This window comes from Lolium perenne, chromosome 1 (genome assembly GCF_019359855.2).
Source record: "Lolium perenne isolate Kyuss_39 chromosome 1, Kyuss_2.0, whole genome shotgun sequence".
Lineage (NCBI taxonomy): Eukaryota > Viridiplantae > Streptophyta > Magnoliopsida > Poales > Poaceae > Lolium > Lolium perenne.
The window spans coordinates 48,589,560-48,650,507 of NC_067244.2; the positions used below are offsets into that span (position 1 = coordinate 48,589,560).

Genomic DNA, 60,948 nt, shown 5'->3' on the forward strand with positions numbered 1-60,948 from the left:
TCATTAGACGGAGGGAGTACTTGATATGATACGAGAGAAAGATCAGAAAGTAAATCCTGAAGAAAACGCTAACCACACTTCAGATGCGTTATAGACTGCAAGAAGAAGGCAGTAACTATTAATCCTTCCACCAAAACAAAATATAAATTTCCAGTCAGACGCATGTGAATACCTAGAGAGGTAAGCTGAATTCCTTTAACTATCTAGCAGTAGAAAACTATCTTTGAGCATTAAAAAATTCTCAGGCCATGAATGACACTTTAACATAGACCTCCACAGTTTGTGCTACAGACCTAAGTACATCCAGATACTAAGCATAAGATTATGAACTGTTATTCAGACACATGTGAATACCTAAAGCGATGAAACAAATTTCTTCATCTACCTAAAAGTGGTACACATACCAGTCACGCTACCGAATAAATAAGAGGTAGAGCTGAACAATTAATAAACAAAGAGGAAGCTCCCAATGTCTTAAACACAAGGGAAAGAACCTACGCCAATGAACTAATAACATGCCTACAAATTAATAACCATGAAGAAATTTATCACATGAGAATGCAGGATAGAAAGCCTAGTGGGAGTAAGACTGAACATAACAAATACTCGTCAATTGCAGAAAACCTGCAGGCGCATAACATTTGTGGTAACAAACCAAGAAGAGAGAAAATATAATGAGAAAATCAAATGCACCCCATCATCAAATCAGAGAGGAGAATTTACATAGAGAATAAATATAAGGCTCACGGAGTTACATGTATATAAGAATAGAATCTTACCATCGGCTAAAAAACCATAGTAGGAAGCCGTCATATTGAAAAACAAGCACAACATGAACAGAATCTCAGCAGGACCTTTGTAAATAAAGGACAAGCTACCCAACAAATATACGTGATTGTAGCTTAAGGTTGTTGGGTGACAGCTTCTTCAGCATCATAAGGTGTATTGACCACAATTTCTTTAAGAATTTAACACATTTCTGGGAGTGCAAAATGTTAACTTGTAAGTTAAGAGCTTAACGCTGAACCTACAGAGTACAGCTGGCATGATCATGTAGTGTTGTACAGAAAGACACATATAATACCGCAATAAAATCCCTCTTTGTGCACTCAACTTTTCAGTCATGCATTTCGAAAGTAAGTTGTAGCAAGTTTGATGCTAAATGATAAGGGAGCAGATAGAACCTAGGACTGCAGGTAGGATCTGTTTCATAAGTGAAAGGATGATGAAATAAGCACTAACATAACCCAACCTATTGATTAATAACCAGCCATGTGATCTAAATATATTCAAATGGTATAATTAATTCTGAAGAAGTTAGCACTTGAAATACAACACCATGAATTCATGTAGGCTTAATTCTATTTGCAAACAGTTAAGGACAAATAGTGGTTGCTTCCGTGGAATATTATTTTTGGCAGAGTGGTCTGATGTAGACTTGATTTTATTAGCAAATGGTAAAGGGAAAACAGTGGTTTCTTCAACTAAATATTTTTTTTTTCATAGTGGTCCAATGTAGACAAAATATAATAGCTAAAACTCAACTATCACTTGGCATGGACACAGATATGCAACTATAAATACAGTAGGTATAAAATTTAAAGATGATAGAAAAACTACAATAATGTTGGCCTGTTACAACTCTGAGAGTAGGATAGGCTAAACTGTATTACCTTTAATTAGGTCTTGACATATATCAACGATTCTTAAAAGAAAACTTATACCAGAATGGGCACCAGCAAATACTCGAAAAGTGAAGGGTTGTTGATGCGAGAGATATTTTATAGACTGCTATGTTTAGCATCCTTCAGTATAGCAAGGAAAAAACAAGACTCTTCATACTCGAGGAGATTATATGCAGTCTGCAAACAAGGAATAAGTTTCATAATAGTGAGAACTATGCAGTATTTGAAGAAAAAGATTTTGTGGTTTTAAGAACAGACAAACATGCATTAATGTGGCTAACACCAAGAAAAAAGACATTTGGAAAATGACTTCAGTGGGTAGTCCAACATGCTGATTTTGCAAACCCATGTTCAGCAAGCTCGCATAACACCTCCAAAAGCTCTATGCAGTACCAAAGCATATTTCCTGGAATATTATTGTCCAGGTCTGGAAATACTTAAGGAAGATTTAGAAAAAGTTAGAAGTGTGTGAAATACAAGGTGTTTACTATGACTAAGACAAGCTGACAGAATCTATAATTTACCATCTCTCTGGAACAATGTTTAAATGTAAATGTATCAACCAGGGTGGCCACTGCATGTTTAAAGAATGATAATTGCCCTTCTAAATTCTTCCAGTGACCTGCAGATGGCATGAAGAGGAAATTGATCCTACATGATCTAATGAACAATTGCATTACACGCTCAGGAATTCAGTTAGTTTAGCGCAACCTTATATATAAGTTGCAAGCCCAAGAATATATGGACATAAATAAAGAAAAGCTTCTTATTTGTACATGATTCTGAAACCCTTATGGTTAAGGTTTTCCATTACACTGGTCCAGCTAATTCTTGGGGTCTGCATTTGCAACCAAAGAGTAGTTAATCATTAGCGAAGAACAGAAACACCAGGCAAAGGTAACAAAAACTCACAATTAGTAAAATAAAATGTGTGGTTGTCAATATCATCATCCTCCTCACCGGACAACAACCTGTAAGTGCTTTGTTTCTTCATAAGCTTTGCTGCCTCCTTCCCTGTTTCTGGTAATCCTGTGAAAATGGATAGAACAGCAATTAGTCATAAGTAGACACAGCCACACAATTATTCTTAACACGCTAGGTTGCTCAACAAAGGAGTTGAATCAGCACCTACACTGATACTCCTGCCCTTGAGGGTGACCTTGACGTAGATGTCAGTGGCAAATCCGTGAGTCTCCATAGACCATACTGGACGAGCTTCACCATGAGATCGCTAGTAGAATAGCATTCCTTAGCTGAGCGCAGACGCGAGCCCAAAATAGAACCAGATAAAAAAAAAGACTGAACCTGAGCCTGCTTGTCACTCACCGTCACCAGAGGATCGGCACACCCAGATTTTCTTGAGTGGCCAAAATTGCGGACGGGTTGAGACAGCCAGGACGCGAAGGGAGCGGCGATGGCAGCAACACGTATGAGAATTGGAGGGGCTGAGGGTGAGGCGGAGGTAGTGGCAACTGTACGGTAGAACGCGGCGGCAGCTCTAGGGCACGACCTTTGCTCCCACTTTGATGTCTCCATTCCCCGGTATGCTAACCTGAAGAAAAAGGGATTAATGACCTGGCGGTCCTGCTCCTCGCCTCCCGCGAGCCAAGGTGGGCATGGTGGCGGAGGCGGCGCAGGGAAGGCAAGGGTGGAGGCGGAGGAAGCACATAAGAGATAGACACCAGGACCTCCACCTCCCAGACCTCCATGCATCTGCTCCCCTCCAACTGCTGCACCCCCGCTTGGCCCTCTGCCGCTGGAGATGGCCGGCGGCGGCCCGAATCAGAGGCGGTAGTTGGAGCTTGGAGGTGAGGAGGACGAGAGGAAGGGGAATAGGACACGGTTGGCACAGATAGGGTTTGCCTCCTTTTTCTCATCGGGGTCTTTATTTTCTCGCCTTGTGTCTTCGCTTTTCCTGGCCCACCTTCTGTCACGTGCTCCATGCTCGATTGCTCGGGCTCGGCTGCTGGGGCGGCGTCCGCATTCCCCGGCTCCTCCACCCAGCCGCCGATGGCTCCTCTGCAGGTCTGCTCCCGACCTCCCGCGTGGGGGCTTGGCTCCCCTCAAATTCTCAAAATCTGGCCACATACGTGAAGATGAATTGCCCCTATTCCTTGTCAATGTTAAAAATTGCTCATATTGTCTGTGTTGGTGTTAAAATGGCATTTGCGTTGATTCAATTGGTAGTTTGACACTTGTAAAAAGGAAGAGGAATTTTTCACTTATATGTTTCTATTATGTATAAAGGGAAGAGAAAATTTTCGCTTATATATTTCTATTGTGTATAAATGAAGAGGAATTTTCACTTATATGTTTCTATTGTGTAGAAATGAAGAGAAATTTTCACTTATATGTTTCTATTGTGTAGAAATGAAGAGGAAAGGCCAAATTGCGGCACTTTTGAAAAACATGAAGCAAAGAAGATTGCAGCTTCTTCAACGCCGTCGGTAATAGATGATGAACAAACCGAAGACGGCGGCCTTTTGTTGGCATGCCTTGTTCGGATAGCATATATATATCGAACAAGGTACATGCCAACCGTATTGTAACACCCCAACTTTTGTGACTTTGTTTAATTGTCCCGAGTACAAAAATCAGGGGAACAACAACTTTTTATAAGTGGTAATTAAGATAAATTGCTTTGATCTACTTGTAGATGAATGTCGGATGCCGGCGGTCTCGGCAGCCGGAGGGACATGAACGGGCTGCGCTGGCTGTCGGTGGATAGGGGTGGAGCTCGCCCAGTCCTTCCCGGAGGTGGAGTTCGCCTGACCTGCAGAAAAAATCGTGAGATGAGGCGGCACGAATTGAGGGATGGAAGGGAAGGCGAGGTGGAGGGCTACGGCACCGGTGCATGCCGGAGGATCCATAGGAAAGGCATCAGATTTACCTCGCCGCCGAGTGATTTGCTTGGTCGGCGACGCGCTAGGTCTAGCACTCGGGGTGGGGAACAGAAGGTCGTGGTCAGGGTGAGAAAGAGACGCTCGTCTGGCGTCAATACCCAACGATGTCCAGATCTAGGGCTGGACATTTGGGATGTGCTCGCGGTAGTTGAATCGTCCCGAACGTATATTCAACCTGAATACCTAGCCTGGATACCTAACACATCCAAACGCCTCAATTTAAGGTATTCGGGCCGTGAATGCCTCAATAACCAATACCAAGTCTCAATAGAAACATCCGTAGTACACGTTATGTAGAGCTGCAAGAGTACATGTACAAGCATGATATAAATCGCTACTCAGCAATATTGTAACACCCCAACCGTATTGTAACACCCCAACTTTTGTGACCTTTTCGGGGTGAGAAAGAGATGCTCGTTTGTTGTCAATACCTAGCGATGTCCAGGTCCGGGCCTGGACATTCGGGATGTGCTTGCGGTAGTTGAATCGGCCCGAACGAATATTCAGCCCGCCCGAATACCTAGCGCATCCAAACACGTCAATTTAAGGTATTCGGCTGTGAATGCCTCAATATCCAATACCAAGCCTTAATACAAACATCCGTAGTACAGGATATGTAGAGCTGCAAGATTACATGTACAAGCATGATATGAATAGCTGCTCAGCAGGCTAAGCATGTGGACTTTAAGAGAGTGTCGGTTTCAAACCTGGCTAATATCAATGGTACCCCCACCTCAATTTAAAACGGTACTCCAAGCCATCCAGCCTCTCTATATAAAAGTGCTTGCATATGCCCCTCGCTCATATCAAGGAGAAAATGAGGAGGAAACAAGCAAAATCTAGAAGTTCCAGTAGAAAAGATAGGGGTATATTAGCTGAAGTTGACATGTTCCAATTACATGGCACACAAGTTCATACAGAAAAAGAAATACGTGGAATGGATATAGAATGATTCCATGGGGATGGTAGGTGTCAGGAATTCATAGGCACTGTTTATGTGATTTGTTCCAACTGGTTTTTAACTTGGCAGGTGCCTAAAGAAGCGGGGTTTCCGAGGTTCCTGTCTTTACAGTCTGACTATGTTATCTGCATGCCGCTGGCCAGATTTCTCCCCGTAGATTTTCTCCGTGCTCGAGTTGTGCATTTTACCTTGGACAAACTGCAGACGAGATATGCTTATCTTCCTTTTCGTCAGCATGCATCTGTTCAGTCTTAGTGGCTACATCCAGTATATGTACAACTAGATGTTCTTACCGAAATACTGCTGCTAGTACTTAAGAAAACCCCCTTTATAGAAGAGAGATTTTTTCTTGTTCAGAAGAGATCATTGTAAGATAACCAAATAGAACAAAACAATGTTTCTGATCCCACACAGTATGGAAACGAAGAGATTTATGAACATCTTGTAACCTAGACCCAAAGATTACGGCACACTAAACGAAGGGGTGATATTAACCACACAGTACAACACGCCATGCCACGCGATCGAGCCACTGGACGGTCATAGAAAAGAGTTGTCTATTGTTGAAAACGAAAGCTACATCTCCTATCCCCATGCCAATGGCTTAGTGGAGATTTTAGATCATCATTTTTAGAATGAAAACCACACGACACAAAAAAATGCTAGCATTTTTTTTTATTTTGGTTGGTAATTTAAGTCTCCATAACATCTTGGTAGATCGGAATGGCTTGCCCATGAGAATGTGACGTGTGACTGTCTGGCAACCAAAGCGTCAGGGCGAGGCCGGCGACTTGACGAGAAGACGACGACCCCATCAATCACCGGCCGCCTCGGCACCTCTCCTTGCTGGCCCACCTTCCATCACGTGCTCCATGCTCGATTGCTCGGGCTCGGCTGCCGGGGCGGCGTCCGCATTCCCCGGCTCCTCCAGCCAGCCGCCGATGGCTCCTCTGCAGGTCTGCTCCCGACCTCCCGCGTGGGGGCTTGGCTCCCCTCAAATTCTCAAAATCTGGCCAGATACGTGAAGATGAATTGCCCCTATTCCTTATTAATGTTAAAAATTGCTCATATTGTCTGTGTTAGTGTTAAAATGGCATTTGCATTGATTCAATTGGTAGTTTGACACTTGTAAAAAGGAAGAGGAATTTTTCACTTAGAGGTCGTTTGGTATCCATCATTTGAGCCTGGAATCCTGGAATTCATTTTAAAATTCCATAGGTGGGCTGTTTGGTTGCCACAGAATTGGACCATCATTTCATTTAGAAAATCCAGCAAAATGATGCCATGTGTAATCACAATTCCGAACTGAAACCTGCCATTCACAATTCCTGTGGCAACCAAACAAATTCAATATTGAATTCTACTATCATTTACAATTCCTGTGGCAACCAAACAAGTGTCCATTTCTTGAATTACAATGTAAATGAAATGAATACATGTATTCATTTCAAAATGCTACAAATGAAATGAAAACCTGGCTTCCAAACGACTTCTTATATGTTTCTATTGTGTATAAAGGGAAGATAACATTTTCACTTATATTTTTTTATTGTGTATAAATGAAGATGAATTTTCACTTATATGTTTCTATTGTGTAGAAATGAAGAGGAATTTTTCACTTATATGTTTCTATTGTGTAGAAATGAAGAGGAAAGGCCAAATTGTGGCACTTCTGAAAAACATGATGCAAAGAAGATTGCAGCTTCTTCAACGCCGTCGATAATAGATGATGAACAAACCGAAGACGACAGCCTTTTGTTGGCATGCCTTGGTCGGAGAGCATATATATCGAACAAGGTACATGCCAACCGTATTGTAACACCCCAACTTTTACGACTTTGTTTAATTGTACCGAGTACAAAAATCAGGGGGAACAAAAACATTTTATAAGTGAATTAAGATGAATTGTTTTGATCTGCTTGTAGATGAATGCCGGATGCCGGCGGTCTTGGCAGCCGGAGGGATAGGAACGGGCTGACCCTACCTGCGCAGGGATGGAGCTCGCCCGGTCCTTCCCGGAGGTGGAGTTCGCCCGACCTGCAGAAAAAATCGCGAGATGAGGTGGCACAAATTGAGGGATGGAAGGGAAGGCGAGGTGGAGGGCTACGGCGTCGGTGCACGCCGGAGGATCCATAGGGGAGGCGTCGGATTTACCTCGCCACCGAGTGATTTGCTTGGTCGGTGACGCGCTAGGTCTAGGACTCGGGGTGGGGAACATAAGGTCGTGGTCAGGGTGAGAAAGAGACGCTCGTCTGGCGTCAATACCCAGCGATCTCCAGGTCTAGGGCTGGACATTCAGGATGTGCTCGCGGTAGTTGAATCGCCCGAACGAATATTCAGCCCACCCGAATACCTAGCACATCCAAACACCTCAATTTAAGGTATTCGGGCTGTGAATGCCTCAATATCCAATTCCAAGCCTTAATACAAACATCCGTAGTACACGTTATATAGAGCTGCAAGAGTATATGTACAAGCATGATATGAATCGCTACTCAGCAGGGCTAAGCATGTGGACTTTAAGAGAGTGGCGGTTTCAAACCTAGCTAAGATCAATGGTACCCAACCTCAATTTAAAACGGTACTCCAAGCCACCGAGACTCTATAAAAGTGCTTGCATATGTGCCTCGCTCATATCAAGGATAAAATGAGGAGAAACAAGCAAATGCTAGAAGTTCCAGTAGAAAAGATAAGGGGCATTAGCTGAAATTATTAATATGTTCTGGTTACATGGCACATAAGTTCATACAGAAAAAGAAATACGTGGGATGGATAGATAATGATTTCATGGGGATGGTAGGTGTCAGGAATCCGTAGGCACTATTTATGTGACTTGTTCCAAGATCAAATCAAATTTCTGGTGCCGAAAGAAGCAGGTTTACAGGGTTCATGGCTTAAACAAGGGTAGGGCTCTTGGGTATGACTATGTTAACTGCATGCCGTTGGCCAGGTTTTTCCTCGTGGGATTCTTCGTGCCACCGAATTGTGAATTTAATCTTAGATAGAATGCAAATGAGCTAGGCTTATCTTCCTCCTCATCGTGGTGCACCTGTTCAATCTTACTGGCCACATCGATCCAATACCTATAGATGTACATGTTCCTTCGAAATACTCCTGATGGTACTTGAGGACAGTCCTTGTATAAACTAGATAGTTTTTCTTGTTTAGAAGAGATCACTCTGAGATAATCACCAAATACTAGAACCGAACATCGGTTTTCATCCCACACAATATGGAAACGAAGAGACTTACGTGCATCCTGTAACCAAGGCCCAAAGATGTACGAGACACTACAAATAAGGTACTAGTAGTATTAAACACATACTACCTTCGTTCCGTAGTATGTGGCGTATAATTTTTTTCTGAAGGCAAACAAGGTAGAGTTTGATCAAGTTTACAGAAAAGTAATATGAGAATATATGTCATATGTATCAAATAACATTTATTTGACATGATAGACACCGATAGAAGAAATTTGTGTATCTTGAGCTTATGTAACTCCAACAGGCCTCCCAACACCCGTGACCCGCACCCCCCAACCCTAGCCTCCCGCACCCCGCCTCCCAACCCTCCCGCCGCCGCCGCCGCCGGGGCAAAGATCCCGGGGCGTGGCGGGGGCGGGGGCCTTCCCTCGTGACGCGTCGGGAACGGCGGCCAAGGAGTCTCTCACGCGGCGGCGGCCCTTTCGCCTCCCGGGGCGGCGGCAGTCGGACGAGGATGGAGGGGCGGCGGCGGTCCTCCCGGGGATGATCCAGCTGCGGCTGCGGCCTCCCCGCCTCCCATCGGTGGCATGCCGGTGGTGGTGGCTGGTGGAGGCGGACAACGCCTTTCCCTCCGCCTCTCGCCGGTGAGGGGCGATGATCTTGGGCTTCTCTCGCGGTACGAGGGCGCCCGGGGCAGCATCCTTGGGTTCGACGGTGGAGGTGACCCTCTTCTTCGCCGGAGAGGATCGGCCTGCGGTTGGTGGTGGTGGATCTGAACGCGGTGAGATGGAGGAGCTTGGAAGACAACGATGGTGTCGCCGGTGGAGGGTTGGAGTGGCCAGCCCAGGATTGTCGCCGACGTGGGGGTCCGACCTGAATAAAGGCGGCGGTCCTAGGGCCTCTCTTGCGTGAAGAGGAGGACCTACCGGAGGCATGGACTCGTGATCTGGCCGGAGTGTTGAGTTCCGGAAGGCTCCGCCGGCGAATGTAACAGTGCTTTTGCCTGGAGTTTGCTGGATCGGAGGTATTCGGTCGTGCGCACCCATGTTTTTATTCCGACCGATTGGTTCTGGAGGGAGCGGCGCGAAGCTCTTTTTCTGTGTTGACATCAAGTGACTATGGATCCATGATGAAAGTCGGAAGAAGAAAATTTCATAAAGGTCGGAGGGGAGGACTAGCTAAGGGAGGTTCAAGTCTTTGCGCTGTTGAGGGACTTGCTTGGTGTTCCGGGCTTCACAGCAGCGGTATGAAAGTGGGGGCGACAACACAGCTGAAGTGCAGAGTCCTACCTTTCAGGGTGAAAATCCAAGGTCTGACCTTAATTGGTTGTGCAATGACCTTGGTGGAGACATTGTTTTGATAGCGGGGACTATCTTCAGGGTAAAAACCTAAGATCTTTGATCGGGCGACGACGGTGTTTGATCATTGTCCCCTTCTTGGAGGCGTCGTTTTTTGGAGAGTCTGTAATTCAGGTGTTGTCTTGGCGGTGGATGTATTGCTGTTGTTAGGTCCGAGATACTGTAGCGGGACTTTGGTTTCTTAGTTTTCTTTTCTTGTTTTTTGGCTGTGTGCATCCGTAGTACCATTAGAATGGTGCGTTGTTGCAGAGGCTGGGTGTAATTGGTATCTTCTTGATATTAATATATTCCCTTTATCGAAAAAGACACCGATAGAATTTCCAAAAAAGACTTGTCCCAAGGGATGACTTTTTATTTCTCACTCAGGCTTGCCTGCACAAGACCGAAGCACCTTTCCGACGGCTGAAACAGGCTAGTAGAGACAGAGAAACCAATGCTGAAACTGCTCCAAAGTATGAACCCCTCTATCCTTGGTGAGAAGCTTTCGGAGTTCAGAATCAGAACGTCACATATGCTTCCAAACTAGACGATCCGATCCTCCAGGTCACCGTACGCGTGGAAGGTTGTCAGTCAGATCTTCTCACAGCCAGCGTCACTCGCGCCGACACACGCTGCGATCGCCACAGGCTCAGTCACTGGTCGGGCCACAGAGTCGCTGGCCGCGGAGGATGCGCTGCTGACGCTTCCTGTGGATCTACACCTTTTTTCCTTTGATAATATTGCATATAGTACACGTTATGTAGAGCTGCAATAGTACAAGTACAAACATGGTATGGATTGCTACTTAGCGGGGCAAAGAGGAAATAGCAGATCACACTACTTGTTGGTGCTTCTTTTGCAAAGAACCACAACAATGGTTTGTTGTTTGGTTTGTTGCTGCAAGGAACATCATATTTTGCTTTAATTCTTTGCACAGAACACATAAAAGTAATTAAGCAGCTTGATGTTCAATCCGTTAGTCAGTTACGCGGGCAATTCCTCTCGGTCTACCACATCGTTTGGATTGGCCCAACTGCCATTTTTGTTTCGTTTTAGATTTTTATGTTTATTTTTTCTAATTTTCAAAATCAGAATAATTTTAAAAATTACATATTTTTAAAATCCAACCATTTTTAAACACAAATTTTGTAATAGTAAACTATTTTATAAAACACTATGAACTACATATACATTTTATCAACACATACTACCTCCATCCCAAGGCTTATGCCACCCTTTCTCATTAGATGCATGGTGATAAAGTACCTCGGGCAGTCTTCGGGATCGTCGCTGCCGACGATAAGGCACTGCCATCCAAGGTACTCCAATACCTTCGCTTCCTCCTCATCGTCCTCCTCCTTCACCTCCGGCTTCGGGACTATGAGGGTCATGTCGCTGGAACCCGCGCGTCTCTACTGCTGCCGCGCCGGTTCGCGGATTGTGATTCCGCCGTCGCTGCCGCGTCTCCGATTTGGGGACGGTGTCGTGTACTCCTTCACCTCGCGCTTCGGCACGGTTTAAACTTTCGTGTCAATGCAATTGGACTTACTAAGTGGCGGAATTATAATCCGCGATCCGGCGCGGCACCAGCAGAGACGCGCACGCGAGTTCCGGCGGCAGGACCCTCCTCGCCCCGAAGCCGGAGGTGAAGGAGGAGGAGGAGGAGGAACAGACCCATCGCAAAGATTGACAAGTTATCTAAGAATGCATTGGAGAGAATGAGTCGTCCCCCTGACGACATCAATCTCCCCAACCACGGTTCGATCTTGAGTGCAAGTTTCCGCACCAAAAATAGCCATTGTTCGAGTGTCAACTTCCTGTCAGAGATAGGCAAGCCCAGATAGGTGGAGGGGTAAAACCGTCTGCAGCCAAAACCCTAGCGCGTCTGGACCGCACATCGGCAGCAGAGGTGACGTGGTAGCCATCCAGCGGCCGAGGCCACGGGGCATCCGCGGCAAGGGGCGCCCGCGTCACTTGGGCCAGCCCGCTCTGCCCAAGCGACACACGGGGAGCCGGGCATAGACGCCAGCGGCTCCCCTCCCAGATTCGGCTAGAACCACCCAAGGTTCGCCGGGGAAGGGGGCGACGGCAGAGCTGCATCGTCGTCCGTCTCCTAGATCTCTTCTTCCGAGCCCTCGGCCTCGGAGACGGCGGTGGCAAGGGGCGCAAACCTATTCCCCTTCCTCACCGGCGTCGAGCGCAGCTCCTGGCGGGCCCCCAAGGGTGCGGGAGGTACCACGACGGTGGCGCTCGTGGAGGGAGAGCTCCCAGTCGCCTCCCGAGTCGCCAAAGCACGCGTACCTCTTCTTGAGACACATCGTTTTGCATCGGGCATTACCTTTTTCCTGCCTAGGCATCCATAATTGACTCCGATGCTCCAAGGCAGTGTACCCGGCCGGCCGACGAGATGATCCGTCCCTCTCTCGCGATGCTTTTTACCTCGTGATTTGACCAATGTCACAAGGGCCGGCCAGTGCTACCGGCTGCTGTTCAGACTTCGGAGTCCTGGGTGGCATAAGCCTTGGGATGGAGGTAGTATGTGTTGACAATATGCATGAGTAGTTCATAGTGTTTTATAAAATAGTTGACTATTACAAAAAATTGTTAAAAAATTGGCTGGCTTTTAAAAATATGCAATTTTTAAAAATATTCTAATTTTGAAAATTAGAATAAATAAACATAAAAAGGAAAATTGGAAACGAAACAAAAAATGGCAGTTAGGCCGATCCAAACTGACGATGCGGCGGACCAAGACGAATTACCGGCGTAACAGTAAGCCTGACTAATGGATTGGCCATCAAGTTGCTTAATTACTTTTATATGTTTTGTGCAAACAATTAAAGAAAAATGTGGTGTACCTTGCAACAACAAATCATTGTTGTGGTTCTTTGAAAAAAAAGCACCAACAAGTGGTGTGATATGCTATTTCCTCCGGGGCAAAGCATGCGGACTTTAAGAGAGTGGGGGTTTCAAACTTGGCTAATATCAATGGTACCCCACCTCAATTTAAAACGGTACTCCAAGCAATTCAGCCTCTATATATAAAAGTGCTTGCCGCTCATATCAAGGAGAAAATGAGGAGGAAACAAGCAAAATCTGAAAGTTCCAGTAGAAAAGATAAGGGTTATATTAGCTGAAGTTGACATGTTCTAGTTACACGGCACACAAATTCATATAGAAAAAGAAATCCGTGGGATGGATATAGAATCATACCATGGAGATGGTAGGTGTCAGGAATTCGTAGGCACTATATATGTGACTTGTTCCAAGATCAGTCGAAATTGATGGTGCCGAAAGAAGGCAGTTTCCAAGGTTCAATTCTCAAACAAGGGCAAGATTGTTGGAGCTTTCTGTGTTAACTGCATGCCGCTCGCCAGATTTTTCTTCGTGAGACTCATGATGTAGCCGAATTGCCAATTTAACCTTGGACAAAATGCAAAAAAGCTAGGCTTATCTTTCTCCTCGCCCGTGGTGCACCTATTCAAACTTATTGGCCACATGGATCCAATACCCGTAGAAGTACATGTTCTATTTTCAATAGAGCTAATTACATCTTTGGTCCTACAACTTCCTCGTGTGAAGGTTTGGTCCTAGATCTTGCAAAACATATGCCATCATTCTATAACTTGCAAATCATGTGATGATTTGGTCCTCAATCAATCAAGTGCTGACACGTGGCCTTACAAATTTTGCAGAAAGACACCTAATATTTTTAACTAACATATGGACCTTTTGATGCCGTCTTACATGCGGGGCTCATCTGTCAGTACCAATAATTTACAAGTTGTAGAATGGTAGCATATGTTTTGCAAGTTCTAGAACCAAACCTTCATGAGATGAATAAGTTGTAAAAACAAAAGTGTAATTAGAGCATCTCCACCGGCAGCCCCGATAGCGTCCCCGATAGCGATTTGGGGGCCGCCGTCGTTTTTGGGCTCGCACCGGCGCGCCCCAAACGGCGCCGGCCATTTTTCGACCCCAATAGAATAGCCGGCACCCCCGTGCCGGCCCCTTCGCTAAGGGCGCGAATCGGACGCGCCGGCGCCTCGCGGAACGATGATTTTCGCGGGTGGGGGTGTGTGGTGACCCGGCATACCACTGCATGGTGTAGTATGCAAGTCTGATATAACACCAATGAAACAACGTTCCACTAGTATTATATCGCTCAGAGTGGTACAACAGAAACATATGCGGGTCCAAGGCATGTCTATAGAATTACATACAGACTCTGTTACATAAGATCAGCACAGCCTCCTACTATACAATGAGGTAAATCTGCAAATAAACTCCAGAAGAACGACTCGTAGTCTAATTCTATCACGAACTCTATTTGTAGAGTATTTGACTAGCTATAGGGCTATGAATAGATTCTAGCTAAATAGGAGCTAGGTTTAGGAAGCTAGTTCCCTTCTATGGCTAAACTAGGTTTTCTCCTTGTTGGATGTGGTATTTGATTCCTCTGACAGGGTCCTGTCTCGTGAAGTAGTTGTTGACTCCTCGGCCTTCGAGTTGCACGGTAGATCCTCCTTTGATGCCTCCATATCTAAGCAGGGGATTTAAGAGTGGGATGAGTACGAGCGTACTCAACAAGTTCATTATAGGAAAGAGGTGTTTAATGCACTAGCTACAGCATTAGACCAGAAAGTCTAATACCAATGCAAGTTTTCATAACCATTTCTTCAAAAGGTTGCTTTTATTCAGAAGAACTATGTCCGTCAGCCTTCACCGGTTTACTAGAACTTCATGGAGCTCCTTTCCGGCCGCGTTCGCAGTTCCATATCCCGGAACAGGGAGTGACAGGTCACGGTTCTTTACACTCTGCAGAGGTGTGTTGCTTTACCCATAAGAGATCTTAACCTTGGTGCCAACCGGGCAATTTCCCCGTCCACACTTCCTATGGTGTGAGGCCCGGTATAAGGTCTAGCCAATCATATTCCTCCGCTACCTCGAACACCCACCCGTTGTTGCATGCGCCGACCCTGGGTCCACGTCGGTCCCATTATTCCTGTAGATTTCAAGGTGGACCCCGACCACGACAACAGTGCTGGGCTCTACCATACACTCCTACGCCGGTGGCTGCAACCCATCATAGACCGCAATACCGTGGGGACTTAAGGCTTCCCCAGCCAACCGCTTGCACTTCGAGCGACAAGTGTCTACGGACTATGCCGTGGGGACTTAAGGCTTCCCCAGCCAACCGCTTGCCCTGACAGATACAAGTGTCTATGGTAAAGCGCATCCGTTGATGAACGAGAGGTGGAAACACTTTTGACTACTCCGTCCCACTCCGGATCTTATGGTTAACACGGGTATTACGGCACAAGAATCACTGGCGACATTTGTTGTTTAATCCTAGATGGATATAAGCCCGTGCAATGGAACCTCCACCATATCAACACAATCCATGGTTCCATTGCCCACCACATAGTCATATTCATAGTTATGAAAGTAGTGGTTTTGATTTTTATGCAATAGTGATAACCATAATACTTTGCAAGTAATTTGATAGAAATACTCAAATGACATGAGCAAGTGATGAACTTGCCTTTCTTGACTGCAAGATTATGCAGGCAAGGTCTTCGATACGTGATAACTCCAAATTCTGAAATAGCATCATCGTCCGGTAAGGACGATGTTTAAAAGATTGGCAAGGATGCAATAATGCATAAGAATGAGATGCAATCGCTCTAAGCGTGTCCTAACCCTGATGATTTAGGATCAGTGAGTTGTAATGATTGGTTTAGGGTGTGTTGCACTTTTAGAGTGATTCACATACAAGGTTCTTATTAAGGATTGGTTGCTTGGTATCATAAACAGGTAGATAATAAAGCATAATAATCAATTGAGCACACAAAGAATGATAATTGGCATAATGTTAACAGGTAAAGAACAGTGGTCATTTTAGTACTATATGACATGGTTAATGATTAATTATCATATACTTTTAAAAGAATAACTTTTGAAGAACATGTTCTTTAATAAAGAACAAGTATGGTAATTAAGTGGGTGGTTTTCTATGGTTGACTATGGCTTCATGTAGTTGTTGGGATAGGTATTAGATGGATCCCAACAAAGTTGGATTCATCAACACCTAGGGCTTGTAAGGTTAAGATAAGCCTAGGCATCCTAAGCAATTCATTATACATGGTTGTTGTCAAGGTTGGTTTATCTTGCTAATGATAGCTGGCTAAGGTTTATAGGTCCTTATAAGCAGGGTTGATGATGATTCCTTATTTTCTTCAAAAGAATAACTTTCGAAGAACATACTTCTTAAGTAAGAAGATATATATCAATTAGGGTTGAGGTGGCCTAGGTTTTACTGTTGGTTCTGTTAAGTAAGGAATAATTGGCCCCTAAATAGGATGGTTGATAATTAGTATCCAACACTAGTAGGGTTTAGTGGACTATAGTGATGTACTGGTAAATAATGGTGTGGTTGCTACTAGGGTTCATCACAATGGTGTGATGCTAAATTAGGATGAGTAAGGATATGATTCTTGATAATAAGGACTAAGGTTGATCCTATTTGATCATCTAGGTAGGATAGGTGTGCATACATGGAATACGGAATTATGGATAAAAGGGCTCCTACATTTTATGTGAACATGGCAAGTATTAATTTGCTAATTATGGTTCTGTGGATGAAAATAGAACACCATGATTACAAGTGAGGATCTAGGGTTTAGGTTTGAGAAGTAAATTAGGGTTCACATGTATAATGGAACTATGGTTCCGAGTAGAGTTAGGGTTTTAGGGTCCCACATGAAATTATGGGTTCCTGGTTCTATTACTTATGCAATTAGGGTTTTCTAAATACCCTAAAGTTCTTGAATTAATAGCTTCACTTTAAGGTTGAAGTTATTAATAACTTTGAAATAAAATTAATATTGGATTTGGCATTTTATTATTTTAAATAATTAATAATCAAGATAATTATTATCTAGGGTTTAAATCCTTCTAATAAGGATTTAACAAAATAATAATCAAAGAAAATAATTTATAATGTTTTATTCAACTTCTTACTGGTTTTTATTTATTTTAGAAACTTTTCTTAATTTATTGAATTTTAATTGAATTTGGAATTAAAATTAAAGGCTTAATTAATAAGTATTAAATAAGTGAATTTTTATTAAAAATAAAAATTTCATTTTATATTTTTATTGGATAGAGTTTTCTTTTCTAAGAATTTTAATGTCTCATTTGTATTTTTCTGAATTATTATGAATTTTATACGAATTTGTAAAGTTGCAGCATTTATTGAATTGAAATTAAAATCAGAAGAATTGCTAAATGTACCCGGCCAGCATATACCCACGATCTATGACTGGTGGGGCTCTTGCCAGTCATTGCCACGATGGCTTGACCAAGTCCAAATTGCCACCGTGGCAAGGATGTTGTCGGCCGACGGCCGACGAGATCATCGCCGCGGCGAGGTTTTCCGAGGCGCTGTGCGTGGGCTCGTTAGAACCGGGGCGACGAGACGAACCTAGTGCTAGCGGCGCCGCCCCCTATTGGTCACCGGCGTAACTCCGGCGAGCACAAACAGCGGCGGCGGTCATGGTTTCACGGCGGTAAGGTGCTACGGAACAAATTGGGAAGCAAGATTAGCATCAACCGACGGGAAATCTTACCCTGATGCTCTATAGCTCATCGCTGGAGTCGATTGAGGACGGTGGTGAAGAGGCGGTCGCCATTTCCCTCGCAGTACTGCGAAAGGGAAAAGCCGAATTCGCTCTCCTCCGAGCTCCCCTTGACGCGCCCATTTACCAGGTGGACGAGGACATTGTGGCGCGCCTCCAGAGCTCATCAGCGAGCTACGGGGTGGTCGGGATCGACGGATTGCTAGAGTTGCTGGCAGGTTAGGGTTTCGGAATAGCTGCGGGAGGAAGAAAAGTGAGGCGCTAGGGTTTGCTCCTCGTATTTATACGGCTCCTCTCGGCCTTCGGCGTTCATGGGCGTCTGCGCTGGCGGTCGGGACGTGGAGCTCGCCGTCGCCGTGGTGGTCTGCTGCGCGTCGAGGGGGAGAAACGAAGACGACGATGTCTCCCCATCTTTATCCAAGCGAAAGGGTACCTGGGCATGTTTGGGCCGTGCTGGGCTGAGTAGATTGGGCTTCGGGTGGGCCAGTTGCTGGGCTGCTGCACTCTGGTGAGGTCCAGGTAAGCCTCCTCTTCTTTATCTCTTTTTTTTTTACTGTTATATGTCTTGTTTTGAATTCTGGTTTTGTAATTCTGTTTTGAATTCATATCTGAATTCAATTATGCTTTCAGATGTTTTATACCTATTTTTAATTAGGGCTTAACATTAATAATCATGGCATGACTCCATTGTCTAATCTAATGTGTAATGCATGATTTTATTTATATCCTTGTGGTTTCTATTTAATTTTCTATGTAGTCATGATTTTGTGTGTTTCTATGAAATTCCTTTTCTTCCCTGCAATATATCTCCTTTTTGAATTATTTAATGTGGGGGATTGCTTCCCAAAGCATTTTAAAGATTTTTATGAGGTCCTGGTTTCTTATTTGGGAGTATTGTCCATTTGCATATAATTTTATGTGATCAACCTTTTGTTCAGGTTTGGTAAGTTTGATGATTATCCATATTAAAACTAACATTAGTATTATGGTTTCATAATCCTTAGAAATACCTAGAGTAATTATTGCCCTCATCATGGTTTGGTCTTGGTTATAAAGATAAGTGATTGATCACCATCATGGTTTTAATCAAATGGTTTAGCACTAGATTTTACTTAAGTTCCATATTTAAGCATGAACTTTAATTAGTGAACAGTTCTAGGGTTCTCATCTTATTCACCTAATGGCAATTGGTTTGGATCTCACTTAGGGTCTAAGTTTATATTATGATCACCATAGTGATACACATTCTAGGTTTGAGATATGATTACAGGTTGTAGAATTGAGATGACACCATTTTATATTTGCTAGGCTTTAGTCTCCCCTTACCAAGGTAATATGATTACTTGCTTAATAATTTATGTACTCCTTTAGTGAATGAGTACATGGGAATTGGTTTTATCTTCTACCAATAGATTTGTAATATTAGCCTTAATCTATCATTAAGGTAATTAAAGTGGTTATGGTTCCTTTTATAGTTAACTATAGTTATAATGATGGGTGATTTCTCATCATGCAAAGTATAGAATTTGGCACTAGGTTTTCCTTATGTTCTTAATATCCTCTGCCTCAAGTTCTTAGGGTTTATGATTACTACTCAATTTATATTGATCAAGGGTTGGCTTCTGAGTTATCTCTCAAGAATTTAGGTCTCTCACTCCCAAGTTTAAGTATTGTCTTGATGAACTAAGGTATAGCACTTCTATTTTATTTTCTAGGATGGGCATATTATGGTTGTCTCAATAGTTTATATCCCAGGAGAATGCCTGAGATATTACTTAGGGTTCTTTCCAGGGAATGATGATATAATCATCTGGTATATGGATAGTTTTCTCCCTTCATTTCAAGTGTTGCCTCATCTATCTTAAGTATAACACCAAAGCTTGAGCTCTCTCATTTAGGAATGGTGATTCTAGGTTTTATGGTGTACTCACAATATCTCAATAGGCATCAAGTCTAAAACTCCACTTGACTATCTTGGTTGAATTAATTCCCCCTTACTTTATCAATTTATAGACAAGGTATTATTTCATGTAATATTAGGTTATCTCACCACTCCAAGGGAAATGGTTTACAACCTAATACTTTAGTTCAAAGATTGTCCTTTATTCATTAATAGGTAAAGCTAGAATTGGTATGAGTGGTCTCTCTCTCTCTCATTTGGGGGAAGGACTTTAATGCTAACCTAAGGTTAGGCTCCATAGAGAATGATGTGGTCACCAATATCTATGGTTAACATAAATGGATTCTCTCTCTAGGAATTGTCTTGAATAATATTCTAGGGTTCCTCTTAAAGATGATGGTTTGAATACTTGGATGTATATCCAAGGTTCAGTTCAAGGTTTAACTCAAGGTTTGTTATTGCTTCTCAATAATTAATAGAACTCTCCCCTCTCTAGGTTTGATGTAAAGCTATTTGTAATGGAGAGGAATATATACTTCTTGAGTGGATCTCCTTGTTATAATTCCTATGTGGAAGTGGAATGAATACCCCATGAGGTTTCATGGTAGGATCATAGATTAGTCTTAGGACATGGAAAAGATGAGTGAAGAATGGTTTCCCAATTATTGTTACTTGATTTCCAATTAATTGTAGGTTCATATGTTATGGCAGGGAATTCCATATTATGATCTTTTATAAGATCAAGCAATTGATCATTGAGTAAAGTGTTGTTGTGTTGATTATTAGTTCCATTTGATCTAACCCCTTAGATCAAATCATCTCTACCCAAAACAAGGTTTTATCAAAGTCACATTGAGGTTTATAGCGCTTGACTTGATGAGCTACTTCAATTCCACCAAGGTCAAGTGAAACTTCGATTCTTGTGGACTGTTTTACTTTAAAGCGCGAAAATTCCCCAGATTTTCTATGCATGAATGCAATGCACACATCTGTTTCCTTTATTTTTGTAACCCCAATACCTGGGATATTACAGTCTCTACCCCTTAAACTAAACTTCGTCCTCGAAGTTTGATCTCTCTCACGTTTCGGAATGTGGATCTGTCTTGTGCAGACTACGACTTTTCTCGAACTCCGTATTGATCTTACTGGATATAATTGAATATATCCCTTGTCCAGATTCTTCCTAGAATCCATTAGGGTTTGTCTCTGAACCATGGTTCTTACTTTGATTCATTGATTTCTTCCAACTCTATAAGCTTGTTTCCTTTCTCATTGAAGATTCAATGATTGAGACTTCTTCTTGTCCTGACAGTCTTAATTGAGGACTAATTGGATAACATTCTCCTATTTGATAAAATAGGTCTTTGTTTTTTCCCTTACTACCAAGACTGCAATAATGGTACTTGGTAAGGTACTTACTATGGAATTGATCATGGGGGTTTATTCCTCTAAGAATGGATTAGACTCATTTAGTCCATCCAATCATGGTTTAAGGATGATTCTTATACTTATTTTGGATTCTTTAGGTTCCTTGAAAGGAATCATTCTATTAGTCCTTGGTATTGGTATACTCAATCTTCTTTGGTCTTTGGCCTTTTTGAATTGTATTTGGTCTATAATATTTCCTTCATCCAACTTCATTAACCTTAGATTACTTGAGCTATCGAACTGCTGAGTGAATATTACTCACTTTCTCAAGTTATAGTCCACTTCTTACTTTCCCGAGTTATACACCTCGGCTTTTGGTCTGACATCCTTCTGAAAGTAGTGTTCAACAATCTTATGAAAATAAGATCGAACTTCCTCTCAGTTCAGATCTTCTTCTTCTATCTTGCTCAAAATATTGAGTTATTGTACATCCATCTCAATCTTTACTCTACCCCTTAGAGTTTTCTTGTGGTCTTCAAATCCTTTTCTTCTAACCATTGGCTTATGGTTAGAATATTGGTCTGGTTCTAACTTATGGTTTGTGCTTCTTCTAAGGTTTTGCGAAGAATATTTGTGGTGTATCCACACAGTTGTGGACCTCCAATGTGAATCCTTCGACTAAATGATTATATATCATTGTTATTTGGCTAACAAAATTTTATTTGTTCACAACTTCTTGATACAAATAATCCAATGGTGGACTACTTGATACCAATTGTGGCTATTTGTTATCTAGAAATGGATTCTATTATAGGTTCTGATCAACTGGACGAGACATCCTCTACTTTATCTCGCAGTATTGATCCTATACCAATTGTGGTTTTCTGATATCAACTATGGTCTCTTATATCTGTTATGGGTTCATAGGTCATCTTCCTTTCTTCGAGGGTTTATTGTTGCAAGAAAACCACTAGCTAACACTATGATTATAGTATTCGAAGTGATTTCCCATGCATTCCCTCTTCTATGTGGATTATGGATCTGCTTCAGCTTCACCATAATCACCAAATTTCTCACCTTCATGCTTCTTATGTACTAAAGTACTCCTTTGTTGAGGTAAAGCATGAGTTTTGGATTGGTACTTCCTTCTGAATATTGTGGTTGCTTCCCACAACTTTACTCCTTTCTTCTGATGGACCTTCCACATGTCTTTAAGATCTTCAGAATTCGTCACTTGCTCACACGAATACCATTACCCTCTAGATCTATAGCATCAAGTAAGAACTTGATATAGCAACATGTATTTGCATATCAAAGTCAAACTTCATGTATGGATCTAGTCAAACAATAAAAATCCAATAAAATTCAAGAAGATTCAGCTTTGTGCTTATAATACACACCATCGTAGGCCTGAATATACTAGTTGAGTAAGACATCTCTAAACATCAGGCTCTGATGTGTAGTATATAACACCACATAAGATAGATTTATTTCGTGATACTAAGCACGAATATATGGGATTCTACTATTTGTCTCAACCTTTACCTTAATTGCACATTTGCAATGAGATAAACTTGAAACAAAATGGTCTAGGATAGTTATGGTTAACCTAATTTTCTCTGGAAGTACTACTTAACTTCCATTTTGTTGAGGACTAAGATATGTCTAGGTTGTAACATGGCTACTCTAAACACATAACTATGGAAATATAGCTCATATACTTCCATATGTTCTTACCACATAACTAGGGTTCTGATGTACTTGACATAGTTCCCATGGTTTTGGAACACAATTCTTGCACTATTATTGAACAACTGTTTTCTTATTATTTTCCTCCTAATAATTCATGATGTTCTAATCCTTCACATAATGATTCTCAGGTGAATCTTATATGATTTGTAACTCTACCATGTAAGTAGACATATATTATTCCTATCACTCTTCCTTGTTTCCCATGATTGACTCATCATGGTCTATACTACCTCATATCACTTGTTTTTATCGCCAACTATCAGTTGTTTTAGAAGTTTGGATAATTTACTTACTCATTACTTAACTTATCTACATCTTCTATTAGGATATCTTAATTATCTTCATCACTTGATATTACTCCTATTACAGGTCTGGATAATTTTATTTAATCATAACAAGCGTTGGTACACATCTTCCAATAGGATATCTTCCTTATGGTTGTATCCTCTCTTTGGACTACCATGTGTTATATACCAACTGTGATCTACTCATCTATTGTTTTAAGGACTTATTGATGTGCTACATGTTTTGGATTAGCTAACTATCTTTACTTAGGAAAGATAGGTAGGAAAGGTTGACTCAAGTGTGTCAGGATTATTCTCAAGTGAATATCCATCTCAAGTCATAAGAAGTATTTGGTTTATCTAGGACAACTTTCTATAGACACTACCAATCCTATAGGTCTCCTTTAAAGGGTTTTAATTCTAAGGTCAAAGCATTTGCTCTGATACCAACTGTGGTGACCCGGCATACCACGTACTGCATGGTGTAGTATGCAAGTCTGATATAACACCAATGAAACAACGTTCCACTAGTATTATATCGCTTAGAGTGGTACAACAGAAACATATGCGGGTCCAAGGCATGTCTATAGAATTACATACAGACTCTGTTACATAAGATCAGCACAGCCTCCTACTATCCAATGAGGTAAATCTGCAAATAAACTCCAGAAGAACGACTCGTAGTCTAATTCTATCACGAACTCTATTTGTAGAGTATTTGACTAGCTATAGGGCTATGAATAGATTCCAGCTAAATAGGAGCTAGGTTTAGGAAGCTAGTTCCCTTCTATGGCTAAACTAGGTTTTCTCCTTGTTGGATGTGGTATTTGATTACTCTGACAGGGTCCTGTCTCGTGAAGTAGTTGTTGACTCCTCGGCCTTCGAGTTGCACGGTAGATCCTCCTTTGATGCCTCCATATCTAAGCAGGGGATTTAAGAGTGGGATGAGTACGAGCGTACTCAACAAGTTCATTATAGGAAAGAGGTGTTTAATGCACTAGCTACAGCATTAGACCAGAAAGTCTAATACCAATGCAAGTTTTCATAACCATTTCTTCAAAAGGTTGCTTTTATTCAGAAGAACTATGTCCGTCAGCCTTCACCGGTTTACTAGAACTTCATGGAGCTCCTTTCCGGCCGCTGTCATAGCTCCATATCCCGGAACAGGGAGTGACAGGTCACGGTTCTTTACACTCTGCAGAGGTGTGTTGCTTTACCCATAAGAGATCTTAACCTTGGTGCCAACCGGGCAATTTCCCCGTCCACACTTCCTATGTTGTGAGGCCTGGTATAAGGTCTAGCCAATCATGTTCCTCCGCTACCTCGAACACCCACCCGTTGTTGCATGCGCCGACCCTGGGTCCACGTCGGTCCCATTATTCCTGTAGATTTCAAGGTGGACCCCGACCACGACAACAGTGCTGGGCTCTACCATACACTCCTACGCCGGTGGCTGCAACCCATCATAGACCGCAATACCGTGGGGACTTAAGGCTTCCCCAGCCAACCGCTTGCACTTCGAGCGACAAGTGTCTACGGACTATGCCGTGGGGACTTAAGGCTTCCCCAGCCAACCGCTTGCCCTGACAGATACAAGTGTCTACGGTAAAGCACATCCGTTGATGAACGAGAGGTGGAAACACTTTTGACTACTCCGTCCCACTCCGGATCTTATGGTTAACACGGGTATTACGGCACAAGAATCACTGGCGACATTTGTTGTTTAATCCTAGATGGATATAAGCCCGTGCAATGGAACCTCCACCATATCAACACAATCCATGGTTCCATTGCCCACCACATAGTCATATTCATAGTTATGAAAGTAGTGGTTTTGATTTTTATGCAATAGTGATAACCATAATACTTTGCAAGTAATTTGATAGAAATACTCAAATGACATGAGCAAGTGATGAACTTGCCTTTCTTGACTGCAAGATTATGCAGGCAAGGTCTTCGATACGTGATAACTCCAAATTCTGAAATAGCATCATCGTCCGGTAAGAATGATGTTTAAAAGATTGGCAAGGATGCAATAATGCATAAGAATGAGATGCAATCGCTCTAAGCGTGTCCTAACCCCGATGATTTAGGATCAGTGAGTTGTAATGATTGGTTTAGGGTGTGTTGCGCTTTTAGAGTGATTCACATACAAGGTTCTTATTAAGGATTGGTTGCTTGGTATCATAAACAGGTAGATAATAAAGCATAATAATCAATTGAGCACACAAAGAATGATAATTAGCATAATGTTAACAGGTAAAGAACAGTGGTCATTTTAGTACTATATGACATGGTTAATGATTAATTATCATATACTTTTAAAAGAATAACTTTTGAAGAACATGTTCTTTAATAAAGAACAAGTATGGTAATTAAGTGGGTGGTTTTCTATGGTTGACTATGGCTTCATGTAGTTGTTGGGATAGGTATTAGATGGATCCCAACAAAGTTGGATTCATCAACACCTAGGGCTTGTAAGGTTAAGATAAGCCTAGGCATCCTAAGCAATTCATTATACATGGTTGTTGTCAAGGTTGGTTTATCTTGCTAATGATAGCTGGCTAAGGTTTATAGGTCCTTATAAGCAGGGTTGATGATGATTCCTTATTTTCTTCAAAAGAATAACTTTCGAAGAACATACTTCTTAAGTAAGAAGATATATATCAATTAGGGTTGAGGTGGCCTAGGTTTTACTGTTGGTTCTGTTAAGTAAGGAATAATTGGCCCCTAAATAGGATGGTTGATAATTAGTATCCAACACTAGTAGGGTTTAGTGGACTATAGTGATGTACTGGTAAATAATTGGTGTGGTTGCTACTAGGGTTCATCACAATGGTGTGATGCTAAATTAGGATGAGTAAGGATATGATTCTTGATAATAAGGACTAAGGTTGATCCTATTGGATCATCTAGGTAGGATAGGTGTGCATACATGGAATACGGAATTATGGATAAAAGGGCTCCTACATTTTATGTGAACATGGCAAGTATTAATTTGGTAATTATGGTTCTGTGGATGAAAATAGAACACCATGATTACAAGTGAGGATCTAGGGTTTAGGTTTGAGAAGTAAATTAGGGTTCACATGTATAATGGAACTATGGTTCCGAGTAGAGTTAGGGTTTTAGGGTCCCACATGAAATTATGGGTTCCTGGTTCTATTACTTATGCAATTAGGGTTTTCTAAATACCCTAAAGTTCTTGAATTAATAGCTTCACTTTAAGGTTGAAGTTATTAATAACTTTGAAATAAAATTAATATTGGATTTGGCATTTTATTATTTTTAAATAATTAATAATCAAGATAATTATTATCTAGGGTTTAAATCCTTCTAATAAGGATTTAACAAAATAATAATCAAAGAAAATAATTTATAATGTTTTATTCAACTTCTTACTGGTTTTTATTTATTTTAGAAACTTTTCTTAATTTATTGAATTTTAATTGAATTTGGAATTAAAATTAAAGGCTTAATTAATAAGTATTAAATAAGTGAATTTTTATTAAAAATAAAAATTTCATTTTATATTTTTATTGGATAGAGTTTTCTTTTCTAAGAATTTTAATGTCTCATTTGTATTTTTCTGAATTATTATGAATTTTATACGAATTTGTAAAGTTGCAGCATTTATTGAATTGAAATTAAAATCAGAAGAATTGCTAAATGTACCCGGCCAGCATATACCCACAGTCTATGACTGGTGGGGCTGCTGCCAGGTCAGCTGCCACGATGGCTTGACCAAGTCCAAATTGCCACCGTGGCAAGGATGTTGCTGGCCGACGGCCAGACGAGATCATCGCCGGCGACTGAGGTTTTCCGAGGCGCTGTGCGTGGGCTCGTTAGAACCGGGGCGACGAGACGAACCTAGTGCTAGCGGCGCCGCCCCCTATTGGTCACCGGCGTAACTCCGGCGAGCACAAACAGCGGCGGCGGTCATGGTTTCACGGCGGTAAGGTGCTACGGAACAAATTGGGAAGCAATATTAGCATCAACCGACGGGAAATCTTACCCTGATGCTCTATAGCTCATCGCTGGAGTCGATTGAGGACGGTGGTGAAGAGGCGGTCGCCATTTCCCTCGCAGTACTGCGAAAGGGAAAAGCCGAATTCGCTCTCCTCCGAGCTCCCCTTGACGCGCCCATTTACCAGGTGGACGAGGACATTGTGGCGCGCCTCCAGAGCTCATCAGCGAGCTACGGGGTGGTCGGGATCGACGGATTGCTAGAGTTGCTGGCAGGTTAGGGTTTCGGAATAGCTGCGGGAGGAAGAAAAGTGAGGCGCTAGGGTTTGCTCCTCGTATTTATACGGCTCCTCTCGGCCTTCGGCGTTCGTGGGCGTCTGCGCTGGCGGTCGGGACGTGGAGCTCGCCATCGCCGTGGCGGTCTGCTGCGCGTCGAGGGGGAGAAACGAAGACGACGACATCTCCCCATCTTTATCCAAGCGAAAGGGTACCTGGGCATGTTTGGGCCGTGCTGGGCTGAGTAGATTGGGCTTCGGGTGGGCCAGTTGCTGGGCTGCTGCACTCTGGTGAGGTCCAGGTAAGCCTCCTCTTCTTTATCTCTTTTTTTTACTGTTATATTTCTTGTTTTGAATTCTGGTTTTGTAATTCTGTTTTGAATTCATATCTGAATTCAATTATGCTTTCAGATGTTTTATACCTATTTTTAATTAGGGCTTAACATTAATAATCATGGCATGACTCCATTGTCTAATCTAATGTGTAATGCATGATTTTATTTATATCCTTGTGGTTTCTATTTAATTTTCTATGTAGTCATGATTTTGTGTGTTTCTATGAAATTCCTTTTCGTCCCTGCAATATATCTCCTTTTTGAATTATTTAATGTGGGGGATTGCTTCCCAAAGCATTTTAAAGATTTTTATGAGGTCCTGGTTTCTTATTTGGGAGTATTGTCCATTTGCATATAATTTTATGTGAGCAACCTTTTGTTCAGGTTTGGTAAGTTTGATGATTATCCATATTAAAACTAACATTAGTATTATGGTTTCATAATCCTTAGAAATACCTAGAGTAATTATTGCCCTCATCATGGTTTGGTCTTGGTTGTAAAGATAAGTGATTGATCACCATCATGGTTTTAATCAAATGGTTTAGCACTAGATTTTACTTAAGTTCCATATTTAAGCATGAACTTTAATTAGTGAACAGTTCTAGGGTTCTCATCTTATTCACCTAATGGCAATTGGTTTGGATCTCACTTAGGGTCTAAGTTTATATTATGATCACCATAGTGATACACATTCTAGGTTTGAGATATGATTACAGGTTGTAGAATTGAGATGACACCATTTTATATTTGCTAGGCTTTAGTCTCCCCTTACCAAGGTAATATGATTACTTGCTTAATAATTTATGTACTCCTTTAGTGAATGAGTACATGGGAATTGGTTTTATCTTCTACCAATAGATTTGTAATATTAGCCTTAATCTATCATTAAGGTAATTAAAGTGGTTATGGTTCCTTTTATAGTTAACTATAGTTATAATGATGGGTGATTTCTCATCATGCAAAGTATAGAATTTGGCACTAGGTTTTCCTTATGTTCTTAATATCCTCTGCCTCAAGTTCTTAGGGTTTATGATTACTACTCAATTTATATTGATCAAGGGTTGGCTTCTGAGTTATCTCTCAAGAATTTAGGTCTCTCACTCCCAAGTTTAAGTATTGTCTTGATGAACTAAGGTATAGCACTTCTATTTTATTTTCTAGGATGGGCATATTATGGTTGTCTCAATAGTTTATATCCCAGGAGAATGCCTGAGATATTACTTAGGGTTCTTTCCAGGGAATGATGATATAATCATCTGGTATATGGATAGTTTTCTCCCTTCATTTCAAGTGTTGCCTCATCTATCTTAAGTATAACACCAAAGCTTGAGCTCTCTCATTTAGGAATGGTGATTCTAGGTTTTATGGTGTACTCACAATATCTCAATAGGCATCAAGTCTAAAACTCCACTTGACTATCTTGGTTGAATTAATTCCCCCTTACTTTATCAATTTATAGACAAGGTATTATTTCATGTAATATTAGGTTATCTCACCACTCCAAGGGAAATGGTTTACAACCTAATACTTTAGTTCAAAGATTGTCCTTTATTCATTAATAGGTAAAGCTAGAATTGGTATGAGTGGTCTCTCTCTCTCATATTTGGGGGAAGGACTTTAATGCTAACCTAAGGTTAGGCTCCATAGAGAATGATGTGGTCACCAATATCTATGGTTAACATAAATGGATTCTCTCTCTAGGAATTGTCTTGAATAATATTCTAGGGTTCCTCTTAAAGATGATGGTTTGAATACTTGGATGTATATCCAAGGTTCAGTTCAAGGTTTAACTCAAGGTTTGTTATTGCTTCTCAATAATTAATAGAACTCTCCCCTCTCTAGGTTTGATGTAAAGCTATTTGTAATGGAGAGGAATATATACTTCTTGAGTGGATCTCCTTGTTATAATTCCTATGTGGAAGTGGAATGAATACCATGAGGTTTCATGGTAGGATCATAGATTAGTCTTAGAACATGAAAAAGATGAGTGAAGAATGGTTTCCCAATTATTGTTACTTGATTTCCAATTAATTGTAGGTTCATATGTTATGGCAGGGAATTCCATATTATGATCTTTTATAAGATCAAGCAATTGATCATTGAGTAAAGTGTTGTTGTGTTGATTATTAGTTCCATTTGATCTAACCCCTTAGATCAAATCATCTCTACCCAAAACAAGGTTTTATCAAAGTCACATTGAGGTTTATAGCGCTTGACTTGATGAGCTACTTCAATTCCACCAAGGTCAAGTGAAACTTCAGTTACTGTGACTGTTTTACTTTAAAGCGCGAAAATTCCCCAGATTTTCTATGCATGAATGCAATGCACACATCTGTTTCCTTTATTTTTGTAACCCCAATACCTGGGATATTACAGGGTGCCTTGTCAGCGAGAGGACGTGATGGTTCGCATCGGCCGCGACGCGGGAAGGTTGGTCGTCGACGTTTAATGGCCTCCCGCGCGGAAACCGAGGCGGCCACGAGAGCAGCGACTGGCCACGCGGCCGGAGGCTAGTTTGGTTCGTTTGTGACGGCAGGCCGAGTTGTGTCTGGGATTGTCCGTTCGCGCGAGCTCGACGGCGCGCTCGCTGCCGAAGCGCTATTCCCAGTACGGGTTGTCGAGGGCATTCTCCGGGAGGCTCCTCTCCTCCGGCGTCATCTCTCACCGCCGTTGCCTGGCGAGGGCCCGCGTCTGTGGTCCTCGCGGCGGCGGTGGCGGCACGGCGAAGCCGCCGTTGGAGACGAGCCAGCCGTGCGGCAGCTTGTACTGCACTGGCAAGGGGATGCGGTGCCAGTACAACACGTCAGCCTCGTCGTACGACAGCTGCGTCGAGCGGAGGATGTCGCCGCCGCCGGCCTGGTCGTTGTGCGCCATCGCGTTCGCGTGCGGGTGGTGGTTCGCGCAGAGGTTGAGGACGACGGCGGCTAGGGATGACGGCGGGGAAAAGAGAGGAGTGCGCGCTGGTGTGGTTTTAAGGAAGGCGGCGGACGCGCATTGAAGGCGCGTGGGTAAGGTAGGTGGACGCCGCGTGGCCAGTCGCCACCCTCGCCATTTTGGTTTCCGTGCAGGAGGCCATTAACGCCGATGACCAACCTCCCCGCGTCGTTTCCGATGCGAACCGCCGCGTCCCCTCGCTGACAAGGCGCCCCCACCCGCGAAAACCGTCGTTCCGCGAGGCGCCGGCGCGCCCGATTCGTGCCCTTAGCGAAGGGGCCGGCACGGGGTTTCCTGCGATTCTATTGGGCTCCAAAATTGGCCGGCGCCATTTGGGGCGCACCGGTGCGAGCCCATTTTCGTCTCCGGCCCCAAATTGCTATCGGGCCGCCGGTGGAGATGCTCTTATATGTTTCTATTGTGTTGAAAGGGAAGAGAACATTTTCACTTATATGTTCCTTTTGTGTAGAAATGAAGAGGAATTTTCACTTATATGTTTCTATTGTGCATAAATGAAGAGGAATTTTTTTACTTCTATGTTTCTATTGTGTAGAAATGAAGAGGAAATGCCAAATTGCGGTACTTTTGAAAAACATGAAGCAAAGAAGATTGCAGCTTCTTCAACACCGTTGCTAATAGATGATGAACAAACCGAAGACGGTGGGCTTTAATTTGTTGGCATGCATTGTTCGGAGAGGATATATATCGAAAAAGGTACATGCCAACCGTATTGTACCACCCCAACTTTTGTGACCTTGTTTAATTGTCCTGAGTGCAAAAATCAGGGGGAACAAAAAAAATTATAAGTGGTAATTAAGATGAATTGCTTTGTTTTGCTTGTAGATGAATGCCGGATGCCGGCGGACTTGGCAGCTGAAGGGATAGGAACGGGCTGACCCTACCTACGGTAGCTGTCGGTGGATAGGGATGGAGCTCACCCGGCCCTTCCGAGAGGTGGACTTCGCCTGACCTGCAGAAAAAATCGCGAGACGAGGCGGCACGAATTGAGGGATGGAAGGGAAGGTGAGGTGGAGGGCTACGACGCTGGTGCACGCCGGAGAATCCATAGGGGAGGCATCTGATTTACCTAGCACATCCAAACACCTCAATTTAAGGTATTCAGGATGTGAATGCATCAATATCCAATACCAAGCGTTAATACAAACATCCGTAGTACACGTTACGTAGAGCTGCAAGAGTACATTTACAAGCATGATATGAATCGTTGCTCAGCAGGGCTAAGCATGTGGACTTTAAGAGAGTGGCGGTTTCAAACCTAGCTAAGATCAATGGTACCCCACCTCAATTTAAAACGGTACTCCAAGCCATCAAGACTCTATAAAAGTGCTTGCATATGTGCCATATCAAGGATAAAATGAGGAGAAACAAGCAAATGCTAGAAGTTCCAGTAGAAAAGATAAGGGACATTTGACAAGGTATCAACTTGTCAATGCCTATGGATTGTAGGCTAGGGTTTAGTTGGAAGTAGAGGGTAAGTAGATCTCGAAGGTTTCAGCCGAAAAGTACTCGACGATTATGAAAACTAGGGTTTGTAGACAATGATTCAATTATCTCTTCGTCCCTCGACTCCCCCTTTATATAGGAGGTGGAGCCGAGGGATTCGTGCTATACAAGTTACAGAGACCGGGACGGTTTCTAACTCATCCCGCCAGATTACAAATAACACTTCCTATTACAACTCTTAACCTTCCTTAGTATATCTTGGGCTCCCGAATCTTCTTATTCTTCGGGTAGTGGACCTCCAGTAAACCCCGGGTACTATCTTCGGCAGGCCCATTTGGGATGCCTATGTCAGTAGCCCCCGAGATTTTGCTTGAATCGTAGAATCAGGGAAAATCGCCACTGTTTATTTTTATTCGAAAGCTTTAACTTTCTTATATTTCTTCGCATAAAATTCTATATTGTACAGGGATAATGGTAGTTGGGGCTAGTTCATCTGACGGATCAGGTACTAGTTAACTGCTCTAGTGGCAATCCGCAAAAACCTACTTCAAAATCACGTCCCTGGACATGATCTCGGGATACTGGTGTAAACTTCGACAGGTGCCGCTTAAGGTCTTACCATTCTGTCGAGTCCCAGTCAAATTTATCGGGTACCTAACGCGTCCGTTAGGATTTTTCTTCGTATCTGTTGATACGGATAAAAGCGACGAGAGCGCGATCTTTGGCGATGCCACGCCCAGCAGAACGGATCTGGGGTCTTACCTTCGCAAATTTGCGGCATTCAGAAATTGATCGCAACTTTGGCGTTCTGAGAATATATTGTCGAGTGCTTTTCCGGCTGTTGGAATGGCACATTTTATCGAGTCAAATATGACTTATACTGCTCTCCTGATGGGAGTATATGTAGAGTTAATTATAACTCGAAATATACTCTCTTGCTTTTCTATCTTTCCTTTGTTAATTTCATCGGGCACGCGAACAGCGTTCCCGATGGGAGTAGCCCCCGAGGCTACAACCAAGAACTTGTGCTTGGTTGTAGGCTCAACATTTTAGTCCACCTTGTCGCTATATTGTCATTATTTCCCCAATATGATTTCTCTCTTCTTTCTTCTTCTTTTTTTTTATCTCTCGGGTGCGCGAACAGCGCTCCCGATGGGAGTAGCCCCCGAGGCTACAGCTAAGGACTTGTGCTTAGTTGTAGGCTCCCGCAATTTCTATACTGCCATACTCGAAATTTTACTTTTTGTCAAAGTAGCCCCCGAGCATTTGGGCAAAAACTTGTATTTGATCAAAGGCTCCCAAAGTATTTAATAATTCCTCCTGTCGCCAATCTTCTTTTATTTTTCTTGTCGACATGCTTCCCTTAATCAAAATTGCTTCATCTCTGTTAGTAGTCATGATTTTTCTGCCTTGTGGGTCCATTGTTTCCACCATGTTGACACGTCGGGCAAGTGGGGGACACACGTCCTCCGCTTTTTCTGGCGCACGTACGGTAACGCCTATCTCAGTAAAAATACCTTTTTACCCTTGTATCTAGAAGATCTTTTTTCACCACACGATTTCTTCATCCAACGGCACACTGCTTCACCCGATTCTTATATAAACCTTTCTTCAACCTCCGTTCACTCCCTCGCTTGCGCCGCTCATCTGTTCCTCTTCGCAAAAGCTTCCCCTGCGCCCAACTCTCTCTGATCTTCCGCACTCACGAACATTGCTCTGCCCATTGCCGTTGATGCCACCGCGCACGCGACTCACTCGCCACAGCACTCCAGAATCCAAGATGGCCGCCGAGGATCTTGAGTGGGAGAGATCTAAAATCTCCAACCAGGACATCAACATCTTTGAAGAGGCTTGGCCTCATGAAGAAGGAAGACGCCATCCGCTTTCCCAGCGAAGAAAGCTACCCCAAGCCTCCAATGGAGTACCGGGTTAGTTTCGTTGATCACCTCATCCGCGGCCTTTCGGCCCCAATTCACGATTTCCTCCGCGGCCTTCTTTTTGTTTACGGGATTCAACTGCACCAGTTGACCCCCAATTCCATCCTTCACATTTCTATTTTCATCACACTTTGCGAATGCTTCCTCGGAATCCCTCCTAATTGGGCTCTGTGGAAACGCATTTTCTGCCTCCGCCGCAATGGCTCCCACAACGTCACCTATAACATAGGCGGCGTTGTTATCTGTGTCCGAACTGATGTTGATTACTTCGACGTCAAATTTCCTGATTCTGTCCAAGGATGGCGCAAAAAGTGGCTCTACATTCACGAAGAAAGCGCCAACTCTGTTGAACACAACATAATTCCTTTCGACGGAAGTGCCAGAATTCAGCGCCGCCGCTCCTGGGATGCCGAAGCTTCCGAAGAAGAGAAAAAGGCGACAGAGGCACTCATGTCTCGTATTCATCAGCTTCAAAACACTCGAGGCAAAGAGCTGTCTGGTGTTCAAATCACTGCCTACTTTCTTAGGATTAGAGTGCAGCCTCTTCAGGCTCGCAAAAATCCCCTTTGGACGTATTCTGGTGAAAACGACGCCAACAGAATTTCCAGTGATCTTTCCTCAAAGGACTTGGAGAAGTTGATTCGAAGAATTTCTCGCCTGGGCAAGAAGGATTTCTTCTCTCTCTTTTTATATCTCGACAGAGAAACTTGCAGAGGCTAACAAATGTGCCGACGCACTTGCTCAAAAACTTGAGCAAAGTGAGGCGGCTCGTAAGAAAGCCGAACTTGTTGCTAGCGAAGCTAAGGCCGAGGCTGATGAAGCCAAGGCAAAAGCTGCTAGTGTCGAGGAACTGCAGAAAAAACTTGAGGATACTGCATCTGCCTTAAACGAGCACAAAGCTGCACAAGCTGCTCGTGAACAAGTGATCCTCAAGCGCTTGAAATCACAGAATCGACGCACTTTCAGTAATACCCTTGATCCCTTTTATTTTTATGAAAACCGCTGTTTTATTTTTGTTGACCAATGTTTTGTTTCCTGTGGCAGACCAGACAAACCAAGATTTTGATCTGGCGAATCCCGTCGACGACCCTCTCCTTGACACACTTTCTTACCTGGAGCTTCATGGGTCCGAGATTCGTGAAGGCGTGGCAAATGCTAATGCAGGATTGTCGGCGTTGTTCCCCTACTTCTTCCCGAAGAAAGAGGAGCCCTCGACTTTCCTTAACCTTGCCAAGATGTTCAGTGTACCAGAAGACCTTGGACTGAAGATGCGCCAAGAAAATATGAAGATTGCCGTCGAAAGCACTGTCGCTTTGGTTGCTGACAGTCAACAGGCTGTTGATTGGACGAAAGTTGGCGACACCGAGCAGATAGAGCAATCAAGATGGAGGTCGCTGATTAAGGCAGCCAAGCCCAACACGAAGAAGATCTTGGCCTATCTCGGGATCAAACCAGCGTCGACTCCTAGCTCATCAAGGCCGGAGGTCTAGTTGCATGCCTCTTTATTTTTCTTTCTGTTTCTTTTGCTCTTGTCGCCAAAGTAGTCATTTGGCGACACGTACTTCCTTAGCTCCACTGTAATGCCACTGTAATTATTCCGAGAAATTAATGAGAATTTCTATCTTTGCTTGTTGTTTGATGTTGGCTTGTTTAAATTTCAGTTGATATTTGATAACTATACTCCATCTTCCGCTCCTTCCGATATTTCGCCTTCTTCTTCTCGCTCGAGAAGAGCTTTTGCCAAATCTTGCACTGCCGAAGATACCTTGTCGCAAGAACTGGATGAACTTCGACAACAACTTCAGTATGCGAAGAAGCAAACACTTGTGATGATGGAAAAGTCTCATAAGTCATCTGAAGCCGAAAAAATTGCACTTCAGCAAGCTCGCGAGGCCATGGCTGCTAAGGAAATTGCTGCTTCCGAGGCTGAAAAGGCAACTACTCGAGAAAATTTCATGCTCGAGTTAATGAATGAAGCCAGTGCAGATATGTCGGGTATGCTTGTTTCGTCCTTCGATATCTTTCATCTTCATGCTATGTTTCTTAAAGGTTTCTACTTCGTTGTTTTGATAGGTTCCTTTACTGATGCTGCTGCCGAGGAAGAGAGGGTAAATACTAGGACGAACCTCCTTGTTAACCTTTCCCTTGACCATGGTTCTCTGTTTTGGGCTACTCCGGAGAGGACCCGCCAAATTGTCAGGTTTCAGGATCGCGCCTCTCAAACTCGTGACTTCCTTAACTTCTGTACCAAGACCTTGTCTATGGTTTATAATTCCATGTTTCCTCGAAACACTCAACCAAAAACTCTTCCTGAGTTAATGGAGAAATTCAAAGATGCTCACAGGATCCATGACTTCGTCAGAGCTCAATTGGTAGCTGGCGCCAGATTTGCTCTTATCATGCTTCAGATCTGCCACTCAAATCTTGACCTTACCCAAGTTGTCGCGAAAGTTCATCAGAAGGTAAAACGTCGAAGAGTTGGTGTTGACAGGATTGACACGAAGGTTTCGCCTGTAGCCGAAGAAATGATTGAGGACCTTCTTCGGATGGACGCCGACTTTTTTGCCGACGGTCATTATGCTGACTTTCTTGGCGCTGCTCCTGAAGAAAACAGAGTTACCCTTGATAACATATTGAATCAAGACTAGTTATTTTCCTCTTGTAGATATTTCGTCTTTGTAACCCATGACTATGATTATATTGTGAAGCAATCATTATATTTCTATGTTTTGTCTAGCCCCCGAGTGTTTCGGTGACTCTTTACTGTATTTGTATATTGCGAGGTTTTGAACCAAGGCATTTATGTATTTATGGCGAATATGAGCCCCCGAGCTTCTTTATTGAGTACTATTTTGTATTTTTACTGACTCACGAGGTACTTTAATACCAAGGCAAGGTTTTTTCTTTTTCGATGAACTATATTGAAATTCGTCGGAGCAAAGACTTTGAGCATGTCGATAAAGAGAAAGTTATATTGACACTATCTTTATTATATTGCAGCACCGCGAGCCCGCCTCATTAAAAACCTTTCCCGGCCCCACTCGGTGCCCCGAAAAAGGAAAAGAGTGCGTCTGAAAACTCGCGGGCGTTTCAGTACATTGAAGTTTTACAAGGACTATATTTTGACTCTAGGCGTAGATCCGCCTGAGTTGCGCCACGTTCCAGGTGTTTGGCTCCTCCACCCCTGTCTTCTTGTCCTTTATCCTGTATGCTCCTCCTCCGATTACTTCCGTGACAATGTAAGGGCCAAGCCATGGTGACTCGAGTTTTTCATGACTTTTTTTGCGTGAGCCGAAGAACTAGGTCTCCCACCTGGAAAGATCTTGGCCGCAAACGTCGACTGTGGTAATTCTTCAAGTCCTGTTGGTATTTGGTTACCCGAGACAGTACTTCATCTCGGGCTTCATCAAGTGCGTCGACGTCATCTTCTAGCGCTTTCCTCGAGATTTCTTCGTCATATTCGACGACACGTGGGGAGTTGTGCTCTATCTCGATTGGTAATACTGCTTCTGCTCCATGAACCAAGAAAAACGGAGTTTCCTGTGTTGCTGTGTTTGGTGTTGTTCGGATGCTCCACAACACACTTGGTAGTTCTTCTGGCCAGGTATGCCGAGCTTTTTCCAGTGGTCCTAACAAGCGTTTCTTGATGCCATTGCAGATGATGCCATTGGCTTTCTCGACTTGCCCATTGGTTTGAGGATGTGCAACTGACGCAAAGTGCAACTTGATACCCACCTCTTCGCAATAATCCTTGAATTCGTGGGATGTGAAGTTACTGCCGTTGTACGTGACGATCTTTGTGGGGCACTCCAAATCTGAAGACGAGGCCTTTTATGAATTTTACTGCGGATGCTCCGTCTGGTGAATTTATCGGCTTCGCTTCTATCCACTTTGTAAATTTGTCGTGACTACTAGCATATACTCCTTTCCTCCTGGCCAGGATTTGTGTAACTTGCCCACCATATCAAGTCCCCATTGGGCAAAGGGCCATGACAATGGTATTGGTGCTAGCTCTGCTGCTGGAGAGTGAGGTTTTGCGGCAAACCTTTGACACGCGTCGCAAGTTCTTACTATGTCCTTGGAGTCTTCGATTGCTGTCAACCAATAAAATCCTGCCCGAAAAACCTTGGCTGCAATAGCTCGACTACTTGCGTGGTGGCCACATATCCCTTCGTGTACATCCTTCAGAATTATTCTTCCTTCTTCGGGTGTGACACACCTTTGCAAGACGCCTGAAATACTTCGCTTATACAATTCTCCTTTGACCACCGTGAAAGCTTTGGAGCGTCGAATTACTCGCCTTGCCTCAACTGGATCGTCGGGTATTTCTTTCCTGAGGATGTATGATATGTACGGCTGCATCCACGGTATCTGTATCACCATGACCAGGTCCTGATCTTCTTCTTCTTCCTCTTGCTTTTCCTTGGTAGCCCCCGAGGGTTTCTTCTCCTTCTTTTTTGATTTTGTCGATTTGGTAGATCTCTCTGTTATCTCTTCCCAGAATACACCTGGCGGGACTGCAAGGCATTGTGACCCGATGTTTGCAAGAACGTCGGCTTCGTCGTTGCTTAATCTACTAATATGATTTACTTCGCATCCATCGAACAACTTCTCGAGCTCGTTGTACACCTCTTTGTATGCCATCATGCTATCATTGACTGCGTCACATTGGTTCATAACTTGCTGAGCCACCAATTGTGAGTCGCCAAAGATTTTTAGTCGAGTTGCACCACAGGCTTTCGCCATCTTCATCCCGTGTATGAGAGCCTCATATTCTGCTTCATTGTTAGATGCGTTAGGGAATGTCATCCGAAGGATGTATTTCAACTTGTCGCCTTCAGGTGATATGAGTACTACTCCTGCGCCAGCCCCTTCTAGTCTCTTGGACCCATCAAAGTTCATGGTCCAGGTTCTCGACAAGTCTGGAGGTCCTGTGTTTTGCAACTCCATCCACTCTGCGATGAAGTCCGGCAGAACTTGCGACTTGATTGCTTTTCTTTTTTCATACGTGATGTCCCGAGGGGAAAGTTCTATTCCCCAAAGGGAGACACAACCCGTAGCTTCTGGGTTGTTCAGTATATTTGACAAGGGAGCTTCATTGACCACTATGATCGGGTGTGCCGAAAAATAGTGGCGCAGTTTTCGTGCTGTTGTGAACACTCCATATGCTATCTTTTGGTACTGAGGGTACCTTTGTTTTGAGGGCGATAAAACTTCGCTAACGAAGTATACTGGCCTTTGCACGCCGTGGAGTTTTCCTTCTTCTTCCCTTTCGACAACTAGCACCGTGCTCACCACTTGGGGCGTGGCTGCGATATACAGCAGGAGAGGTTCCTTTTCCTTCGGTGCCACCAGAATTGGTGGTGTCGAGATTGTGCGCTTCAAATCCTCGAAAGCTCTGTCGGCTTCTTCATTCCACTGGAATTTATCTCCTTGCTTTATCAGAGCGTAGAATGGTAACGCTTTTTCTCCCAGCCTAGCGACGAATCTGCTCAAAGCTGCGACTCGCCCCGTTAGCTATTGTATTTCTTTCAACTTTGTTGGCTTCCTCACTGTTACGATAGCTTGTATTTTGTCAGGATTTGCTTCAATCCCTCTTGCTGAGACCAAAAACCCCAGAAGTTCTCCTGCTGGGACGCCAAAAGAACACTTCATCGGGTTCAGCTTCAGGCAAAATTTGTCGAGGTTGTCAAAAGTTTCCTTGAGATCCTCGATCAGTGTTGTTCCCTTTTTTGACGTTATGACGACATCGTCGATGTATACTTGCACGTTTTTTCCGATCTGTGTCGCCAAACACTTCTGCATCATTCTCTGATATGTTGCTCCCGCATTTTTTAGACCGAAGGGCATTGTTCTGTAGCAAAACACGCCGTAAGGTGTAATAAACGCGGTCTTTACTTCGTCTTCTTCTTTCAATCTGATCTGGTTATAACCAGAATATGCGTCCAGGAAGGAAAGACGTTCACATCCAGCCGTGGAGTCGATAATTTGATCGATCCTCGGGAGGGGAAAGTGATCCTTTGGACAATGTTTATTGAGACCGGTAAGTCGACGCACATGCGAAGGACCTTAGTGTTTTTCTTCGGCACCAGCACAGGATTTGCTACCCATGTGGCTTCTGTAAATATCTCTTTGATAAAACCAGCTTCTCGTAGTCGATTGATTTCTGACAGCATGGCTTTGCGGTTTGGTTCCGAAAAACGCCGCAAAGGTTGTTTTATTGGTCTCGCTACTGGATCCAAGTTTAGGTGGTGCTCGGCAAGTTCCCTGGGTACTCCTGGCATGTCAGCTGGACACCATGCGAAGATTTTCCAGTGCTCACGGAGGAACTCGACGAGCGCGCTTTCCTATGCGATATCCATGTCGTTTGCGATAGATGTCGTCTTTTTCGGGTCTGTCGGGTGAATTTGCACCTCTTTTGAATTTTTCTCGGTACTGAAAGTTGATTCTTTGTTTGGCCTTCCAACGTCTGGCAGCACGTCGTAATCAGTCATGCTTTTTGACGCCAAATACTCAGCTTGCATCCCGAAAGTTTCTGACAGCCGGTGAAAATCCTTGTCGCACTTATCGGCTAAGGCAAAGCTTCCTTTGACTGTGATTGGTCCCTTTGGTCCAGGCAACCTCCACAACAGGTATGTATAGTGTGGCACCGCCATAAATCTAGCATATGCTGGTCGTCCCAACAGAGCGTGGTACTGCGACGGAAAATCCACGACTTCAAATTCGAGCCTCTCGATTCTATAATTTTCTCGGGTCCCAAACTGAACGTCGAGATTGATCTTCCCCAATGGATAACTTGGTTTCTCCGGTGTGATGCCGTGGAACCTTGTGTCTGTTGGTTTCAAGTTTGCTAGGGATATGTTCATCTTCGTCAATGTATCTGCATACATAAGGTTTAAGCTGCTGCCGCCGTCTATGAACACTCGAGAGACATCAAATCCCGCGATAACTATTTGGCGAGAATAAGTGCTGACTGCCACGGTCGAGGAACTTGCTGCGGATGATCTCGCTATTGTGAAGCCGATATCTTGTCTGACCAATTAAGGTACTCAAGCTGTTGGTGGAGGCATTTTCTCCGCCATAAACACTGTCGTGAGATTACTTTACGAGCTCTATTGGACGGCCTTCCCTCGAATCATCGACACTGCTCCGTTGGAGTTAGGATCAACATAAGGTGGTGGTGGAGGTGCTGCCGCTATTCTGAGCTGATGCCGATTGTCCTCTGTAATCGCGGGAGGAGGCGGCAAGTGAATCTCGCTTCTGGGTTCTCGAGGATTTCTCTGTGCTGCCCGCGCGTTAGCGTTCTCTGCATATCGCAACATTGCCTGAAAATTTCGACAGTCTTTACGCAAGTGTCCCGACTGTCTTTTACCGTTCTTTGTCGAGGAAAAAGTGCATCGACACGGTCCATTCATCATCTCTTCGGGGGACACGAAAGGTCTCGGGAACCTGGGCCCGCTATTTTGTACATTGTTGCGAGAGTCGTCCCTGTTATCGCCTCGCTGCTCATCGCTTCTCGATAATCATCTCTGTTGTTTCCTCTGTATTTGTCCGAAAACCTGCCGAAATTTGTCCTGGAGCGTCATAGTTACAGTACCGCTGAGGAAATCTTCGCCTCGGTTGATAGTTTCGACCACGGTCCTCCTCGCGACCTATGCCGTTTGTTGTGGACAGCGTCTTCTCCATCTGCCCATTTATTTGCTATTTCCATTAACGCGGATCTTGTTTTTGGATTGGTCCTTCCCAAGTCCTCGACAAAATCTCCACGCCTCGACTCTGCGACAAACGCATCTATTGCTCTCTCGTCGAGATATATTTTCTGCCGAGTTTTTGATGATATTCCACCTTTGGATGTACTTTCTCATTGGTTCGTCTGGCTTTTGTCGACATGCTCTCAACTCCTCTAACGACGCAGGTTTTTGCACGTGGATGCGAAGTTCTTGACGAACACATCCTCGAAACTTTCCCATTGTCGATGGATCTGGTGTGAGTTTCTTTATCCAAGATCGTGCGGCTCCACTCAAATGCACCTGGATGCTTTGCATAGCTGTTGCCCTGGTTCCTCCTGTGAGCTTCACCGTCTCCAGATAGTCGACTAGCCAATCCTCTGGATCTTGAAGGCCGTCGAACTTCTTGAAATTATCGGGTAACTTGAATCTGAGGGGACTCGAGTTTTCGGACTCTCCTCGTGAAGCATGGTAAGCCGCACATATCTTCGTCGTTGAGCTGCGGAGATTGCCGATGATCTCTTACGCTTTGCCGCGCTCTGTCGACCCTTGCTTGTCTTCTTGTGTCTCTTGCTCCACTTGGTCCTTCTTTGCCGGCGCCGTTGTCTGCTGCTGCAGGTCGTGGACTATTTTGCCTTGCCGCTCCTTCGGGAGGCGTTGATACAAACGCTGTCCCCATAGCTCCAACTCCTGCTACCGCCATATTGTACAGTGTTTCCCTTGGGTCACCTGGAGGTGGTTTAGATGCAAGGATAAAAGCATGTGTCGCCATATACCCAGCCTCTGGTGTCTTAGGGATGATGTTTCCTCTTGTATCTATCGACATAAAGGACATGTCGAGGTTTTGGACCAAGTGCTCTCTTTCTGCTTCGGGTATGTGTTGCAGCCTTGATCTTGCTCTGTTCCGTGCCTCCCTGTGGCTATCACCCGAAGTTCTAGATTGTCGGCTTAGATCTGCCCTTCTTCTGCTGGATGCAGAAGCTGCCTCCTTTCTCCTGTTCAACTCAGCTGTCTGTTTTTCCAATTCCCTGGCGGCTCGTGCGAGCCTATATTGATATGCTTGCAATTCCTCTGGTGTGGCTGTGGTAGCCATTGGTTCTGTGCCGTTCATAGCTCTCGCGGCTCTGTCCCACGCTGCTTGTGAAAGTTGAACTCTATCTCGCGGCTCCGGCCCGACGTATTTGTTGCCCAGGCCTTGGCGCAGATTGGAGGGATCGACGTATGGATTTCCCAGACTGTCGAAAGCCTCAGATGTTTCCTCTTGATCTTCAATGGTGTAAATCTGATGATACTTTGTACTCAGATCTATGTTGGGTTTGGTGACATCATCGTTGAGATTGATGAAGACCTTGCCCACTGTGATAGATTTGTCGATGAAGTCGTAACTGTCGACATCGCTTGAGCCATCGCTTATATATGAGTCCGCAGATGACTCAAACGACATGTCGTTGAAGATCTTGGCGAGTTTCTCTCTTGCTCTGGTGCTGACGTAGCGTGTCGCCGAGGTTTCTTCTTCTCCTGACTCGGTTGACGATGCATAGCTTGAAAAATCGGAATCGACCACCGACGATCCCGACGAAATCGGAACCTCGACACGATACGATCCTTCCTTCTCGACGCGAAAGTGAAACCTTCCGAACGTCATCTCCATGGGCTCCGCCAGATACGCATATGCATCCAAACGGGAGGGTGGGTGAGGAACAAAATCGACAAGACCAGCAGCGATCTGTTTACCTCGATCCATTGTGTTGCTTGCGGTTGACGATGTCGAAGATCTTGAACGTGCCATCGAGATCAGATCCTTACGCCTCTAGTCCCCACAGACGGCGCCAATTGACAAGGTATCAACTTGTCAATGCCTATGGATTGTAGGCTAGGGTTTAGTTGGAAGTAGAGGGTAAGTAGATCTCGAAGGTTTCAGCCGAAAAGTACTCGACGATTATGAAAACTAGGGTTTGTAGACAATGATTCGATTATCTCTTCGTCCCTCGACTCCCCCTTTATATAGGAGGTGGAGCCGAGGGATTCGTGCTATACAAGTTACAGAGACCGGGACGGTTTCTAACTCATCCCGCCAGATTACAAATAACACTTCCTATTACAACTCTTAACCTTCCTTAGTATATCTTGGGCTCCCGAATCTTCTTATTCTTCGGGTAGTGGGCCTCCAGTAAACCCCGGGTACTATCTTCGGCAGGCCCATTTGGGATGCCTATGTCAACATTAGCTGAAATTGACATGTTCCAGTTACATGGCACACAAGTTCATACAGAAAAAGAATTTCATGGCACACAAGCCTTGACTGCCTCCATGGCGACTGGCGATATGCCGATCTAAAAATCCTCAGCCTCTCCACCGATTCCAATCCTCTATTCGAAGCTCTCCACAGTCAATCCAATCCAACTTCATTTCCCCAACCCTCTCTGTCACGCCCCACCATTTCCTGCAGCTACAATCGATAAGTATCCTCATGGAAGGAAAGCAACTAGAGGGAGGAAGTAAGGAATCGACCCACCAGCAGCCATCCCCTCCCTCCCAACTGGCTTCTCACCAATCTCTTCAGCAGCAACAATTCATGAAAGGAGATATAGAGGAAAAGCATTCAGAGGAAGAAGGTCAAGATGCGATTCAACAGCTTCAGGCTGAAGCGGCAGGTATGCCAGATCTGGCTTTGAATCTTAAGGCAATGATTTTATCAGAGCAAGGATTGAGTTCAGTGCAAGTAGATCAGATTAGTAAAGAGGAAGAACTGGATTTCTCTTTCTGCTTGCTAATGAAAATAGCATGCACGGGAGGCACTCCAAGAAATATCACTAGACAGGTTTTACAACAATCAATGACTAATGCTTGGAGGAATAAATACTATGCCATCTCTCAGGTTTCAAGTACTGTATTTTTGGCCCACTTCAGAACCTATGATGATATGATGGCCGTTTACACTAGTCAGCCTTGGGCAGTTGGATCAGATATTCTACTTTTTGAATGGTTTGATCTGTATGATGATGTTAATTCAAGCGAAGACTATAAGTTTGATTACATCTTTGTCACAATTAGAGCCTATGGCATACCTAGACTGTGCAGATCTTTTCGCTTGCTTACTGATATTCTGAACCAAGTCAGTACTGCTTCTGAATATCACATTTTGCAAGATAATATGTTGCATGCTAGACAAGACTATATCTGGGGAGTTGCAAAATTGAAGGTAAATGCTCCAGTGAAAGACAAAATCAAAGTTATTTACCCAGATAAATCTGCAGGCATTACCTTTTTGCACTATGAGAGAATTAAGAGAATCTGTATGTTTTGTGGTATTATGTTCCACACTGTTCAACAATGTCCTATTCGAACAAGCATGCTAAAGGAAAGATCCAGAAAAGGGCTATCTGTTCATGATTTTCCAGCTCAAAGACTTGGTGAATGGATTATAGATGAGAGTCTCATCCCAGCAGAAGCCCTTCAGCGAACTGCTTTTACAACTACTGGTTCACAGGCAACAGTCAATCCAGTGCTTGCAAAACTTCAGAAACTTTTTGCTGAAGATCCAAAAGGGAAAGGGAAGCAGATAGAAGGAAATCCATCGTTGTACCATACTTCTCATCAGAGGCAATCTGCGATGGAGCATGATCCTTTAATCTCTCCTCAGCACTATGCCGCATATGCCCCGCCTCCCGTCCCTACTATTTTTCCGCAGACCAGAATGCCTCCCAAAAGGCCCATGCCGAGCTCGGAACTGATACATCCTCATCAAACAAAGAAATCCACTAACCTACCACAGCAAGAGATTCGGAGAGAGACCAGAGCACATGAGATTATTAGCCAGACTACAGAATCATCTTTGAATGCAGCTATATCACCTCATCAAGTGGTTAATCCGGGAGTTCACATAAAGGACAATATTGGAAACTCTGCTGATGACATGGACATGGATCAAGGGGCGCTGGCGCCAGCCCTTAAGGTGCCACGGGCGCCATGAGGACCCTAGGATGGAATTGCCAGGGCATGGGCAAGATCCTTGGTAGTTCAAAGATGACTTATCTTGCCCGAATGATGCACTCCACCAACCCACAAGTAATTTTTGTCTCTGAAATTAAATCTTCAAAAGTCAAATCTGCTGATCTTGTTAGTCGTTTTAATATATCTGATGGTTTTGTAGTGCCTTCGAGAAGAAGAGCTGGTGGTCTTTGGTTGATGTGGAATGATGAGATTCAGGTGTCTGTTCAGAATTTCAGCTTTTACCTTATCTTAGCTACTGCTACTATTAAGGCATCCAACCTTAAGTTGGGTCTTGTATGTATCTATGGTGATCCCTATCATCGCCAAACTAGTTTAATCTGGGAGAAGATTGCCTCTTTTGTGTATGACAATGCAAATCTGCCAATACTATGCATGGGTGATATGAATGAGCTTTTGTATGATATGGATAAAAGTTCGCCTATTACCAATCGTTCTCGTTTAATTTTTTTTCATTCTTTGGTTAAAAACTGTGGCTTCTTTGATCTAGGTTATAGTGGGCCAGCTTATACCTGGACAAATAAACGCTTTTCCTCCAAACCGCTTTATGAAAGACTAGATCGTTGTTTAGTTAATGCAGAATGGTGTGCTTCTTTCCCGGTGACAAATGTTTATCATATGCCTTTAATGTACACAATCAGTGACCATGCTCCTATTTTGCTATCTACTGATGGTCAGGTTCGGATAGTGAAGCGTTCTTTTAAGTTTGAAAATTGGTGGTTAAAAGAACAAGATTTCCAAAATTATGCCAAAGAGGCTTGGAAAAAAACCTCCAGTAAATCTTTTTCTCAGAGAACTAACAATCTGGCTGGAGCTCTGAAAATTTGGTGCAGGAAAAAGAAGCCCTTGCAGCAAGAGATTACAGATTTGGAGAAGCAGATACAACAGATACAATCTCAAATACAAGAGCACCCCAATAATCTGCAAGATCAAGCACTGGAAAATTCCCTTGTTACTAGGTATGAACAGAGCCTCACAAAACTAACGGATTATTACATGCAGAGGGCAAAGAAGCAGTGGATTAAAGATGGAGACAGGAATACAAGTTTCTTCCACAGATCAATTCTAAAGCGTAGAAGAAGAAATACCATAGTCTCCATTAAAGATGAGTATAATAATGTTCTTTACATGCCGAAACAAATTGGCAACACCTTTGTGAATTACTTTCGGCATATTTTTGCATCTTCAAATATCAACTATGGCAGACCTTTTATTGATGCGCAACTTCCTCAGTCTAGTCAAGCTGATTTTACTTATTCTATTCCAGATAAGCAGGAGCTGTGGGACACCTTGCAGGACATGAAGAGAAATGCATCTCCAGGGCCTGATGGGTTTAATGTTGAATTTTACATAGCGACTTGGGATTGGATAGGCGACGACGTTACAAATCTGGTACATTCTTTTTATCAATCAGGAATTATGCCACCTCATATAAATGATACTCATATAGTCCTGATCCCTAAAAAACTTGTCTCTCTTGTGCCTGCTGATTATAGACCGATCAGTCTTTGCAATGTGGTCTACAAACTTATTGCTAAAACTCTTGCAAATAGACATAAAACTCATCTTCCAGATTATATTCATCCTTCACAACAGGCTTTCATTGAAGGGCGTCGCATTAGTAATAATATCATCATTGGCCAAGAAATCACTCATTCTTTTGCTCTTTCATCCTGGAAGCATGAATCTTTTATGTTGAAAATTGATTTGGCCAAAGCTTTTGATCGCCTTGAATGGAACTTTATTGTGGCGGCCCTTTCTCGTAAGGGGTTACATGGTCATTTCATTAATTTGGTACATGCTTGTATCTCCTCTCCAACATTTTCTGTTATTATTAATGGCCAGCCATTCGCAAATTTTCGAAGTGATAGAGGAATACGACAAGGATGTCCTCTTTCACCATATCTTTTTGTACTGGCCATAAATGAATTGTCTATTCAGCTTCAGGAAGCTATGTCTCACAATCTTCTAGAAGGCGTTGTACTGGGACCAAATTGTCCTCCCATTCATTCACTTCTTTTCGCAGATGACCTTCTACTTTGTGGCAAAGCCTCACTGCAGGAAGCTACTATCATGAAGCAAATTCTTGATATCTTCTGCACCATCTCTGGTCAAACACCAAATTGGTCCAAATCTGGTGTTCTTTTCAGTAAGTATACACATCTCAGTAATGTGGAAGCTATTAAGAATATATTCCCTGTTCAAGAAATGGATGCTTCGTTTATTCATCTAGGTCATCCTCTTATTCTCCCGGCAAAAAACAGAGCTTCGGCTTATAACTTTGTTCTTGACAAATTTAAGTCCAAGCTTAGTACCTATAAGGCTGACAAATTATCTCATGCTGCTCGCCTAGAACTTATTAAATCAGTCTTCTCCTCTATCCCTGTTTATTATATGTCCAACATTCTATTCTCAAAAAAATTCATTTCAAAGCTTACAGCCATCATTAGAACCTTTTGGTGGACTGGCATCAGAGAGGAAGCAACAACTCGTAGTCTTTGCCTCAAAGCTTGGAAGGACATCTGTGCGCCAAAGAAAGAGGGTGGCTTGGGTGTGAGGAACCTACAGGCAGTAAACCAAAGTCTTATTCTTATGTCAGCCTGGCGCATTGCCCAAAATACTAAAGATCATCTACACTTAGTCTTAAAAGCAAAGTATTTCCCAGATTCTTCAATCTGGCGCCCAAATCCAAATAAACCAAAATCTGCTTTTTGGGCTTCTATCATTAAAATTCTTCCAACTCTCAAAGCTCATACTTTCTACCAACTCACTCAGGGCAATATTTCCATTTGGAACACTCCCTGGTGTCCCTCTTGGAGTTCTATCTATGATGAGCTAATTATCCAACCATCAGGCTATGTATACCCAACCTTAGTAAAGGATCTTTGGCTGACAAATCAAAAGAAATGGAATGAAGACCTTATTGACCTATTATTTACTCCTGCTATGGCGCAAATTATTAAACAAACTCAAATCATTAATTCTGAGGAACAAGATTTCCTTTGTTGGAAGCTAACACAAAATGGCAAATGCAATGCCAAATCTGCTTATCATGCTTGTGTGCAGGCTTTGTATGAAGGAAGACAAGAAGAGAGACCCACACCACCTTCTCTGGACACAATCAAACTTCTCAATCAGGTATGGAAATGCAAAGAAATTATTCCACGCATACAGATTTTTGCTTGGCGTTTTCTTCGAAAAGCGATTCCAACAGGAGAAAGAGCAGGGCGTTTCTCCAAACATATAGACAAGCTTTGTTGCAGATGTGGGCTTCAAGAGGATGATGTACATTTATTTTTCACTTGTCCCTTTGCCAAGGCAGCGTGGTTCTTACAACCTTGGTATATCCGTATTGAATGTTTTACTCAAAACTGCACTTCCTTATCGAAAATCATCTTGAACATGCTGCATATGAATCATCCTCATGCTCTCCAATATTTTTACTTTTATGTGGTGTATTTGGAAGTCAAGGAATGATCTTCTTTTTGGAAGAAAGAAGGGGTTGCCTTATCAGATCAGTATAAATGCTCAAGCCTTAAGAAATAATCTTGAACTTTATGATGCTTCTTCTTCTTCTATTCAGGAAAATAGAATCAATCATCAAGAGAAGACCAGACTTGAGATGGTAACTCCACATCAAGGTTCAACTATTTCACCTGAAAGAATAATGGCTGGGCCTGTCATCTATACAGACGCATCTTGGAAATGCAGGAAAGTTCCAGGTGCTGAAGGGAAACAACTGACGGGGATTGGAGTTTTCATAAAAGATGATTCTGCTGACAGGAATTGGTCAATCATGATACAAGCGTCTGCTGCAAATGAACTTTCAGTGTTCCAGGCGGAAGCAAAAGCTCTACTTCTAGCGGCAACAATTGCAAGAATTCTTGATATAAGATGCCCAACTTATCTTACTGACAATCAGATTTTGGCAAAAACAGCGGCGTCAAGGAAACTGGATCATCACCTTTTGGAATGGAATGCAAGGAATTCTCTAGCAGATTTCTTTGAGGTTACAGCCAATACAACATCACATATCTTCCATATTTTGAGAAAGTTCAATGAAATTGCTCATAAATGTGCTGCTCAGGTGATTAGGCATAGCCTAAATACACCTATTTATGTTTGTAATAATTCAGCTCACTATCAGGAAAACTGTCCTGTGATTTCAATTCTGAAGAATGTAAATTTACAGGACTTTGTAATCAGTGCTGCTTGTTGCATTTGAGCTGAATAAAATTTAGCGCCTCAGGCACTCTTGTTGTTCAAAAAAAAAAAAAAGATGGGGCCGAAAGAAGCCGGTTTCCGGGGTTCATTGCTTAAACAAGGGCAAGCCTCTTAGGTATGCCGATGTTAACTGCATGCTGTTGGCCAGGTTTTTCCTCGTGGGATTCTTCGTGCAACCGAATTGTGAATTTAACCTTAGACAGAATGCAAAAGAGCTAGGTTTATCTTCCTCCTCATCGTGGTGCACCTGTTCAATCTTATTGGCCACATCCATCCAATACTAGATGTACATGTTCCTTCGAAATGGTACTTGAGGACAGTCCTTGTATAAACTAGATATAGTTTTTCTTGTTTAGAAGAGATCATCGGTGTTGATCCCACACAATATGGAAACAAAGAGACTTCCGAATATCATGTAACCAAGGCCCAAAGATGTACGGGACAGTACAAATAAGGTACTAATAGTATTAAACACATACTACTTTCGTTCCGTAGTATGTGGCGTATAATTTTTTTCCTTAAGTGTAGAGTTCGATCCAGTTTACAGAAAAATATAGTATAAAAGACTATGATACCATATAAACATAATATGAGAACATACGCCATATGTATCTAATAACATTTATTTTATATGATAGACACTGGTAGAATTTCCAAAAAAAGACTTGTCACGAGGGATGACTTTTTATTTCTCACTCAGGCTTGCCTGCACAAGACCGAAGCACCTTTCCCACGGCTGAAACAGGCTAGTAGAGACAGAGAAACCAATGCTGAAACTGCTCCAAAGTATGAACCCCTCTATCCTTGGTGAGAAGCTTTCGGAGTTCAGAATCAGAACGTCACGCATGCTTCCAAACTAGACGATCCGATCCCCCAGGTCACCATACGCGTGGAAGGCTGTCAGTCAGATCTTCTCACAGCCAGCGTCACTCGCGCCGACACACGCTGCGATCGCCACAGGCTCGTCACTGGTCGGGCCACAGAGTCGCTGGCCGCGGAGGATGCGCAGCTGACGCTTCCTGTGGAAGGGTTCGTTGCGGCAGGCGGTGGCAATGCAGGGCGACCCAGGGATCCTCTGCGGCCACGGCGTCGGGGAGTTTTTTTTTGTTTGGTGCCAGGTTGCTGTCCTCTCCGAGCTGTGACGGCAGGGCCGGTACTGCAGCTGGCCAACCGCCGTAGTATGGTGGAGGGACGAGCTAACGGGTGGGATAGTTCATGGTTGGCTCACGATCAGATCAGTAGCAGGCCAGCAGCATAGTAGCAAGACCATCGGCAAGTGGTGGTTGTGATTTGTAAGTACTGAATTGTGACATGAGAGTTGGGTTCGTTTTGACTGAATTGTCACATGAGAGTGGTGGCTCAGATTTGTAAGTACACCACATCTTTGGGACCTAGTTTTGACTGAATTGTCACATGAAAGTTGGGTTCGTTTGTAAACAGACCAATGCCACCGAGATGTTTCATCATGTTCTGATGGGATCTAACATCGGTTAGCTACCGTTCCAAAAAAAAAGGTTTGCTTGAGAACCGTCTTGTTCGACGAATTAACTTGTGAGTTGCGAGAGGTCGTCACAACATTTTTTTTTCTTTTCCAGATTGAGATTCACATATTTGCAATAACTGAACATACAAATACCTATTATAGTTATCATCTTGTTGTCTTGAGTTGCTCCATTGTTATCTAGCTTCTTTTTTCAAACTCCTAAGTTTCTGTATACTAGCATTAGGTGGCGTCCCCCCTTTCTCTCATGCTTTTGTGGTTGTAATCGAGCGCTGGTACGCTATTTCCGTTATGCTTTGTAATGGAAATTCGATCTCGTCGAGATCGCTTGGAAAAAAAATTGTTGACCATTTCGTGGTATGAGATGAAACCCCGATTTGTTTTGAACCATACCAACACTCTAAAACTATATTCTAGGACTAGGACTCCAATAGCAAGCAACAACATACCAATGGCAATTAGCCACGTTGCAGCAGAAATAAGTGAATTTTTTTCGCCATCAGCCGCTCACTTTTTTTTTACATGTAAATGACTTCATCTTGATTCTTTAACTTGGAATGTTGCCTTGGCACATTTCCCACAATCAAATAAGCTACCAATTTAAAAGTAAATTCCATGAGAAATAATAACTGTTGTATTACACGGAACACATATTTTTTCTAACCCAACAAAAAGAATACCATGATGGCCTGCACTCTCAAACTATTTGTGGATACTTTCGATGGCACTTATCAACTATTCTGAAATATAATCGCAAATGGATATCACTATCTAAGACATGTGGGTGCTATTACACACATATATCTACAAAATTCGTATTCTTTCATGATGTGCCAATTGAAAATGTCCACATGCCGTTTTAGCTAGAAACGAGATATGCAATAGTCGGTTGATGGGACAAATCACCAAACCCTTGATCATGAACAAAATCGCACGTTTATCAAACCAGTAATTTTAAATCTAAACGACAATATAGACATGCACATGCTATAGCAAGGCAAAGTGAAAAACCCGAGTACATCGATATCGACCAGAGTGATCCTTTCTCTTTGCAAAACTCCCAACACGAAGATGCATGACCACAACCACTGACTTTCAAAGATTCGCGACTGGTTTGGTGTAGAGGAGCAACGCCTTAATTTAAACTAGTACAACAGTGCCTATTTTCTGCTCCCAAGAGGGTTAAGAGATAACATGATTTTTTTTTACTAAGATAACATATCTACAACCGTTAAACTGTGTATATGTTGTTGTGGCTCACAAGATGTACCCCTTTTAGTTTTTCTGTAGAACTGCATAATAATAAATTTAATCGACAAAGGGTTTGAAGTTTTGTGCTTTTCTACAATGTTGTGGCTCTCGTGTCCGGACTTCCGACCGCTTGACGATTGGTGTTACCACCACCATCTGTTCTTGTTGTCATGCTAATTGCCAAACCACAAATGGCACTCAACTAGCATCTAAAATAAAGCATGAGCCGGCCATCCTTCTTCCCAAATGCACACATCATTGTCAAACAAAAACAACATTACAAGACATAAAATAAAATGAAAACAAAAACCTAGCCCATCTGCCTGCCAAATGGAAAAACAAATCACCATTTGGGAGGCACCTTTTTCCCTCTCCTTTTAAACTCTCTCTCATCGGCTCCTCGAAACCCAAAAAAAAAAAAGCGGAGAGAGAGAGAGAAAAAAAAGGAAATAAAAAAGCGGAGGAAGGCTGCCCCCAATTCGGCCTCAAATCCGCCGCCCGCATTCCCCGACCTCCGCAGATCTGGGCCCCGACTCGCCGGATCGCGCCGCCGCCGCCGGACTCGCGTGATCCGCCAAGTTGGCGCCGCAGCGGAGGTCGCAGCGCCTCGCCGGCGGCGGCGCGGGGTCCGCCGCCGGCGCCGCGGGCGCCGAAGGAGCATCCGCGGCCATGGGCGACTCGAGCGACGCCGTCATGGCGCGCTGGCTTCAGTCCGCGGGGCTGCAGCACCTCGCGGCCTCCTCGGCTGGCCCCGCCGCCGGGGACCAGCGCGGCGCCGGCGCCCTTGGAGGCGGCGCCGGAGGAGCAGGCATGCTGCCTAGTCTGCTCATGCAGGTGGGGTTTCTCGCCCGAAATGTTTGATCTAGCTAGATTGCCCGCCCGATTGCGGAGACGCGGTCTTTGGTTCGTTCAACTGCTTTTTTGGGGTGCTTTCTACTGTTGTACTTGTATGTTCCGGATCGCCTGTAGAGATTGATCAATCGAACCTTGCGGTTAACGGTTTGCACCGTATTGAGTGGATTCACTTCGCCGAACTGTTCGTCAGTTGGCACATGCTGACCTGCGTCTCTTACCTAGTGCGTTTGAAGTTCAACTCCTACTGGGAGAATAATCTGAGATAAATTGTCCATATACTTTCTATTTTATTGTTGTCTTAATGTTGGTTGTATGAGGAACTGCAAGTGCCTTCACATGCATCAATTCTGATTGCAGATGAAATATTTTCTTCTGAACAATCAGGATTATGTCCTTCTTGCACTTCCATTTTAACTGCGTGGTAGTTTAGCTGTAATGCAGATGGATGAAAAATTGAACTTAGCAAGTTAACTTGGAACAAGAATATCATTGTCACCCTCGATTAGCTGTTTGTAGTCATGCTCACTGAAATCTTCATGTTCCAACGAAAACTGTTTTCTTCAACTATTACATGCCATGAGGACCTCAATACCTTTAGTTGTCCTATTTGATTTATAGTCTTCACCAATGCACATGCTGTCAACATGTATGGCTGTATATCTTACATTTTGCTGTTTGGTAGGGGTATGGACCACAGTCCATTGAAGAGAAACAGAGACTATATATGCTGCTGAGAAGCTTGAATTTTAACGGAGAGTCTTTGCCTGCATCAGTCTCTGAGCCCTTCACACCAACTGCTCAGAATTTTGGCAGCGGGAATTCTGCAGATGGTCTGTACTCACCTGAACTTAGAGGTGATCTTGGAGCTGGTCTCCTGGATCTCCATGCTATGGATGACACTGGACTTCTTTCTGATGTACGTCACCAGACCATATCTGCAACGTGCCTGCTTGTTTTTTGTTAACACTCATGAGTTAATGGCGAGTTCATACTTTCTATTGACTCATGGGTGAAATGTCTTCATGCAGTTCATCCCAACTTACTGCTTTCGTTTTGGCAGGATGTAGATTCTGAACCATTTGAGCCATCACCCTTTATGCCAAAGGAAACTGATGATGAGGACGATGATGATGTGTTAACAGGAAACCAGCAAGGTCTAGCGGATAATTATAATGCAGTGACGAGTGAAAAGGAGAGCACCAACAGAGAAAATAATGTTGCGAAGATCAAAGTTGTGGTATGATAATCTTTGTAGGTATGTTTGTGAGAACTTTTCAACACCTAACAGATATACCTGACTTAGTCTTACAATATATTCAGGTAAGGAAGAGACCTCTGAACAGAAAGGAGTTATCTCGAAAGGAAGAGGATGCTGTAACCGTCCATGATTTATCTTCATTGACAGTTTATGAACCTAAGCTGAAGGTATCTACTGTTCACCTTCGAGAAATTTTGTTGTGCTTTCATTATAGTTTTTTTTTTTATTTTTGTTATGTACGCTTTTGTTGTTTATTGTCTACCTTCTCATGAAAATCAATTTTTTTCTTGAATATCTCTACAATGCTTTAGATAGCAACATATGAACATGAGGGATTAGCATGCTCATTTAAATTGACATATCCTACACTTTTTCTGGCAGTTCCATTTCACTTTTTATTAGAATCTGAAAGTGCCAACTGATAACCCCTGTTCATGCCCACCATACCATCATACCATGGATAGTCGCGTTTGCTTTTCTAATGATGCTAGCGTACATTTGCGATAAAGGGACCTATTTGTTCTTTCAATGTGCAAGAAAAGCTTAGTTTGGTTCAGTTATGTTGCAACCTCTAATGTGAATGGTGACTGAACACCTCACTTTGTTTGCTATGAGGAACTCACGTGTTGGACATGCTTTACTGCATCGAAGTGGCAAATTCTTCAGAAAATGGAATTGAACATACAAACTTTTGTTGCTTAAAGCCTTAAAATGATTGTTCACTCTATTGCAGTAAAGTATCACGATTAACTGAAATCCTAGTAGTTCCTGTTATCTTCCGTGTCGTTATTTGTTTTTGCAAAGTACTTGCTCCGTTCCCTTCTATAAGACATTTTGGCTTGCCAATTAAACATGCCAAAACGTCTTATAACAGGAAACAGAGGAAGTAGCATTTAGTTCAATTGTCGGAATGACAATAAATTAACATGGCTATGAACTTCAAGAACTGAAGTGGTCCTGGGGAGTTTCTTTATTTTAGTTCTTCCTACCATGTACTATGTACTATATATATTAACATATTATTTCTGCCCGAAGGTGGACTTGACAGCTTATGTGGAACAACATGAATTTTGTTTTGATGCTGTCCTGGATGAGGATGTTTCTAATGACGAGGTACTACTTTTCTCTTGTTCGACCCGCATTCTGTAATTATTCTAAGTTTTCTTGGTTCTGCGGTACTCCAGAACTGCTTATTGTATAAGCAGATGCTTCAAATTCAGTTTTGGCTTCGAGCTGTTTTGGACCTGGGACAGAACTAAAAATTGGTGTAAAGTTGAGCCTGGTGGAAAATCATAAAATTGCTCTCTTGAACACATGATGGTTTGACAATTTAAGAACAAAAAGATGGCATTTGAAATTTTGTGTGGGACAGCTGGCAAGGTCGCTCCAGTCATAGTTCACCCCCGAACTTGGATATTTGAAGTGCTGTGGATCTGTCAGCCTGGGGTCACTAATCATCCTGTTGTTTATAACTAAGAAATTGGATTATGTTTTTGTTGAGAGAATATGGTAAAGTGTCCAACATATCCATTAGAGACCCCCCCATATTCGATTGTTGAAACAGCAACATGTTTATTAGCCAATGTGCTCATGCCTTTCTACACTCAGTTGCTCTTCCTTGTGCCCTCTCAGACCACACTCTTATTGAAGCAGTGTATCACTACCTGCTGTTCATCTCAGTAGACGTGTCGGCTCAATGGCAAGTATGGTTCTTCAACCCTGCTCTAGTCACTTGCTCACGCACAAATGTGCCTAACTGTACAACTACCTCTTCCTGCCCATCATCATTTCTGCAGCCTTGGCTTACTGCACTACTCGTCCATCCGCTTGCTTGCATGCACACCTATTTGTTGGCCATGGGGCTGCTTCGTTAGTTCTGAGCAAATTTGTTCAGAGGATGTTTGACTACTGTGTTACTCCACCGTAATGTATCTATAGTGTCCATCCAACTTTGGGATGGCAATGAGCCGGTGCTAAATTTGGTACTACCAGTTTCCAGTTTACATAGTTCTGAAGTACGACAGAATCATTTTTGCAATACCATGCTATTGATTTTGTATATCATACTGAATGCTGTGCAATACATTTTCAGAAAATTCACGATTTTTTATTTGGGATTTTCTCTGGACAGGTGTATCGCGAGACTGTGGAACCCATCATACCAATAATATTCCAGAGAACAAAAGCAACATGCTTTGCTTATGGACAAACAGGTTGGGCAACACCTTTTTTCCACAGAAAGTCAAACATGCATATTGCATATCTTTAAGCACAATTAACTTAAGTCATGGTTTGTGCAAAATATTGTTTCTCTTTTGTCAATTTTCAGCATGCTCGTGCATCCATGCACAAGTCTTGTGCGAATAACTACATTGTTGAGAACTTGAGAAGTAGTTCACTGTCTACAAATTTCCGATGATCGACTTGTGTATTGTAGCTCTGATGTGATAACCTGAAAATAAATTTAGCCACTTCTTATTTCCCGAAATTAGCCTTCTATATTGCTCATGAGCTCCCCTTGTGATGTTCTTAATCAATTCAATTCATGAGCAGGTAGTGGCAAGACATACACAATGCAACCGTTGCCTCTGAGAGCGGCACAAGACATGATTCGTCTTTTGCATCAACCAGTATATCGGAATCAAAATTTTAAGCTGTGGCTCAGCTACTTTGAGATATATGGTGGGAAACTCTATGATCTTCTATCAGACAGAAGGTTTGTTGTTTCATACACACGAAAGTCCATGCCTTAAGTTCTGTTGCTTTTTTCTTCTCATGGTTTGGTGATGGGGTGCATGCACATACTCCCTCATTCCCGAACTAGATGTCGCAGATTTGTCTAGATTCACATGTATCTATACACTAAAACGCGTCTAGATACATGTGTATCTAGATAAATCTGTGATAAGTAATTCGGGACAGAGGGAGTACTAACATTCAGTGTTTCATTTACAAATTCCTATTTAGGGATGCTTAGTCAGAATTGTGGCATGTTTTTAATGTTTAAGTTGCTTTTGTTGTATCCTATATGTATTTGCTCTTCTGAAATAATGGCAGCACATCTAGCTAAACTCAAATTTCTCACCTTTTTGTAGACACTTACTGATGAGGGAGGATGGCAAAAAACAAGTTTGCATTGTTGGTCTACAGGAATTTGAGGTTTCGGATGTCCAGATTGTCAGGGAATATATTGAGAGGGGAAATGCAGCAAGGAGCACAGGGTCAACAGGGGCCAATGAAGAATCATCGAGGTCGCACGCTATTCTGCAACTGGCTGTTAAGAAGCATATTATAGTAACTGATACCAGGAGGCAAAGGAACCGGGATGCTAATGAAGCTAAGAGTACGAAAGCAGTGGGGAAAATATCTTTCATTGATCTCGCTGGTAGCGAACGTGGTGCTGATACAACAGATAACGATAGGCAGACAAGGTATTACTTTTATCTCCAGTCATTTGCCTGTTATATTCCAAACATTGATCTGGTACAATTAAAAAAATTATTGACCTGTAAATATATTCTCACATCCAGAATTGAAGGAGCAGAGATAAACAAGAGCCTCCTTGCTCTTAAGGAATGCATCCGAGCCCTTGACAATGACCAGATACACATTCCTTTCAGAGGAAGCAAGCTCACAGAGGTTCTCCGTGACTCGTTTGTTGGCAACTCTCGGACGGTGATGATTTCTTGCATTTCTCCAAATGCAGGTTCATGTGAACACACATTAAATACGTTGAGATATGCTGATAGGTAATGGCACAAAACATACTTTATAAAATCCAACTCATATATGGTAAATCATCATTTAGAATGCTTCAGGTTATTTATTGAGTAGAGTTGCTGATCAATTAACAGGGTTAAAAGTCTTTCAAAGGGTGGCAACACTAGAAAAGAGCAGTCTACTGCACCAACTATTCCTTCCATGAGGGAGTCTTCATCTGCTCCATCCTATCCTGTATCTGTTGAGGCTGAAGAAATACCCAACCAGATCCAGGAGAAGAGACCTGTTGATACATCTAGGAGAGGTGCTGAGAATTTTACCTCCAGCTCTTCAGTTGAGCCTGATAGGAATACATTTAGTATGATTCCAAGTTATTCTAATAGAGGAAAAGAAGAAAATGGAGTATCTGGTTTGAATGATAGGGAGAGGGTTGATCTGAATTCTGTCCGAACTGGTTACAACAGTAAAGCACAGTTAATTCAGAATTCAACAAATATGCAAGAGGAGGAAAAGGCTACAAAAGTCTCACCTCCCCGGAGAAAGGCTTATAGGGAAGAAAAAGCTGAAAAGCAGAGCAACTACACAAAAAAGGATAGTGGATCTGAGATAAGTCGGCCTGGGTATAAGGTGCAGCAGGCAAGGCAGTTGCAACAGCAGCAACGGCCAATTTCGGCTTCAGTTTCTCAGGCTTCATCAAGGCTATCTGAAAAGGAAAGTTCTTGTGATGATGTGGAGATTGATGCAATTCTTGAGGTAAACAATATTTTGCTGGTACGTCTTGTTCACCCTGAATGGAACTTGTGGTGTAAATCTTTATTTTCTATATCAGGAAGAGGAGGCCCTCATTGCAGCTCACAGGAAGGAAATTGAGAATACTATGGAGATTGTGCGGGAAGTAAGTTCTAGTTCATGTGCTGAATAAACTGTCATTCTATAACAAATGCTCTTTAGATTGACTTAATCCATGCCAAATTATGCTGTCTATGTTCTAAGGTTCCGCCATCTTACGATGTAAGCATACATATATTAATCTTGGGTAAAACTGTTAACATATCGAGCACTTACAGTTCCAATGATTCCAGAGAGAACTACTTAGATCTAACGTAGTCCCTCGTTGAAACGGAAAGAAACTTAAGTTCTGCTACAGAGTGGCATATCATGTAACCAGTACTAATCTGCTTACCACTTTCAAGGTAACCGCTAGACGCTGAATTCCATGGTTTGATTTGAACTTCTGATGCTGGAAATATGTTCTCTTCTTGATCTTGCTAAGAATGGTTGAATGTTTGGGAACTTCTATCTTTCATTGTATGGACTACTTTCTGTCTGCAAATAACCGTTCACCCTAGTCTTTGATTTGTGCAACTACTTTCTCCTGTGTGCATGAAACTGCCCATTTCATTCAGTTCAGCGTTAGACGACATTAATCATTTAGAATATCAGATACTATAAATCATAAGTAAAATATCGTGCTTGTACGTGCAAAAGCATTTCGAATTTTGTACTTATGTTTGATTTTGGAAGATGTCTCTGTTGGTTGAGAATGTTGGTAGTTTACAATACCATTATTTTATGCCATGCTCCTAAACTAATTGCACTTTTTTCTCAGGAGATGAACCTTTTGGCAGAAGTTGACCAACCAGGTAGCCTTATTGACAACTATGTAACACAGTTGAGCTTTCTGCTGTCACGTAAGGCTGCAGGCTTGGTCAGCCTCCAAGCACGCCTGTCGCGTTTTCAGCAACGCCTCAAAGAGCAGGAGATCCTTAGCCGTAAAAAATCTCCCAGATAAGTGATCGTTGCTGACTGACTCAGGCCTTCTGCCTGGTTAGCAAATGGACAGGAGCTTGACCGCATTTCGTGAGAGGTTTCTCTCTTGTGGTCTCCTGTGATGTTGGACCTGAGCAAGGAGCTGAAAGAAAATATGGCAGTGTCTCAGAATAGGGTGAGTTGCATGGTTGATGCCATTTTGGACTCGATTGTCAGGTTTGACCACCAGTTTGCTAGTAGTCCTCACAGTTGGGCTGTGTTTTTTTTGGCAGTCGCATGGCTTGCCCTCAGATGCCGTTTTCTTTTGTATGAGGAGACGTGAGACTGTTTGCAGATATGGATGGGTTGATTTTCGCAGGGGTGTCTGTATTTTATGGACACAAATACATTATTGTTGTATTCTTTACTGATATTGTTTTCATCGACAAAGGAAAAGACGTGTGTTTGTGGCAAAGGACTTGGAAAATATTCTCCCGATTTGCCAAGTGAGAGTTTCTGACGGTTATAATGTATGAATGGTTTAGTGTGCACAGCTCAGAGTTTTGTCATATGAGTTCTTGCTTTGTGAGAATTGGTTTATTAAAAGTAATGCTTATGTATCTGTCTTTGTACATCAGATCTGCAATCAATAGTGTTAATTTTCTTTTAGCTTTGATTCAGTGTCAGAAATTATCATGATTTTTCCTC

The 60,948-nt window shown here is 43.0% G+C and overlaps 3 protein-coding genes across 10 annotated transcripts in view; 2 read left to right on the forward strand and 1 right to left on the reverse strand.

Moving 5' to 3' along the window:
* Window positions 1-3,552, reverse strand: part of LOC127349118 (uncharacterized) — a 4,731-nt gene extending 1,179 nt beyond the window's left edge. For 2 of the 8 annotated variants that reach the window (XR_011754181.1, XR_011754178.1), the window contains exons 1-3: window positions 3,012-3,552; window positions 2,818-2,916; window positions 1-2,714 (exon numbers count right to left, since the gene is read on the reverse strand). The exon at window positions 1-2,714 is cut by the window's left edge. Coding sequence is in view for 3 of the 8 variants with exons in the window: in XM_051374908.2 (XP_051230868.1) it covers window positions 2,510-2,523; window positions 2,598-2,714; window positions 2,814-2,916; window positions 3,012-3,398 (621 nt within the window). In the remaining 5 variants the exon portion in view is untranslated. Of the gene's footprint in view, window positions 2,715-2,813; window positions 2,917-3,011 lie in introns of all 8 variants that reach the window. The other 6 variants (XR_007880140.2, XR_007880139.2, XR_007880138.2 and 3 more) reach the window with 6 other exon arrangements.
* A 40,418-nt stretch (window positions 3,553-43,970) lies between these two features.
* Window positions 43,971-46,088, forward strand: LOC127337508 (uncharacterized). Its single transcript, XM_051364249.1, has 2 exons — window positions 43,971-45,739; window positions 45,825-46,088. The coding sequence occupies exon 1, from the start codon at window positions 44,142-44,144 to the stop codon at window positions 45,642-45,644; it is 1,503 nt and encodes a 500-aa protein (XP_051220209.1). The 5' UTR covers window positions 43,971-44,141; the 3' UTR covers window positions 45,645-45,739; window positions 45,825-46,088.
* Window positions 46,089-53,086: 6,998 nt separating this feature from the next.
* Window positions 53,087-60,715, forward strand: LOC127349158 (kinesin-like protein KIN-13A). Its single transcript, XM_051374943.2, has 12 exons — window positions 53,087-53,492; window positions 54,196-54,429; window positions 54,574-54,750; window positions 54,834-54,938; window positions 55,807-55,884; window positions 56,903-56,984; window positions 57,325-57,487; window positions 57,867-58,202; window positions 58,302-58,520; window positions 58,626-59,244; window positions 59,321-59,386; window positions 60,101-60,715. Exons 1-12 carry the CDS (start codon window positions 53,328-53,330, stop codon window positions 60,281-60,283), a joined length of 2,427 nt encoding a protein of 808 aa, XP_051230903.2. The 5' UTR covers window positions 53,087-53,327; the 3' UTR covers window positions 60,284-60,715.
* The last annotated feature ends 233 nt before the right edge of the window (window positions 60,716-60,948 follow it).

Bases quoted from the DNA above. Each gene is read 5' to 3' on its own strand.
- LOC127337508 (XM_051364249.1), top strand. From the start codon at position 44,142: ATGGAAGGAAAGCAACTAGAGGGAGGAAGTAAGGAATCGACCCACCAG.
- LOC127349158 (XM_051374943.2), top strand. From the start codon at position 53,328: ATGGGCGACTCGAGCGACGCCGTCATGGCGCGCTGGCTTCAGTCCGCG. The intron at 54,751-54,833 runs GTATGATAATCT...CAATATATTCAG, and splicing joins TTGCGAAGATCAAAGTTGTG to GTAAGGAAGAGACCTCTGAA. The intron at 55,885-56,902 runs GTACTACTTTTC...TTCTCTGGACAG, and splicing joins AGGATGTTTCTAATGACGAG to GTGTATCGCGAGACTGTGGA.